At 33.1% G+C, this 72089-nt stretch overlaps 4 protein-coding genes across 4 annotated transcripts in view; 1 reads left to right on the top strand and 3 right to left on the bottom strand.

The window, feature by feature from the left end:
* fnbp4 (formin binding protein 4) overlaps window positions 1-21687 on the bottom strand; it is a 22319-nt gene extending 632 nt beyond the window's left edge. The window contains exons 1-17 of the mRNA XM_073831938.1: window positions 21488-21687; window positions 20863-20937; window positions 18746-18870; window positions 18474-18645; window positions 18219-18363; window positions 10377-10482; window positions 9953-10279; window positions 9411-9612; window positions 9218-9309; window positions 7216-7320; window positions 6949-7082; window positions 5933-6096; window positions 3880-4124; window positions 2573-2708; window positions 2286-2479; window positions 505-662; window positions 1-413 (exon numbers count right to left, since the gene is read on the bottom strand). The exon at window positions 1-413 is cut by the window's left edge and continues 632 nt beyond it. Of these exons, the coding sequence (XP_073688039.1) occupies window positions 320-413; window positions 505-662; window positions 2286-2479; window positions 2573-2708; window positions 3880-4124; window positions 5933-6096; window positions 6949-7082; window positions 7216-7320; window positions 9218-9309; window positions 9411-9612; window positions 9953-10279; window positions 10377-10482; window positions 18219-18363; window positions 18474-18645; window positions 18746-18870; window positions 20863-20937; window positions 21488-21608 (2595 nt within the window). The 5' untranslated portion in view covers window positions 21609-21687 and the 3' untranslated portion in view covers window positions 1-319. The remainder of the gene's footprint in view (window positions 414-504; window positions 663-2285; window positions 2480-2572; window positions 2709-3879; window positions 4125-5932; window positions 6097-6948; window positions 7083-7215; window positions 7321-9217; window positions 9310-9410; window positions 9613-9952; window positions 10280-10376; window positions 10483-18218; window positions 18364-18473; window positions 18646-18745; window positions 18871-20862; window positions 20938-21487) is intronic.
* A 3299-nt stretch (window positions 21688-24986) lies between these two features.
* Window positions 24987-25799, bottom strand: lrrc10 (leucine rich repeat containing 10). The gene has a single exon (XM_073831641.1). It carries the CDS (start codon window positions 25797-25799, stop codon window positions 24987-24989), a length of 813 nt encoding a protein of 270 aa, XP_073687742.1.
* A 7384-nt stretch (window positions 25800-33183) lies between these two features.
* On the top strand, window positions 33184-51594 carry LOC141301556 (CCR4-NOT transcription complex subunit 2-like). Its single transcript, XM_073831753.1, has 15 exons — window positions 33184-33223; window positions 34264-34383; window positions 38380-38452; window positions 38571-38718; window positions 38797-38976; window positions 42434-42510; window positions 42632-42757; window positions 42932-43056; window positions 43238-43358; window positions 46272-46428; window positions 46514-46575; window positions 46668-46717; window positions 46800-46900; window positions 47010-47154; window positions 51391-51594. The coding sequence occupies exons 2-15, from the start codon at window positions 34276-34278 to the stop codon at window positions 51475-51477; spliced, it is 1560 nt and encodes a 519-aa protein (XP_073687854.1). The 5' UTR covers window positions 33184-33223; window positions 34264-34275; the 3' UTR covers window positions 51478-51594.
* A 3337-nt stretch (window positions 51595-54931) lies between these two features.
* The window catches only part of LOC141301819 (WASH complex subunit 4-like), a 19109-nt gene continuing 1951 nt past the window's right edge, over window positions 54932-72089 (bottom strand). The window contains exons 6-28 of the mRNA XM_073832015.1: window positions 70209-70332; window positions 69999-70126; window positions 69745-69905; window positions 69522-69648; window positions 69253-69378; window positions 64312-64419; window positions 64085-64231; window positions 62416-62495; window positions 62211-62316; window positions 61992-62108; window positions 61743-61911; window positions 61384-61538; window positions 61236-61310; window positions 61039-61143; window positions 58771-58905; window positions 58572-58680; window positions 58406-58472; window positions 58090-58176; window positions 56003-56150; window positions 55822-55918; window positions 55537-55733; window positions 55367-55463; window positions 54932-55287 (exon numbers count right to left, since the gene is read on the bottom strand). Of these exons, the coding sequence (XP_073688116.1) occupies window positions 55217-55287; window positions 55367-55463; window positions 55537-55733; window positions 55822-55918; window positions 56003-56150; window positions 58090-58176; window positions 58406-58472; window positions 58572-58680; window positions 58771-58905; window positions 61039-61143; window positions 61236-61310; window positions 61384-61538; window positions 61743-61911; window positions 61992-62108; window positions 62211-62316; window positions 62416-62495; window positions 64085-64231; window positions 64312-64419; window positions 69253-69378; window positions 69522-69648; window positions 69745-69905; window positions 69999-70126; window positions 70209-70332 (2736 nt within the window). The 3' untranslated portion in view covers window positions 54932-55216. The remainder of the gene's footprint in view (window positions 55288-55366; window positions 55464-55536; window positions 55734-55821; window positions 55919-56002; window positions 56151-58089; window positions 58177-58405; window positions 58473-58571; window positions 58681-58770; window positions 58906-61038; window positions 61144-61235; window positions 61311-61383; window positions 61539-61742; window positions 61912-61991; window positions 62109-62210; window positions 62317-62415; window positions 62496-64084; window positions 64232-64311; window positions 64420-69252; window positions 69379-69521; window positions 69649-69744; window positions 69906-69998; window positions 70127-70208; window positions 70333-72089) is intronic.

Below are 72089 nucleotides of genomic sequence, written 5' to 3'. Positions count from 1 at the left end.
GTACATGTTTAACTTTGTTTTAGGTTCACCGCATCTTTAAAATAACTTGCAGACATTAGAGGCTGTTATTTTACAACAACCTATAACAAAAGTATACTTTTAGTCACAAGATGATGCATTTGAATTTAACAGCATGGAGTTGACCTAAAAATAGGCTCCAACAGGCAATGTGTGCTTATATATTTATATATAAAAAAAGAAACATTCGTTCGAAATTGCCCAACCAAGTCCACTGGAGCTTAGCAAGTGAGACGAAACACCGAAATACAGTTCAGTCCACCTTTTCCAGAGGCTCTCTTTAGTGTTTTCAGGACTGATGTTATGAACTCTGCATCATCTTTCTTTTCTTCAACAATCTTTCCCTCCAGTCGTCAGGAAGCACTTCAAAGTTAGCATTCTTTCCAGCCTTCCCTCTGCAAATGGAGACAAAAATGACAAGTATTTAAACAATCTGTATTTATTTCCTCAAATTTCTGCTGACAATCTTGACTTCTTCAAACTTACGTTGCAAACTGCTGCTGTTTCCATTCCTCAATGCGTCTGCTGTTGAGCTGATCTCGATCTTCATCGCTGGAGCTTGACTTCTCCTCTTCATCCAGCTCTTTCTGAATGCTCTGCCACTTCTTCACTAGGGACGGCATCTTCGTCTTGCTCTTCTTTGTCTTTATAAAATAAAATTACAGCATTTAAAATGACTCGCTCAAATTTTCTTTCTACATGATTTCTAATAAATAATTAAAAAAAAAAAAAAAAAGTAAGAATTAAAGAAAGAAAATCCAGCAAAATAAAACCCAAAACAACATTGCGGCGCTATATGAAAACTGTTGTCTATTGACATGCAAAACTTCTTGTCAGCACAGTCTAAAGATGATCAAAATTAATTGAAAAAAAGGTTTTCAATTAATCAAAATGGCATAATTAGTATTGGCATGACCAAAGGAATATTTTGAGACCAGTTTCATTACAAAAGGCTTATGTAATCTAAAGTTATTAGCTTTTTTCGAAATTGTGGTTAATGATGGTTAATGAATGGTTTGTCACTTTTGATCAATAGGTGTCGCTGTTACCAAACTGACGTGGCGTGGTCAGAGAGAGGTGACAATGGCACACACAAAGTTTGGTGTCAATGCGTCAAAGCTTTGCAGAGATGCAGCCTCAGATGCAGTTTGCCATGATTCCAGCAAATTTGTTGATGCGTTAGAACGAAAACAGTTTCACATATCAACACGAAATCCATAACTTTTTGTCGGCATGGTCTTTAGATGATCTGAGTCAAATTTGGTGAAAATTGGACCATCAGTCTAGGAGGAGTTCGAAAAAGTAGGTTTTCAACAAATCAAAATGGCGGACAGAAAGTTCAGCTGAATATGGCAAAATTGGCATCTATATTCTTGGCATGACCCAAAGAATACATTTTCATTACAATAAGCCAATTTCAATGTTATTAACATTTTTGTAAATGTAATTATAACTTTTGGTGTCGAAGGCCCATACATTTTAACGGTTTGTCAATGCATTGATAGAATATAGCATTTTACGACAAAATTCAAAATGGCTGACACACCAAATGGCATGGGAAAATTGGGTATGGTTTGACTCATAAGGCACCCAATCTAACAGTTAAACCAACAGAAGTTATAAGCAAAAATATCCATTTTTTCATATCTCCGACCAATTTGTTCGAGCATTATTCGAGAACAGTTTCACTAATCAACTTGAATTCCGTAACTTTTTGTCAGCATGGTCTAAAGATGATCTAAGCCAATTTTGGTGAAAATCGGATAAACAGTCTAGGACGAGTTTGAAAAAGTAGTTTTGTTTTTTTTAACTACCAAAAATAGCGGGGGAAAAAAAAAACTTACAAATTTTAAATGTTGGTTTCCATTTGACTCTCCATAAGCCAAGAATTTGGAGGGGGAAAAAAATCCTTCTACTCTTCAAAAGTTATTAGCCATAAACGTGAGTGAAACTTTGGACAAGTGGTGGCGCTTTGTGGTGGTGACAGTTTGAGACTCCAAACTTGCTGTGGTTAATGTTGTGACTATCCTCTGTGTGCCAAATTTTGTAATTTTGCCACAATCGGTTCTATGGGATGACACAGACTTCCAGAGCTAAAGAAGAATACGGATACAATAGGTGCTTGGCCCCTTAAAAAAAAAAAAAAAAAAAAAAAAAACCTAACAAAACAAACCAAAAGAACACACACAAAACCAAAAGCAAAAAAACTAAACACAAAAGCAAAACTAACGAAAGTAACAGCAAAACAAACTAACCGAAACACCCACCTTCTCTTTCTTTTGTTTCTTTGTTTTATCTATGAGTGCTTTGCTTATCGGTTCCAGGGCGGTGGGTGGTTGTGGAGCAGGAGGGGGTGGTTGGGGCGGCAGGGCTGGCATTGGTGGGACTATGGTTTCTGTAGGCAGAGGAGGTGCAACTGCAGCTGTCATCCCCCAGTAAGCACTTCCAACTAGAAGCGGGGCTGTAAATGAACGAGAGAAACATGAGGAACGTCTTTCCACAGACAGGATGCTCTTTAAATGTACTGATGTGTGTAAAAGCAGTTTATTCTCACCAGCTGTGGCAATGGGTTGAGTGTAAAGAATGGGGCTGCTGCCAATGGTGACCGTTTTGGGCAGCGGGGCTGAGCTTGGGGCCTTGCGTTTCTGGGCTTTAGCTGCAAGTCCTAAAGATGCCGCTGCCTCAGCCGCCTGAGGAAAAGACATCAAAACATATAGCTTTACTAGGGTGACCATATTCTGAGAATCCAAAAAGAGAACACCCTCCCCATGATGTACCACCCCAACCCCACCCCCACACGCATTAACTACGCATTTGGTCAAAAAAGAGGCTTAAAATGGACTTCATGAAAACTGTTTTGTCTTGTGGCGAAGTCTCCTGATCAATTTTGTCCCAAAGAAACGAGACTGTTTCCGAGAAACAAGAGTGTCAACATGTTTGACTAGCTGGCCTAAAAACTTTAAAGGCATTTTTCTCTTTTTCAGTGTTGGTGTAACGTTAGTTACTGCACTTTGCCTTTGGAGGGCAGCATAGGTGCAGATGGTGCACAATGCTTCCCATTTATCACGACCACGAATGAACATCGGGTATTTTAACTACATTTGTACGTTTCGGCATGTTAGTGACACACAGCTCTTGCTGCGCAGCTCCTTGTTTGTTTTCTTTTGACAACTGGGTATTTCGCGTCATCAGACAGGTACCTCAGAATAATGCCGGTGGGCAGTGGCTGCATTTAAAGTGTTGAATTAATGATGGTCAGTGAAATGAGGTAAAAAACCCGGACATTTTATGATATTTTACAAAATCCCCCCGGACATAATTTTATAGCCAAAAAGGAGGACATGTCCGGGTAAAAGAGGACGTATGGTCACCCTAGCTTTACATTTAAGCAAAATAAGCTAAATAATCTTAAAGTTATAGTTCACCCAAAAATGTAAATTCTCTCATTAATTACTCAGTCATGTCATTCCAAACCTGTAAGACCTTAATTTTTTGGAACACAAATTAAGAAATTTTTGATGAAATGCAAAAGCTTTCTGACCCTGCATAGACAGCAATGCAACTGACATGTGCACTGACACAGAAGAGCAGAAATTGTTGAATAAAGTCATTATTTTTTGTTTTCTTTGAACGCAAAAATTAATCTTTTAGCTTCTTAACTTCTGGGCCTTGAATATGTCAGTTTTGTTGCTGTGTATGCAGGGTCAGAAAGCTCTTGGATTTAATTCAAAATATTTTAATTTGTGTTCTGAAGATAAACAAAGGTTTCACGGGTTTGTACCGATTTGAGAGCGAGTAATGACAGAATTTTCATTTCTGGGTGAACTATCCCTTTAACTCTCAAGACAAATAAAAAGTGACCTTGAACTCTTCTGTTCCAGGAGCCGGTGGCTCTGACTCCTCATCCTCCATCTCCACTTCTTCAATCTCTCCGTCATCTTCAAGGGGTGGTGGAGGGGGTGGAGGAGGAGATTCAGGTGGTGGAGGGGGTGGCGGCGGTTGCTCCGTAGGTGGAGGGGGTGGATCCTCTGGAGGAAGTGGAGGCAATGGGGGCTGAGGAGGCTGGGGAACCAACCAATAAGACTGCACATCTCCTAACGAAGTTCCTGTTGAAAAAATTAAGTGAAATAACATTTCATTACACTTCATGCATGTTTATGTTACATAGCCATAATGGTAAAAACATGTTTTCCCCTTTTTAAAAAAAATTATGAATTGTGAATACATTTTGAACAATCTGGCCAACAATTTTGTGATTATTATTATAGTCACTTTGCCATAAATACATTACCAGTCTAAAGTTTTTGAACAGTAAGATTTTGAATGTTTTTTTAAGTAAGTCTCTTCTGCTCACCAAGTCTGCAATTATTTGATCCAAAGAACAGCAAAAACAGTAAAAATTGAAATATTTTTACTATTTAAAATAACTGTTTTCTATTTAAATATATTTAAAAAGTTTCTGGACAGTAAGAATTTTAATGTTTTTTAAAGAAGTCGTATCTGCTCACCAAGCCTGCATTTATTTTATCCAAAGTACAGCAACCACAGTACAATTGTGAAATATTTAAAAAAAAGTTATATTTAAATATATTTTAAAATGCAATTTATTCCTGTGGTTTCAAAACTGATTTTTAGAATCATTATATGATCCTTCAGAAATCATTCTAATATTCTGATTCGCTGCTCAAAAAACATTTATTATTATTATTATTATTATTGTTGTTGTTGAAAACAGTCGAGTAGATTTTCTTCAGGTTTCTTTGATGAATAAAAGAAAATTCAGAAAAACAGCATTTATCTGAAACAGAAATCTTTTGTAACATCATAAATGTCTATCACCACTTTTGATCAATTTAAAGTGTCTTTGCTAAATAAAAGTCAGGCATGTGATTGGCTAAGGACAAAAAGCAGGAAAATGTACTAAGACAACCCCCCCCTCCCCCCTATTTGTGGCCATCAGATTCAGTGAGCTATATATTTAATATAATAATTAAAATATAATTATTGATTTTTCATTAGACTATTTTTTTGTTGCCCCCTCAGCACTCGGTACCCTACGCACAGTGCGTGATGCGCGTGGTGGGAGCGGCAGCGCTTTATTTTTTTTTTACAGATCTGCATGATTCACATAGGTCACATTCTCAGGTCGAAAAATCCGGAATTACGGATTGATCCGGAAAAATCACATCCCTGAAAAGTGTTTATTTCCACTAATTTCTTGGTATAGTGTATAATGCTACAAAAGATTTAATTTCAGATAAATGATGATCTTTGTATCTTTCTATTCATCAAATAATCCTGGGAAAAACAAAAAAGTATTTAACTTTTAAATATTGATAAAAAAAATTCTTGAACAGCAAATTAGCATATTAGAATGATTTAGATTTAGTTTTGATCACAGGACAAAATAAGACTTTATTATTTTCAAATAGAAAGCAGTTATTTTAAATAGTAAAATTTTACTGCTTGTGCTGTATTTTGGATTAAATGCAGGCTTGGTGAGCAGAAAAGACTTCTTTAAAAAAAAAAAAAAAAAAAAAAAAAAAACCTTACAAATTCTTATGGTTCAAAAACTTTTGACTGGTAGTGTACATTCATTATTAGTCTTACGAGATATGAGCTATTACTAATGTAATATTTCCCCGTTTAAAAAAAAAAAATTGTATTTAAGAAATAGATACTGAAAACTGAGATCTAAGATACTGAAAAAACAGATCATGAGCTGTTTGCTTGTAAATAAACACTGTGCCACGCTTCGCTACATAACAGGAAGCATTTATTTCATCAAAATCTTGCATCCCTAGCCTATCCCTGACATCAAAAACATCATAGAAGAGGTGTATTCAACTCATTGTATGCATAAACTGACATTTTAATTTATATTTTAAAAGATGTCATGACCCACAACCCCTACCTGTTGTAGCACCAGTGGTTTCTGCAGATGGTTGGCTAGTGTCTCCGAGGCCAGAAGCAGGCGGCAGGGGCGGCTTGGCTTCCTCGTTGTTGTCCTCCACGACTGGAAACTCCCACTGGGAAGCGTTGGTCCTCTCGTTCACGTAGAAGTACCGTCTGTGCTCTCTAAAGGTGAAGAAACAAACACACAGAGGAGTCTTAGCAACTGTTCCCTCAACTGATTTCAAGGTCATGAGACCCTTGAAGAGTCAAAGGAAAGTGGGGCTCTAGTTCCCTAATGAGGGAATGTTGAACTGGGCTTCACTGGGAGCCCAGAGGAGAAACCAGATTGAAAGGGGTGCACTGATAAAGAACCCACCTTATTCTCTAAGAAAAAAAAGCATGACAAAAAAAAAAAGAGAAATTTCCAATCCTGAAAAGCTTACAAACATTACAAATCACTTCATCTCAATTGTCATGGCAATACTCACACTGATAGTGAGAAAACCCCTCCGCTAGATGCCTTAAGGCAGGCATCTTCAACAGAGGGTAAAAGACAACATTTTTATTGAACAGTCATCATTAGAGTGCATGGAAAAGAAATCCAGTAAAACAATGAAATAGATTGGTCTGACCTTCAGGCTCCGAGGGCAAGGCATCGTCTTCCTTTATTGATGCTCGTGTGACACGCTGCCTCCACGTGGTCACTCTGTGTCACTCATTTCTCCCATCATTTTGGGGGCAGTCCTGTAAAGTTCAAAGCTCTCGCACGCGCAAGCACCTTCCTAACCCTTTAGACTGACTGGGAGGAGATGGGGCCCAAATCTTTGGTGCTCAGGCTGGCTCTTTAGAGACGCTCCCTTATCACGATTACCTTCTGTCTTTATCCGCGCTCTCAAAACACTCCCCAGTAATACAACCAAGTGCAAATCAGTCGCGCATTTGTCATAGCAGCGGCGCAAGTGTCAATCGTCACATGAGGAAGGGGACTTTAAGGGAGGGGGAGTGATAAGGATGTGAAAGATAAGGAGCGCGTACCTGTCCCAGTGGCAGGACCAGCCTTTGGGAGTGGCGTTAAGTTCGTAATGTTTTATGTGCTCAGCAGCTTCCTGCAGCCTGCGTCGGAGATAGTTTCCGTTCAGTGCACCCTCTCTCCAGTCTGCGATCCGCGTCTGGAGGGAAAAAAAAAAATATGAGCATACAATATTGGTAAGAATTGTACATATTAACCTTGTTATTTGGTTTATTTTTATAGCATGAACCACCACAATTATGCTCCTTATGTCCGTTTTTTATTTTTTTTACCTCCGTTTGCAGCAACAACAGTTGAAAGTTCGAGATGACTTTCTTGTCGATTCCCAAAAACTCCATTTTGCTGGTGAGTGTGTTAGCAAGCTCTCCGATCTGAAACTAAAGAAGGCAAGACCAACACCTTTTAAAGTCTATCACATTTCATATTACCAGTAACTGTAACTTATACAGTTATGGAAAAATTATTTGATCCCCTGCATATTATGCACATTTACCAAATGACAAACAAATGAGGAGTCTATAATTTTAATGGTAAGTTATTTTAAGGCATTTTAATGAGTGAAATAAGTATTTGACCCCTTTGCAAAACATGACTTAATACTTTAGTTTGCACACATCTCAGGAGGGTTTTTGTCCCACTCCGCTTTGCAGATCCTCTCCAAGTCATTAAGGTTTCGAAGCTGACGTTTGGCAACTCAAACCTTCAGCTCCCTCCACCAATCTTCTATGGGATTAAGGTCTGGAGATTGGCTAGGCCACTCCAGGAGCTTAATGTGCTTCTTGAGAAACTCCTTTTTTGCATTGGCTGTGTGTTTTGGGCCATTGTCATGCTGGAATATCCATCCACGACCCATTTTCAATGGTTCTCACCCAAGAATTGACGGTACATGGCCCAGTACATCGTCCCTTTGATGTGGTTAAGTTGTCCTGTCTCCTTATCAGAAAAACACCCCCAAAGGATAATGTTTTCACCTCTATGTTTGATGGTGGGAATGGTGTTCTTGGGCAGCATTCTTCCTCCTCCAAACACAGCGGGTTGAGTTGATGCCAAAGAGCTCGATTTTGGTCTCATCTGACCACATCACTTTTACCCAGTTCTCCTCTGAATCATTCAGATGTTCATTTGCAAACTTCAGACGGGCCTGAACATGTGCTTTCTTGAGCAGAGGGAGCTTGCGGGTGCTGCAGGATTTCACTCCTTCACGGTGTAGTGTTACCAATTGTTTTCTTGGTGACCATGGTCCCAGCTGCCTTGAGATCATTGATAAGATCCTCCCGTGTAGTTCTGGGAGGTTCCGTGTAGATCACTCCACGATGTGAGATCTTGCATGGAGCCCCAGACCGAGGAAGATTAACAGTTATTTTGTGTTTCTTCCATTTGGTCTTGTAGCCCATTCCAGCCTTGTGTAGGTCAACAATCTTGTCCTTGACATCCTTGGACAGCTCTTTGGTCTTGGCCATGGTGGAGAGTTTGGAATCTGATTGATTGATTGCTTCTGTGGACAGGTGGCTTTTATACAGGTAACAAACTGAGATTAGGAGCACTCCCTTTAAGGTGTATAAAAGACACCTGGGAGCCAGAAATTTTGCTGACTGATAGGAGATCAAATACTTATTTCACTCATTAAAATGCAAATAAAATCCAAGAGGTATGCCTACTGTTCTTTAAATGTCACCCTGGACTACAAAACCAGTCATAAGAGTCAATTTTCTGAAATTGAGATTAATACATCACCTGAAAATGTTATATATGGTTCTAAAGCCATTGATATATGGTTTGTTATGATAGGACAATATCTGGTTGTCCTAAAAAACTAAAATTGAGAAAATAGCCTTTAAATTTGTCCAAATGAAGACCCTAGCAATGCATATTACCAATCACAAATTACGTTTTGGTATATTTATGGTAGGAAATTTATAAAATATCTTCATGGAACATCTTTACTTAATGTCCTAATGATTTTGGCATAAAAGAAAAATCAATAATTCTGACCCATACAATGTATTGTTGCTATTGCTACAAATATACCTGTGTGACTTATGACTGATTTTGTGGTCCAGGGTCACAAATGTGACTTTGCCATCACAGAAATAAATTAAACTAAGATACATTAAAATAAAAATGATTCACTAGTTGTAATAATATTTCACAATATTACAGTTTTTACTGTATTTTTGATTAAATAAATATAGCCTTTGTGAGCATGAGATTATTACAAAAGCAGTAAGAGCAGAAATGTGTATTAAATTGTCAATTTTGATTCTACTAAATTACCTTGAGCTCCTCTTCTTCCTTTAGAAGAGCTTTGGATACAGACTTTTCCTTTTCGTCTTCCTCTCCTTGCTTCTCAGCTGTTTTGGAATGTGCTTGAAACACAAGACATTCAGTAAGTCATTCATTCATGACACACAAAACCTAATTTTTTCTCAAACTAATTTCATTTCTATGCACTCCTGCCAATCTTTACCATTGTCTGAGTGCTCTGGAGTGGCCCATCCTGCCTTTTCTGAGCCCCGGCTGCTCGAGTCAGGACTTGGCGCACGGAGGAAAGCAGTCTTCCATTTGTTCTTCTTCAAAAGTAAATTACGAGGCCCATCCTGACTCGTTTCAGAACAGGGGCTCGAACCACCGGCACTGCCGTCACCTTCCTCCAAGGCACGAAGCTCAGCCTGCAGAAGAAAAACACTTTTAATACGACCATTTGACAAAAGAAACCAGTAAATAAAGATAATTTGGTGACAATATCTAATTATTTATGTATGAAATCAGACTAAGATGATGACTGCAAATATTAATATAATATAGACCAGGGGTGCCCAAACTTGACCCTGGAGGGCCGGTGTTCTGCAGAGTTTACCTCCAACCCCAATTAGACACATCTAAACCAGCTAATCAAGCACTTACTAGCCATACTAGAAACTTCCCGGCAGGTGTGTTGAGGCAAGTTGAAGCTAAACTCTGCAGGACATTGGCCCCTGACATAAACTAATAATTTATGAAGCAACTCACTTTTTTCCTCTCTAGTGCTAGTTCTAGTTCCATGGTGTCCTCTTCTGCCTCCTCCTCCCTGTCAGAAGATTCAGCAGAGTGGTTCCTGCTGCGCTGGTTACTCTGGCTGTCCGTTTCTCGAAGAGCCGGTGAGGCCACAGATGGAGTGCATTCGCCTTCTAGCTCCTGGGCCGCTTCTACGGTTTCATCTATGGCCAGCGCCTTCTTTCTCCACTTCTCCTCTGCCTCCTTCACCTCTTCTGGGATAAGAGGAGCAAGGAGAGTAGCTGCCACGCCTCGCCTCTCTTCTTCCTCGCTGGTTAAAGCCACAATACTCTCAATGACTTCCTGTGTGGACAGAGGATGCAGAATTTTATAAATGACCAAAGTTAATTGTTTTTCCATCTCATGCAATTGAGGATGAATTCAAAAAAATAACGCTTGCCTTCTTTTTGGTTTCTCTCTTAGATGCAGGAGCAGGAGCAGCAGCAGCAGACTGCGGTTCAGTATAACCGCTATGATGTGCCACAGCATTGCCGTTTACAGACGAACTGTGGAAAATAATATTTAAGGTAAGACAAATATATAAAATACATGATAAACTATACATTAATATAATATTATAAATGATATCAGAATTTAATACAATTATAAATTAAATCTCTATAAATATAAAAATGATAACTGTTTTAAATTTAAATATTAAGGGACTTCCGGCGGCAAGATGAGGAGGTAGTCGCATTTTGCTTGCGCTCTCACTCGTTGTCATTTTATTTGCATTAATACGTTCAAATATATTTTGGAAAGGGTTTAATTTATTTCTACTGATACCCCGCATATTTGATTAGTCGATCTGTCGAAAAATGACAAGTAAAAACGTGAAAATGTCGACGACAAGACAGACGCGGCTTGACAGTCCCAGCCTAAAGCAAGTTAATATGGAGGCCGCTGCGAACACCACAAGCAAAAGCCACGGCGATCTATCTCTGACACAAGAGGACAATACACTTCTTCAGCTAATTAAAACTGAACTGATATCCTCCCGCGGTCAGATGACAGAAACTATAAAAACAGAGATGGCGAGCTTTCGTTCTGAAATTGGATTGATTGTCGAAACCTTCCGATCTGAAGTAAAAACCAGAATGGACGCGCTACAACTGGAGTTTGCGGGACAACTTCAATCCATTCAGACTAAGCAAACTAATATGTCTGATACTATGGAGAAAATGGAAACATCGCTCAATTCTCACCACGACTCGCTCGAAACAATGGAAACCGCAGTTTCAACTTTAAAGGACCAAATTCAGAAACTGCAAGAGCAACAGCAGGACCTCGAGAATAGGAGTCGTCGCCAAAACCTGCGGATAATTGGCATACCTGAAGACGCGGAGAAAGGCCGGCCTACCGATCTCATGTCTGGTTTCTTTTCAGAGGTGCCAGGTAAAGACTTGCCGGATCTTCAATCAGTGGTGCTGGATCGCGCTCATCGTGCCCTCGCTCCAAAACCTCGCGCTGGCGACAGACCCAGAGCAATGATCGTTCGTCTGCACTACTTCTCTGATAAGGCCAAGATTCTCCAAGCCTCCAGGAAATGCGGTGAGATTACATTCCGCGGCGCACGAGTTCATATTTTTCCTGATATGAGTGCCGAACTGAGCCGCAGAAGAGCCGCCTTTAACTCTGTGAAACTCAAGCTTAAGCAGGCTGGGATCTCTTACGGCGTCCACCACCCGGCAGATCTACGGTAGGGGTGGGCGATATGGTAAAAATATCATATCACGATTTTTTCAAGAAATATCACGATTCACGATTTTATCACGATTCTTTGTCATGTTGGTTTTACTTTTTTACAAGTTGTCTGAGTAGTACAGCCAAATAAATTTTTCTATTTTAAAACCAAAACCTTACAAGGTAACAAAATACAAAATAAAAAGAATGGCAGATATTTAAGCCAAACTGGGCGAAGACAAAAAATCTTTGTCATTATTTTCTTTGTTTTTAAAAAATAAGAACAAAGATATACTATACAAATAAAACAAACAGTGCTTTAATTTTCAGGTACAGTCCATGTATTTATCAGTAGCATTCAAGAAATTTAATTAACAGATATAAAAATAAAACACTATATACATTATATACATAAATTATACATAGAAGCATCATTTAAAGCAACTGTATTGAAGTTCTTCAGTCAAGAGCAGTGAGTGATTTTGTTTTGTTTTGTTTTATTAGTGTATCATCACCCAAAAATGACAATTCTGTCATCATTTACTCACTCTCGCATTTTTTTAAGCATAAAACATGCTGAACATAAAACTTATTTTGAATAATGTGGGTAACCAAACAGTTGCTGGGTCCCCAGTTACTTCCATATATTTTATTTATTTATTTTAAGTCAGTGGGGACCAGCTACTGTTACCCACATTCTTCAAAATATCTTCTTTTGTGTTAAGCACAAGAAAAAAATTAATAGAGATTTAGGACATGTGAGTGACAACATTTTTGGGTGTACTGTCCCTTTAATGACAATCGACAGCATGTTTAGCTCTGTCGCAGAGCTGCACGCATCTATACAGGCGCGCATCCGTTTTTCTCTTAACTGTTTACTTTCACTTTAGACCACCGACTGTGTTTATATGTTAAACGCCAAAGATAGCTCAGTTTAGTAATCAGGTGCTGTTTGACAGGCTTTTAGCGCACGTGCTTCAGGTTTACGCGCTCATGAAGCGCATGCCAGAACAGCGCGCGGACCAAATGGCGTAATTTTACCGGGCAAGACTTTGAAGCACATTCAAATAATGTACTTTTGTGATCGCGAATATGAATAAGTGCAGTGTCCCGTGAGTGAATGTACAGTATATTAAGACGGAGGCACACTGTAGCACGATACTACGATATTTATTCAAAAGCAGATCGTGGAGACATTTTAATCGTCCACGATCAAAAATCGTCATATCGCACACCCCTAATCTACGGTTCACTTTTGAGAACACTAGACTTTCTTTTAAGTCACCATCAGAGGCCGACGCTTACTTTGAGCAACATATCAAACCAAAAATGGATGCACTTGTCTCTGAATAGTTTTCAGGACGATCCTGATATCTTCCCCTCTTTCTGGACTGCAGAGACATTTTTTGGTAAAAAAAAAAAAAAAGTAAAGGTAGGAAGAAAGTGAGGGGGGGAACTAAATGGCTTTATGAAGCTCTCTTTTCAACAAGACAAAAATTGTGTGTTAAAAGGCATTTTAAGCGCACGTTGAGCGTTTGGAAGAAGTCCTATGCGTTTGGGAACGTTGAAGGTTAGTTACATGTGGGACGTTTTTTTGGTTCTCATTTGGGGAGTGGTTTGGTGGGTGGGTAGGGGTCAGGGTGTTCGTTTGACATTCAAATTTGTTCATGTTTATTTGTGCTATTGTGTACAGTTGTTAGAAATATTTCAGAAGGAGGTTGGCATCAGTTTTTCACCCATTAAACAATGCTGTAAGCCTGAGACATAGCGGTTTACGTACAGTGAACTTTGTTAGTTGGAACGTGAAAGGGGTTAACCATATTATTAAACGAAATAAGATCCTTACCCATTTAAAGAGATTGGAAGCAAATATATCATTTCTTCAAGAAACTCACTTAATATCAGCTGATCATCATAAACTACAAAAATCTTGGGTGGGGCAAATGTACCATTCAGAGTTTCAGTCAAGATCCAGGGGAGCTGCAATTCTAATTAGTAAAAACACTCCGTTCTGTGTGAGCAATGTCCAAACTGATAGGGGGGGAAGATTTGTAATAGTAACTGGTTCATTATATAATGTTCCCCTGATATTAGCCAATATCTATGCCCCTAACTGGGATGATGTATCATTCATGAAAAATCTCTTAACCAGTTTTTCCAATTTGACTACTCATAAATTAATCTTAGGAGGAGACTTTAACTGTGTGCTCCACCCCACTCTGGATAGGTCTTCGAAAACACCCTACAATATAACTAAATCCGCCACGTTTATTAATACTTTTTTAGAGACCTATAAATTTTCTGATCCCTGGCACTTCTTATATCCAAACCTTAAGCAGTTCTCCTTTTCCCCAGTGCATTGTTCATATTCAAGAATTGATTTCTTAATAGATGATAAACTGTTAACTTCTGTTACTGACTGTAAATATGAATCTATTGTAATTTCGGATCATAGTCCAGTTGTACTAAAATTAGCTTTTTCCAAATCACCAATTCTGAAGACCTGGCGCTTTAATAATTTTATTCTTTCCGATTCATCTTTTGTAGATTTTATTAATAATAAGATAGATTTTTTCTTATCCATCATTGACACCTCAGACATTAGTAAAGCTATACTCTGGGAGTCTTTAAAAGCCTATATTAGGGGGGAAATAATTTCCTTTGTTTCGTGGGAGAGGAGAAACAGAAATCAGCGACTAAATGATCTTTTGAATCAGATGAAACAATTAGACTTGAAATGTGCAATTAAGCCCTCACCTGACATGTTTAAGGAAAGAACAAAACTACAGACAGAGATTGATTTAATAACATCTGAACAGACAGAAAGGCTTTTGCTTCAATCCCGCGCTAAATTATATGAACATTCGGACAAATCTGGGAAAATTCTCGCTCAACAAATAAGACAACACTCAACTACAAATACTATAACATCTATTCGCAGGGATGATGGCAGAGTCACCAGGGATGAGCTAGAAATCAACTTAGTCTTTGAAAAATTTTACACAGCCCTGTATTCATCTGAAATTGACTATAATCCTTCAGAACTTAATTCTTTTTTTAATTCTAGTCAAATGCCCCAAATCCCATCTAACGATAACGTAGAATTGGAGAAAATTATTGATTTGGAAGAACTTAATGTAGCTCTCTCAAACATGCAAAATTCAAAAGCTCCTGGGCCAGATGGCTTTACAGTAGAATTTTTAAAAATGTTTAAAGGGAAATTAATGCCTCTGCTACTTGCTGTACTTGAGGAATCATTCTCTATAGGCTGCCTTCCACACACATTTTATCAAGCGACAATTTCTGTTTTACCTAAAAAAGGGAAAGACCGTCTGAACTGTGGCTCATTTCGGCCTATATCTTTGCTTAATGTGGACTGTAAAATATTGGCAAAGGTTTTGGCCCGAAGACTGGAGAATGTCCTCCCCACTATCTTAGCCCCAGATCAGACTGGTTTTATTAAAAAACGCTTTTCATTTTTTAATATACGCAGGGTATTTGATATCATTTACTCTCCTGACTCAAACAAACATTTACCAGAAATTGTAATATCTCTAGACGCTGAAAAAGCCTTTGACAGAGTGGAGTGGAGCTATCTTTTCTGCTGTCTAGAGAGATTTGGTATGGGTCCAAATTTTTTGACCTGGGTAAAACTCTTATATGCTTCTCCCTTCTCTTCTGTTATCACAAACAATACTAGTTCACAGTATTTTCCATTGTATAGGGGAACTAGACAGGGTTGCCCTCTGTCCCCCTTATTATTTGCAGTGGCAATTGAACCCCTGGCCATTTTGCTGAGGTCAACCTCAGATATCCAAGGCATATTTAGGGGGGACAGAGAGCACAAACTATCACTCTATGCAGATGACCTGCTTTTATTTATCACAGATCCTTACAATTCTCTCCCTCATGTAATGACTGCACTAGAGCGTTTCAGTCATATTTCTGGTTACAAACTCAACTTCTCTAAGAGTGAATTATTTCCCATAAATCATGCTGCACAAAATACTTCCTTTTCCCCCTACCCATTTGCAGCCCTTGATAAATTTACATATTTAGGCGTGGTGGTCTCAAGAAATATTTCTGAGCTGTTTAAGCTCAACTTTACTCCCCTCTTAGAACAAACTAAGATATCACTTGAAAAATGGTCTAAGCTCCCCAACTCTCTGATTGGCAGGATCAATTTAATTAAAATGATTGTGCTCCCTACATTTTTATATTTATTCCAAACAATACCTATTTATATCAAGAAATCATTTTTTGCTGATTTAAATAAAATATTCTCCTCTTATCTTTGGAATAAAAAGCCTCCCAGAATACGTCTACATTTTTTGCAAAACCCTAAAGAACAAGGTGGGATGGCCCTCCCAAATTTTCAATTTTATTATTGGGCTTGTAATTTAAGAGCTTTGACTTATTGGCAAGGCTCACATTACACAATACATGTACCAGATTGGGTCCAAATGGAATCCTCAGCTCTGCTATTTTCACCCTTACCGATGGGTCTAGACTCCCATACGTTGCACCCAATGGTATGGAACTCCATTCAGATCTGGGCCCAAATTCGCAGGCATTTCGGATGGCAAAGAGGTTCAATTTGTGCTCCAGTTGCCAGAAATCATCGTTTTTCTCAGCCTCTGAATGACCAGACATTCGTGTTATGGCAAGGAAAAGGTATTTTAACATTTAAGGATCTTTTTGCAGATGGTTGCTTCTTGTCTTTTGCCCAATTACAGTCTCAATTTAAAATACCTAAAGCTCACTTTTTCAGATATCTACAGGTGCGGGATTTCATACGCAAGAATATTTCTTCTTTTCCTTTCCTCCCTGAACAAAATCCTATTGATCAACTTTTTCCTGATAACCCAGAACAAAGAGGAACTATCTCTGACTTATATACAAAACTTCTATCTATACCATCCACTTCTGTATCCGCACAAAGAGATTCCTGGCAACTGGACCTTAATATCTGCCTGACAGACGAGGTATGGAATGAGGCTATATATAGAATTCATGGATCTTCTATCTGTGCTAGACACAGCCTTATTCAATTTAAAGTGGTACATAGACTTCATCTTTCTAAGGCCAAGCTGGCAAAGATGTATCCTTCTGTTGACCCCACCTGTACAAGATGTAAGCAATCCCCTGCTACATTAGCCCATATGTTTTGGTTATGTCCTAGTCTATCTGGTTTTTGGTCACATATTTTTCTTTCTTATTCTAGAATATTTTGTAAAGATATTTGTGCAAATCCTTTGACTGCTATCTTTGGTATTGTATATGGAAATAACACTTTGTCAAAAAGTGAACTGGATTGCATCGCCTTTACTTCTCTTTTGGCAAGGCGCTTGATTTTAATTAATTGGAAACAGTCATTTCCCCCTGCTTTTAAACAGTGGGCCAAAGATGTGTTACAATTCCTGAGTTTGGAAAAAATAAGACTTAACTTAAGGGGCTCCAGATCCAAGTTCACTGTCTTATGGCGTCCTTTCATAAATTACCTTCAAAACCAAATATAACTACGAATGGACAAACTGATGTTGATGTTGTCAGGTTTTTCTTGTGATTGACTGATGCTATTTCCTATTTCACCTTTTTATTTTATTATTTATTTTTTTCCTTTGTATAAATGTACACAATGTAAAAGCAGAATGTCTGTATGCATACTGTTGTTAGCTATGCTGATATGTGAATGTATGGTATCATTTCAATATAATTTCAATTTAAAAAAAAAAAAATTTAAATATTAAAATATATTTTATTACATTTATTTTATATTATGAATTTTTATACAATTTGCATAATTTAAATAAATCACAAGATTAATTAATAAAAATACATAAACATTACTAATACACTACCAGTCAAAAGTTTTTGAACAGTAAGGTGTTTAGTGTTTTTTAAATAAGTCTCTTCTGCTCACCAAGCCTGCATTTAGTTTTCTATTTTAATACATTCATTTAAATTTGATCAAAGCTAAATCTTTTAGCATTACTCCAGTCTTCAGTGTCACATGACCCTTTAGAAATCATTGTAATATGCTGATTTGCTGTTCAAGAAACATTATTAATATTTAAAACATTTTTTTCTGGATTTTTTGATGAATAGAAAGATCAGCATTTATTTGAAATAAAAAGCTTTTGTAACATTTGACATTGTTTTCAACATAATAAGAAGAAGAAATGTTTTTGAGCACCAAATCAGAATATTAGAATGATTTCTGAAGGATCATGTGACTGGAATAATGATGCTAAAACTTCAGCTTTGAAATCACAGGAATAAAATGTATTCAAATTGAAAACAGTTATTTCAAGAAGTAAAAATTTCAAAATTGCACAGTTTTTGCTGTACTTTGGATCAGATAATTGCAGGCTTGGAGAGCAGAAGAAACTTTTGACTGGTAGTGTGTGTGTGTGTGTATATATATACACACACACACATATATTAAAATGTACACCATATTACATATTTATCTTATAATATCTTATGTAATACTATAAATAATGACCAATTCCAAATCATTTAATGTAAAATCATTTAAATAATATTTACAACTCACCTGCCCGTGTAATGCAGATTCTGCATCTGGTTTGCCAGGTAATGCGGGAGCTCCCAGGCCACCTCATTGGTCTGAGTATTCCAGTAGTAATAACATCCAGTATTTTCATCCCACACCTCCTGCCAATCACCCATCTCCAACCCAGCTACAACATCCCCAAACACAAGAAAACAAGTATTAACTTCCACATTCTGTCATTTAGTTTAAGATTCATACTACATGTACAAAACAGAACCAGTAGCCTAGAAAACTTACCTCCTGCGAGGGAGTACTGTGTGTTGTATTGAAATTCTTGTGCAGGTCCGTTCTCAGCATGAGTCTGCTGGTCTGTTTTGGGTTCGGGGCGAGGAGGAGTAGGGGCTGGTGCGCTCGGCTCGGTCTCAGATTCAGTTGTCTGGGTTGGTTGAGTGGTAATCGCATCAATTTCCTTTGGGGAAGACACACAATAGCCCATGTCAAAATTACAGACAGATTTTTAGTATAAAAATCGATATGTCTGGTCTTAAATAGCCCAAGATTTCACTTACCGCCATAAAATTGGCAAGTGTGCTGTCAATGTCTGTGGACTGGTTATGCTTTGCGGCAGTCGAGGTGTTTTCGGCTGCATCTTCTTCTTCACTGTCTTCATAGGCTCCAAGCAGAGATAAACCCTCTATAGAGCAAACAAAATGGAAATGTATACAATAGCATATTTAAAAAATATATATAAATGTATTAAAAACATTACACAAATGTCATTCAGTGTAACAAAAGCTTATATACCAAAAAATATTTATAAAAACCAACAGATGTCCTTAAAAGACTATTTAAGGATCACAGTGCAGCCCCCAAAATACTAATTAATACATTTTAAATTATTAACAATTTATCAATGTATATACAGTATATACACACTCGCTTATTTTAAATATTACTCATGTATAGAGGCCATTCTACAGAATTGGTGCAAACTGCTGTCCCACAACCAAAAACACATTTAAAAGCAGTTATTTATCGAAATCTTAGATGTTTACTAAGATCCTTCTATTATCTATTGAAACCCACAATAATATATAAAATATGACTAAGCTTAATATATATAAAATCATCATTTAGTGGGTACTTTTAATTGGGAGGTGGCTGTCTCGAACCCTAACCCATAAATTTAAACTTATGAAAATGATATTGAAATAATTTATACATTTTTTAAAAGTATCTTTTTGATTTTGTTAAAAAGTAAAGTTAAATTTTTTAAATGTTTTCCCCTTTGTAAATCATGAAAATTTATGTAAATAAATGTTTCCCACATTTTCATGTCACTACCGAATGTTTTAGTCCATTGGCTGAGACTGATTTTAACTACAACTCTTACATTTATGATCAGGAAATAAACAGTTTATTTGCAAAAATAGCTGTATTTTTTTAGTTATTTCAACTTCATATAAAAATAACCCAACTGCAGTTTGATTGAGATTAATCAGAATACACAATGAAAAAAAAGTTAAAAACAGTTATCTGCTTTTGCAAATTAATTCTTCAAACATTTGTGTCCCTCTCTCTCATATCTAGAGAGATACGAGTAGATAGGCCTCATCATTCTGAGGTAAATGTGTTCAAAAGTCTGAAAAATTGTGTAACTTTAAGGAATGTCACTACCAAACATCTTTGTCTGCTATTAAGCACACTTTTTTGGAAGTTGTTGCATAACATTTTTTTTTTAATGTGTGTACAACTGTTCAGAACTGCTAGCTAACAATGTACTGATTAGCATCTTTGAGCTAGGTTCAAAAGTATCTAAAATTGTCACTACCGAAACATTTACTGAAGTTTTAGTAGTGACATCCTTGTTTTTTTGAGTGTTATTCGCTAAAACCTGATTCACGACCAAAACATGTCATCACTGTTTCGGTAATGACAAAAGGGAACACATAATCCTTTATTTGGGGGAAATAAACAATATTAGTACAGTTAAGCAAATTTTTTGTGTTATAGTAGTGTTTTAGTATGTGGGTTAAAATTCTGTAATGTGTTCACTAACAAAAGATTACTGGTCACAGAAAATGGGCAGTCACAACCGAAACATGGGATGTTTGGTCAAAAATAAAGTATACTGATTTATCAACCACAAAGATGTTATGATGGTGTTTGGTTCAATGTATATTCAAAGGCAAACTAATGTATCCTTTAGTTTGAAATCAGTATGATCAAATTTTGCCTTTTACAAAGAAAAATTGGATTAAAAATACAACAGATAAATTATGCTTGAAATATTGTTAAACTTGTAATTGTCATTTACTTTTGAACACTTTTTTTCTTTCTCTTTTTTTTTTTTTTTTTTTTTACACACATATACATATATTTATTTATTTTTTTCCCATATGTCAATATAACTACTTATCAAAATATATATTACTGTGTTTCGGTAGTGACCAATTTGGGGAGAGGAAAAATATCCAAAAACTTTCTAAAAAAAAAATAATAATAAATAATATATATATATATATATGAATTAATTTGCACAATTACTAGAAATGCCCATCTTGGATATTATACAATTAGCAGACATACAAAATTTGTTGGAAAAGATATTGACTTTGAACCAATTCTGTAGAAGGGCCCATATATCGTATTTATTATGTAGTGACAACAATCTGGTATAACTTACGTGTGGCCTTCACAGCTGGTGTCTTCATTACTATATTAATTTCTCTCTGACCATCTGTGTTACCTTCAGGTTCGTCTACAAAAGGAAACAGACAGTTTGTAACGTTTTTAAAACATTTATAACAAAGTTATCCTTCTTGTTCCGGTGCGGGTGAATTAGCATGTTTGGCTAACGCTTTGTCTGAAGCCTATGCTGTTAACTCGAAATTGTGACTTATAAATAACTTAAACAACAAAAACCTATTTTTAATATATCAAAATAAATCGTTATGGGTGGTTAATGTCGTTTACATCATAACCAGATTGACAAGCTACATCAACACGCACATTTTTCGCTTAGCCTGTACCGGTGGCTAACGCTAAACTTGACAAACGGCAATTCAAAAGGTATGAACTGAATCACACAGTTCGTATATGTTTATTAAAACAAGTTAGTTTATAAACGAAACAAATTGCATAGTTTTATTACGATTAGCCAAATGTCACAAATGACTAACGTTAGCAAGTTTACTAAATAAAGAGCGCGTGTTTCTTTTAAAATGGTTCGTCTTGTTCCATATTTTGTGTATCTGTACCGACGCGTTTCTGCGTTTTAGGTAATATCTACTGATCTCTTTCTCGCCCACCTTCTGATCCCGATCCGACTCCGTCTTCTCTGGCTGTTCCCGTCGCGCTGCGGTTCGGTCCTGGCGGTGAAAGCTGTAATATGGTTCTCCTGCCGGTGCCTGTGCGAGTTTTCTTCCCCATCGCGGCTGTTAATAATGGAGCTCCGCTCTCAATCACAGCCCTGCTTGTAACTGATCGCTCCTCGCTTTCCAAATGGCTGATTGACTTCTTGTCCTTCAAAATAAAAGTCCTTACGTAAGGTCAACGTACTTTCTCAACGTCATTCTTCAGAACGAAAAAAATATATTTATGTAAATGTTTATACTAAGATTTTCGTTTATATTTTATGTTTGTATAATTACGTTTTTAGAGCAAAATCATGACATAGAATTTTTAATGTTGTGCAGATCTGCTGTATAAAAAAATAGTAATATATAAAAAAGTATATAAATTGTTGTTGTTGTAATACATCAGTGATTTTGTATAAAAGATAATAAAAAGACTACTATATTACTATTGTTTTCTTAATAATAATAACAATAATTCATAAAACGTACTATTATTTTTTAAATAATTATTATCGTTATTATTATTATTATTATTATTATTATTATTATTATATTTCAGTGGTTAAATTTGTTCTTTTATATTTTTAAATATCATTATTTTATACTATTAGTATTATTATTATTATATGATTGATATATTAATATTATACTATTATTATTAATAGTATAATGATAATATTATTATTATAACTTGTCAGTGATCTTAAGTTTAAAAAAAAATATGTTTAGTTTATTTTTTAGTATTTATATTATTAGTGGAATATATTTAAATTATTTTCACATATTACACATTTACTATTTTTTTATCTCGTAATTCTGACTTTTAAAGTCATAATTTCAATTTAGTAAATCATAATTTAGACTTTTTATCTCACAATTATGATTTTTAAAGTCATAATTTAGACTTGGTAAATCATAATTTACATTTTTTAAATCTTGTAATTATGACTTAAGTATGTCATGATTCTGAGTTTTTAAGGCATACATTTTTTTCTGTGGCAGAAATAAGCTTTAATACTTATATATATTTTTCATAGTAATAATAATAATAATTTATGAACTTGTCTTTGATCTTTATTTTTTCCACATTTATTATTAGTATTGTTATTATTATTATTATTATTATTATTATTATTATTATTATTATTATTATTATTATTATTATTATATTTCAGTGGTTTGATTAAGTCTTTTATATTTTTAAATATCATTGTTTTATACTATTTTGATTTTGTTTATAGTTATTATTATTATAACTTGTCAATAATTGTACGTTTTAAATATGTTTTATGTTTAAATTATTATTTGTTTTTAATAATTATATAGTCATTAAAATTTGAGGGATATGTTGAAATTATTTTCATGTATAAAGAGTATATAAATTGTTGTTGTTGTAATACATCAGTGGATTTGTATATAAGATAATAAAAATACTATTATATTACTATTATCTTCTTAATAACAACAATAATTTATTTAAAAAAAATAATTGTTATTATTATTATTATTATTATTATTATATTTCAGTGGTTTTATTTGGTCTTTTATATTTTTAAATATTATTTATACTATTATTATTATTATTATTATTATTATATGATATATTAATATTATACTATTATTATTAATAATATAATGATAATATTATTATTATTATTATAATAACTTGTCAGTGATCTTAAGTTTTAAACATTTTTTATAAGTATTTATATTATTATTATTATTTGTGGAATATATTTAAATTATTTTCACATATTGCACATGTACTTATTTTTTATCTCATAATTATGACTTTTAAAGTCCTAATTTCGATTTAGTAAATCATAATTTACATTTTTTATACTTGTAATTATGACTTAAGTATGTCATAATTTCGACTTTTTAAGGCATGATTTTTTTTTTTCTTATGTGGCGGAAATGGGCTTTCATGCTTATACATCTTTTTCATAATAATAATAATAATAATAAGTTTTAAAACTTGTCTTTGATCTTTATTTTTTCCACATTTATTATTATTATTATTATTATTATTATTATTATTATTATTATTATTATCATATTTCAGTGGTTTGATTTGGTCTTTTATATTTTTAAATATCATTGTTTTATACTATTATTATTTTGTTTATAATAATAATTATTATAACTTGTCAATGAAGTTTTAAAATGTTTTTTGTTTACATTTTTATAATTATTTTGTTATTAAAATTTGTGGGATATGTTGTACATTTACTATTAGTTAATGTTATAAAACTTTTTTATTTTTACACATTTTATTATTATTATTATTATTATATTTGATTTGGTCTTTCATATTTTTTAAATGTAATTGTTTTATACTATTATTATTTTGTTTATAATAATAATAATTATTATTATTATAATTTGTCAGTGATCTTCAGTTTAAAAAATTTTATGTTTAAATTATTATTATTATTATTTAATAATTATAATATTATAGTATTACAGTATAATTTGTGGGATATATTGAAATTATTTTCACGTATGTACATTTTCTTTTATTTAATGTTTTATGCTGCATAATAATAATTAATTAATTAATAATATTATGTGCAGATCAAATATTTGCAACGTTTATACTGTACGTCTAAACTTTTAAGCCTGAAAACACTAACATAGGCCCACATTTGATTTTGGGACTGCAGCACAAACTCTATTTTGTAAATATGCAAGCAAAATGTACATACTTTTAAGCAAAATTTTACTGATAATAATTATTTGTCATCTGTAGTTAACACATCTTGAACCTGTGAATCCAGTGAACAGTGTCTTCATATTACTTCATATTACGAAGCAGGAGCATAGAGTATGATTAAAACCTATTAAGAGTCTTACATCAAAATGGAGACCCAAATCTGTTACAGGAAACCTGCATTATTTATGAACAGGGGCACAATGTTAGAATTTCACCATTTATCACTGACATGACCAACCTCACCGAACAGATTCACTCAACGGACATGAAAAACGGATTGAATTAACAAATCCCTGACTGAGATCTGAAAATACTTTCTTGCCAATACTAAAAATCAATACAATGGTGAACACAAACAACATCACAGAAAGAAAGAAAGAAAGAATGATGTGGCACATTTCATATCAAGAAAATTGGTTCCCTTTAATTATATAAGCATCTGTGTTACAAATAGGCAGACAAAACTGTGTAAATTATTATAAATATTTTAATTCTTAAATACAAATATTTTTATTCTAATATCTAATATATGTTCTAATTGATTATTATGATTAATTAATCGCAATATTTATTTAAAAATAATTTCTATTCTATTTCAAAAATGTACTATAAAATAATATACTATATATGTATTATAAAAAAAATATAAAACATACTACATTTGTATGCAATGACCTCAGTATTTCCTCTGCAGTTTCAAAAACTGGTTGATCTACGGTTCCTGACTGATCTTCTTCACTCGTTCTCTTCCAGTGATCCCTGCACCTTCACACCTGCTTTGGCAACCTGTCCATCACCTTCATCCTCCTCATCATCAGAGTTGTCGGCCCAGCGGCCTACCCGTCTCACGCCCTCGGCCACCGCTGGCGTATTAACGCAAGGATTGTGGTCGTAGATGACAAGCTTCAAACCTCTCAAGTAGGCGAGTGACGGAAACTGGCGAATGCGATTGCGGTCCACATCGATCACCTCCAAGTAATGCATCTTCAGCAGCACGGGAGGGAAATCATTCAGCAAGTTCCCTGCTAGCCAGATGCTGCGAAGCTCCTCCAGTTGCTCGAGCTCGGACGGTAAGCTACGTAGTTGATTGTATCCCAAATGCAGGGTCTTGATGTTGGGAAGCTCACATATTACTCGAGGGAACTTGAAGAAGCAGTTGGTCTCCAGCCACAAGGTTTTAAGCTCGGTGAGTTGCCCCAATTCTCTCGGCAGCCTGTACAGTCGGTTGTTACCAAGGTAGAGGATGTTTAGCTGAACGAGGCTGCAGATGACCAGAGGAAGCTCCTCGAAACAGTTGAAGTCCAAGGCTAGCAGCTGAAGCTTCTGCAGGTTTCGCAGTTCTGGTGGCAGGTTGCTCAGGTGGTTGTCGCTCAGGTAGAGTTTGACCAGTTCATCGAAGGCAGAAGCTCTGATGGGAAGGCGACGTAACTGCCGGCTACTCAGGTCTAGAGTACGATCAAGGGGCATCTCCTTCAAGTCGCCCACTAAGTAACGTTGACATCTCTCGGAGGGCACGAAGGCGACAGCACCTCGCACAACATTTCCCATCTTCTCGGTTCACGTTCATGGTATCTTCAGAAGGAAAATAAGGGTTTACTCTTAAGGTTACAAAAGGAAGTTTTCAAAGCAATTCTATTGCAAAACATTTTTTTGGTTTCCTGAAGAACATTTAATGAACAATTCTTGAAAAAGAAACATTTTTGGTTGCTTGAAGAACATTTAATGAACAGTTCTTGAAAAAGAATCATTTTGGTTTCTTAAAGAACCTTTCAGTTAATAGTTCTTAAAAGAACCTTTTTTTTTTGGTTCCTTGAAGAACCGTTTAGTGAACAGTTCTTGAAAAAGAATCATGTTTGGTTTTTTAAAGAACAATTTAGTGAACAGTTCTTAAAAGAACCATTTTTTGGTTCCCTGAAGAACATTTAATGAACAGTTCTTAAAAAAGAACCATTTTGATTTCTTAAAGAACAATTTAGTGAACAGTTCTTAAAAAACATTTTTTGGTTCCCTGAAGAACATTTAATGAACAGTTCTTGAAAAAGAACATTGTTGGGTTCCTTGAATAAATGTTTAATGAACAGTTCTTGAAAAAAAAACATTTTGGTTTCTTAAAGAACCATTCAGTGAACAGTTCTTGAAAAAGAACCACTTTTTGGTTCCCTGAAGAACATTTAATGAACAGTTCTTAAAAAAGAACCATTTTGATTTCTTAAAGAACAATTCAGTGAACAGTTCTTAAAAAACATTTTTTTGGTTCCCTGAAGAACATTTAATGAACAGTTCTTGAAAAAGAACATTGTTGGGTTCCTTGAATAAATGTTTAATGAACAGTTCTTGAAAAAAAAAAACATTTTGGTTTCTTAAAGAACCATTCAGTGAACAGTTCTTGAAAAAGAACCACTTTTTGGTTCCCTGAAGAACCATTTAGTTAACAGTTCTTGAAAAAGACATTTTTTTGGTTCCCTGAAGAAATGTTTAGTGAACAGTTCTTGAAAAAGAACCATTTTGGTTTCTTAAAAAAAACATTAAGTGAACAGCTCTTAAAAGACCCTTTTTTTTGGTTCCCTGAAAAACCATTTAATGAACAGTTCTTGAAATATAACAATTTTGGTTTCTTACAAAAACGTTCAGTAAACAGTTCTTAAAAAAGAACCATTTTTGGTTCCTTAAAGAAATGTTTAATGAACAGTTATTGAAAAAACACTTTTTGGTTCCCTGAAGAACCGTTTAGTGAACAGTTCTTGAAACAAACCTTTTGTTTTGTTCCCTGAACAACCATTTAAAAAAAACAATTCTCGAAAAATAACCATTTTTGCTTCGTAACAATTCTTAAAATAACTATTTTTGATTCCCTTAAGAACTGTTTAATGAACAGTTTTTGAATCATTTAGGTTTCTTAAAGAACCATTCAGTGAATAGTTCTTAAAATAACCATTTTTTGATTCCCCGAAGAAATGTTTAATGAACAGTTCTTGAAAAAGAACTATTTTTGATACCTTTAAGAACCATTTACTAAACAGTTCTTGAAAAAAAAAAAACATTTTGGTTTCTTAAAGAACCATTCAGTAAACAGTTCTTAAAAAAACTATTTTTGGTTCCATGAAGAACCGTTTAGTGAACAGTTCTTGAAAAACAACCATTTTGAATTCTTAAAGAACCATTCAGTGAACTGTTCTTAAAATAACAATTTTTAGTTCCCTGAAGAACTGTTTAGTGAACAGTTTTTTAAAAATAACCATTTTGGTTTCTTAAAAAAAAATCAGTTCTTAAAAGTACTGTTTAGTAAACAGTTCTTGAAAAATAACAATTTTTGGTTCCCTGAAGAACTGTTTAGTGAACAGTTCTTGAAAAATAACCATTCAGTGAACAGTTCTTAAAATAACTATTTTTGGTTCCATGAAGAACCGTCTTTGAAAAGAACCAAGAACCATTCAGTGAACAGTTACTATCCTTTTTTTTTTTTTTGCTTGAAAAGCATTTTAAATATCTATCAAACCTTTTATGGAATGGAAAGGTTCCATGGATAATGAAGGTTCCTCATGGAACCAATTTATTTTTTAAGAGCGTAACCAAGTCTTATAAATGTCACAGTAAAAAGACAAAATAAAAACCTGAATATTCCTTTTAGCTTACCTGTGTGCAGCAAATGTAGATCTTCATTTACCATCAAGCTTTTCCCCATTCACAGGAATGAGACGATGGACGGCAGTGTGGTGTTTCATGCTCCTGTGTTCCACTGACACCTCTGCCCTGCCAGTCGCAGAGAGCACCAGAGATGACATCCTGCACGCTCCTCCCCATTCCAGCTAAATGATTTCTTCCAGCGCGGGAAGGTGGAGCTGACTGGGAGCTGTGATAAGCCTAAAGTTGTCGTGTGATTAAGGAATTTGAGAGTCATCTGAGACCTTCTATTTCAGCACTTATCTCAGTCAGGACCCTCTACATAACGGAGACCACTTGAGTGCACCACCCCAAAGATAAGACTTGCCCAGTTATGGACAACCAACAGAGGCTGTCGATATCGCATGGCATACCACAGTATTTGGTTTTAGAATGTGTATGAGTAGGGATAGGAAATAAAAAATATGAAATAAAACATTATAACACTGCTGTAAGATTTATGGTTTTTTAAGATGTTTCTTATGCTCATCAAGGCTGTATCTATTTGATCAAAAATGTAAAATATTATTGCAATTTAAAATAAACATTTTCTATTGTAATACTTTTTAAAATATAATTTATTCCTGTAAAGCAATCTTGAATTTTCAGCATCATTACTTTAATCTTCAGTGTCAAATGATTCTTCAGAAATCATTCTAATATGCTGATTTATTATCAAAGTTGGGATGAGTTGTGGTGCTTAATATATTTTTAACCCTCTGGGGTTCTTCGGTCACTTTTGACCGGAATTTTTTAAATAAAAAAATTTTAAAAATCGTAGCTTCATCGGAATGGTATGAAACCTGGTGACTTTTATGGTACTTGGTATATGAACACACAAAAAAATTGGGGACAGGATTGGAAAAGTCTAAGTGGTCGTAAAAAAAATAGTCACACTCGGGGTCTTCGGGTCAAAATGACCGGCCATAGGAAATGAATGGGAAATTGGCAAAAATATGAAAATACAGAGTTTTTTTGTGCATACAATCTACAAATCAGCCACAATCCAGAAAAAAAGCACACAACTGTGAAGGGGTGACTCTCTAAAACATCAAGAGTGCAAAACACTACAATACACTCACACACACACACACACACACACACACACTTATACACACAAAAACACACGCACACACAAATGAATGTGTGTCATTTCAAAAGCTAATTTTGGGAAATGTGTGAAATAGAGGCAATCAATGTAAGAAATAAAGCACACAGCAATGAAAGCATGAGACTGTAAGCCATCAGAGTTCCAAAATAGACACACACACACACACACACACACACACACACACACACACACACACACACACACACACAGGGAAATATGAGATTGGTGAGACTGTAACAGAGGAATGTGAGACTATGAATCAAATAAAAGGGAGACATTGGATCCAAAATCCAAAAGTCACACACCATGTCACACACACACACACACACACACACACACACACACACACACACACACACACACACGGAAAAAAGATTTCAAAACAAGCATCATTTGCTCAAAGTGCTATATGGAGAGACACTCTGTTGTGATTTGTCACAACCTGATCTGTAATCACAATTAGTATGTAAATAATATGTAATTATAGTTAGAATGATATTTAAAACAAACTTTTTTCCCTCTATTTTTTTATTTACTATTTGACAATTGTTATACTTTTCTGTTATTTTAGATTTATGTTCATAATTGCTGTTGCCTTTTGAATAAGAGTTACTGTTCATTGAATATGTAAAAAAAGAATGCACATAAAATGTAAATAGGGTTAGGATGATATTTAAAATATTTTTATTTCTCTATTTTCCATTTAATGTTTGATAATTATACTTTTGCTGTTATTTTGTTGCCCATGCTGTTGCTGTTCATAATTCCTGTGCTAAATAAGAGTTATTGTTTATTGAATTTTACAAAAAATTATTTAAATCAAAATGTTCATTATAAAAAGGTTACAAAATAACAAAAAATGGTATGACTGAAAGAACGGCATTTTTATTCAGTTAGAATTAAAACAATGGGTAACAAAATGCTTTCCATTGTTTCTCTTTCTAATGCAATGTTCTGGTTTGACTGTATTATAAAGTAAAACTGGCACTTCAAATTACCAGTTAAACCAATCAAACAAACAAAAAACTTGGCAAATAATAAAAAAATAGTCTTTGATAATCTAATTTAATATAATAAAATCCACAACCTGAAAAGGCATTGGCAAATATGTGCAAAAACAACTAGAATTCACAAATCCTTCTATAGAGAGCATTACATCCATCTAGTGGTTAAAATAGGATATTGCCTGGTAATTATGCTCACTACGCCACCAGATGGCACAAATCCGACTTCAAAAAATTATTTTCTATAGGCCAGGTATCTACTTTAAACTAAAATACAGCATTAATTAAAAAAGAATAAAAATTATATATATTAAAAAAAATTCTATTATATTCAATGGCAAAAAATAGATCATAATTGTAGCATAAATATTAATTATTATCATAAAATTCTGTCAAAACACGACAGAAAAAAAGAAAAAATATTATTGAACAAAAATACATTTGATTGATTTTACTGAAAAAAAGGAAATAATGATTTCAGGGCTCCGGTCACTTTTGACCGTGAGGGCCCTGAGTGTGACTGGTCGGGGAAGAACCCCAGAGGGTTAATAAATGCTGCTTTTTTTAATAGGTTCACTACTAAAATAAGCCCAAAATTGTTTTATGAGCATTTTACATTTAAGATATGATTTTTCTCCCTATCAAAAATTAATGTTGCTTCTTCATCCAAAAGTAGTAAATCACTTCTATGAGTAAAAGCAACACTGGATGCTACTGCACTCCCAGCCATCCTTCTCATAAATCAAGGCTTAGCTATTTAGTGGTCTATCGAAGGTCTCCAGTGATTTAGACTATGACTGAGAGCCCTCAAGTGCTGTCTGAAAGGCCTGAGTACCACTTCACACTAGAGGAAACAGACAGAAAGCGAAAAATGGGATCAAGTCAGTTAAAGCGATTATGGCTAAATGTGATTTAAAATGTAAACTTTCAATATAAACCTCAGAGGACTATTCAACCACTTCTTTCACTCATATGCAACTATTACAGAAGGTTCAAGTGCTCACTGATCCTCCAGAAGGAAAAACGATGCATTAAGAGCAGGGGGTGTAAACTTTTGAACAGAATGAAGGTGTGTACATTTTTCTTATTTTGCCTAAATATCAGCTCTTTGAAGCTACAAAAGATACTTATATGTATCCCAGAAGACAAAATAAGTTAAATTTACCCTGATATTCAAGGCTCCTTCTGGAGCATCAGTAAGTGTTTGAACCATCTGTAATAGTTGGATATGAGTCCCTCAGTTGTCCTCAGCAATTAAAAGATGGATCTCATTAAATTAAATCATGCAGTCATTGTTGGAAAGGGTTCAAATACACAAAACTGCTGAAAAACCAAAGAATTTGTGGGACCTGAAGGATTTTTCTGACGAACAGCGGGCAGTTTAACTGTTCAGGACACAGGGACTCATGAACAACTATCACTAAACCAAAAAACACAGCTGTGGATCATTCAGGTAACAACACAGTATTAAGAATCAAGCATATGAAAACTTTTGAACAGGGTCATTTTTATAAATTCAACTGCTATTTTCTCGTGTCGACTATGCAAATGTCTTTTATGTGAAATATCTTATTCAGGTTAGTACTTAATTAAAAAAATAACATGCATTTTGTATGATCACTCTTATTTTGCTAAAATAAGTAACGTTTTGCAGATTCTGCAAGGTAATCTCAACTGTCTATATACATAAAAAAATTATGCAGCAATCATTAGACATTTTGTAATTCTTATACTAATATGAGATTTTTCACCTGTGCTTGGCTGCAGATGTGAAATGTATATGTACAATCAATAACTTGATACTCATGAAATAAAGTTTAGATGCTGAGAGGGATTGCGTTTACATCCAAATAATAATTAATCCACACAGAAAGGAACCAAAACTTCAAAATGTAGCTATGAACATCTTAACGTTTTCTGGATTTGGGCAGATTTATGGAATAGAATATATTTGCGATGCTTTTACTCTGTGTTTTTGCAAACAATAGATATAGTTCACTCCAGATTTGTATGCTGTTACATGTAAGCAATCTGTACAAAAGATTCTTAAGTTAAATAGGATTATAATGCATTTTGACCATATTTTCAGCTGCTAAAGAAGATCAGCATGAAATGCTACTAGCATCTATGCTACATAGCAAGCTAGTTGCCTTGGATTCATGAGTAAAATAAGATCTTAGGTTAACATTATTTGAAGGAAAACCTTTAAAAAGGATGCAAGATCACTTTGTCTGGCACTATTTTGTGATAATCACTGGCTAAATATGTTATTGGTTATTTATTCAAGTCGCAGCCGAGTGTGACATGAAACAGGTCTGAGAGACTTATCAGCGAAAGGTTTTACAACTCTTTTACAACTCAATCTTAAAAACCTTTGGTTTCAAAAAGCTAAAATGTGTTTGTAAATAACCAGTCGAACAATACATTGTATTGGTCAAAATGATAGATTTTTCTTTATTGCCAAAAATAATTAGGATATTAAGTAAAGATCATGTTCCATGAAGACATTTAGTAAATTTACTATCGTAAATATATGAAAACTTAATTTTTGATTAGTAATTTGCATTGCTAAAAACTTTATTTGACAACTTTAAAGGCGATTCTCTCAATATTTAGAATTTTTCGCACCCTCAGATTCTAGATTTACTGCCAAATATTGTCCTAACAAGCCATACATCAATAGAAAGCTTATTTGTTCAGCTTAGCTTTCAGATGATGTATAAATCTTAATTTACCTTTATGACTGGTTTTGTGCTCCAGGGTCACAAATTATGAATTTTTAATCAATGCGTTACCTGCATTCGGCTGCAGATGTTAAAATATACATATGAAATATTCAAAAAGATTATAAGATATTCTAAGCAGGGTTTGTTAAATGGCAAATTGCAAAGTATTAGTATAAAATATCATAATTGCAAAATATAAACTAAAATAAAATGAAACTGTGTGCCACTGATGTTCTTGTATAAAAAGAGTGACTACAGTATAACTGTTTAATCCCATTATAACCAATAAAAATCTCACAAGTGTCCTGTAGCGTGTCTAATATCCAGCAGTCTGTGTCCAGCACAATTTTCAGTCTAATATGAAATAAACTGAAGTTCAAGGGGTCAGAGGGTAAAGGCTATTCCCCCAGAATTCTCGCCTGTAGGATACACAGCCATCTTGGATCTGCGAGGAGAGGGTAAATTAATGCGGTTAGTCAATTCCTTTTTCACCAAAAAATACATTGCACACCAGGGTTTGCATCGCATATACAGGGCCAAATGAACATTTGCAGCTTTATGCGCATATCCAAGCAGATATTTAGTAGCTGAATGAATGCAGCGACACGTTTGCACGGCTTTACTGGTTTCTGTTTTTGTTCGAGGCCAGAGTTAGCCGACTAGCGCTGAGCGCTAACAAAAACAGACAGCCGAACCACAGGCCTAAACCATTTAAACAGATAGATACACGTATTATGCATGTCTGGACACCTGTTATACAACTAAAGCATCACGACTAATGCAGTTTGAATAGTTCAAGGTGTTTTGGTTTGCATTCAAATCTTTATTTATACAGAAAATGTGTTATTAGTAGTTAGCAGCTAAACAGCTAACGAGAAAGCTAACTAGCTTATATAAATGAGAACATTTCGCGACATGCCATTATTTATTTGAGTTATTTCGTCCTGTTATTATGTTCGTAATATCTTAACGTATAGGAATCCGTTTTAAAATGACTAATAACGTTGCGGTATATGGAAATGTGAGTATGTTGAAGTACCTGGCTAGTAATTGATGCTTTTCATGGATTTAGCTGGTGAATTAAGCTGTTTTTGTGTGAGTTGTCAGGTGTCAGTTTTCAAAGTGATGTTTATTTGTTTTCCAACCACACGGTAAATATCTGCTTTGTTTTGAATGGATGAATAAATTATTTATTTAACATCGTACCGCCATAGCAGAATTAACGTTACATGTTCCTATAGCAGAATTACATTCAAGTTTCATCTTGCACGTTGCAGTTGTAAGATTAAGTATTAAGTGTAAATTGGCTTGACAAAGTAGCTGGTGTCTTTTTATAATGCACTTCAAATCAACATATAGGCTTGGGTCTTGTTCTGCAGTGGTAATTCATTATTTATTACAAGTTCTCAGTAGTTCTGTATTGAAGAACTAGATGTGTGGAAAGCTAATCTGGTGTGATTTTGGTTCAGGAGTTGAATATCTTGGTTTTAACTGTCGTCTCTTTTCTGTAGGTGACAAACGGAATGTTCAGTTCAAGAAAGAAGTTTGGGGAGGGGGTCGAAAGTGACTACCCTGATGAGAGCATGTACTATGGCCAGCCGTCAATGTTCCCGCATCGATCGGAGAAAGACGTAAGTTCATACTGGTTCGTTCATGATGGTTATGTTTGTTGTTGAATCCTTTTGTTGAGTGGAAAGCAATATGAAATTATTATTGGCTTAAAATGATATATCTCACTTGCGCTGTCAACATCTTCACCGACCTGACCAACAAAAAACATACTGTAAACAGATACACTACCAGTCAAAAGTTTTTGAACAGTAAGATTTGTAATGTTGTTTTTTTTAATGTAAGAAGTCTCTTTTGCTCACCAAGCCTGCATTTATTTGATCCAAAGTACATATTGAAATATTTTTACTCTTTAAATTAACTTTTCTATTTGAATACATACATGAGCAAAGCTAAATTTTCAGCATCATGACTCCAGTCTTTAGTGTCACATAATCCTTCAGAAATCATTCTAACATGCTGATTTGCTGTTTAAGAAACTTTTTTTATTATTATCACCAATATTCAGCAGTTGAGTACTTTTTTTTAGAATTCTTTGATGAATAGATAGATCCAAAGATCAGCTTTTATCTAAAATTAAAATGCTTTCGTAATATATGCGATAGCATTCACAAGTATTTTGGAAATAAATACATTATAGAAATGAATAATATTGTTGAGCAAGGATGCTTTAAGTTGATCAAAAGTGATGATAAAGACCATTATAATGTTACAAAAGATTTCCATTTCAGATAAATGCTGTTCTTCTGAACTTTCTATTCATCGAAATCTGAACAAAGTCTACCTACTTGCTGTTTTCAGCATAATAATAATAACAATAAATGTTCTTTGAGCAGCAAATCTGATTATTAAAATTATTTCTGAAGGGTCATGTGACTGGAGTGATGATGCTAAAAATTCAGCTTTGAAATCACAGGAATAAATTACATTTTTCAAATAGAAAACAGTTATTTAAATAGTAAAAATATTTCAAAATATTACTGCTTTTGCTGTGTTTTGGATCAAATAAATGCAACCTTGATGAGCAGAAGAGACTTCTTTAAAAACATAAAAAAAACTTACTGTTCAAAAACTTTTGAATGGTAGTGTATATATTAAAAATATATATTTTTAAATACATTTTAACACATTTGTCTTGCTGTTATATACTTTATTGATTTAATAATCTAACCCCCGGTTTCATAGACACGGCTTAAACCTAATCCCAGACTAAAATGCATGTCTGGGCTGTTTTAACTAAAAGAAACTTGCACTGACTGATCTTAAAATATGTTAGTTTCATTGTTGCGTATCAAGATGCACTCCAGTAGTGTTTTTATCTAAGGCATGTTTCTAAAAGCTACTTATATGTCCTAATTGAACTATGGCCTATACCTGTCTTAACCTAAGACCTGTCTGGGAAACCGGACCTAAGTGACTCAAGTAATCTATACATTCATAAATATATATGATGCAAAACATTACTGATTGATTGCATTACTGAGACTAATTTTAAAGCATGTTTATGAGTTCAGCACACATATACGCCAACATAGTCGTCATTTTGAAGTTGGGAACATGTCAAAGAATCATGGTGGCAACAAATTATGACATGAATGTTGATGGTACAGATTGGTGCAGATGGCATTTTGTCGACTGAAAACACTACACTTAAACCATTTTATGAGGAAAATTAAACTTCAGGTTGTGATGAACTGCATTTCCTGTCATGCTAAATGGCAGCGTTACACTGATAAAGACGCAGATGAAGCAAATGCACATCTAATGCGTCATTTGTTCTTCATGGTGTTGCATTAGCTCAAAAAAGCATCTTTAGTCAGTAAGTGAAACAGAGAGAGAGAGAAATATACACTACTGTTTAAAATAAATAATTTTCATTCACCAAGAAAATTAAATTGATCCAAACTGTCAGTAAAGAAATGTATAATGTTAAAAACGACAAAAAAATGCTGTTCTTTTAAACTTTCTATTCATGAAATAGTCCTGAAAAAAATCATATCACAGTTTCCACAAAAATATTAAGCAGCACAGTTGTTTTCAAGATTGATGATAAGTTCTTGTGCAGCAAATCGGAAAAATTAGAATGATTTCTGAAAGATCATGTGACACTGAAGACTGGAGTAATGATACTGAAAATTATTTTTTTTAATCTAATAAATGTTTGGTGAGCATAAACAAAAACATGAAAAATTCTAATGTACACTGCCACTCGAAATTTTGGGATCAGTAAGACTTGTAATGTTTTTTTAAAGAAGTCTGTTCTCATCAAGACTGCATTTATTTGATCAAAAATGCAGGAAAAAAACAATAGTACTGCAAAATGTTATTACAAATTATTATAAAATAATGGTTTCTATTTTAATATAAATTTAAAAAAAAGTTTTCCTGTCATGCAAAGCTGAATTTTAGTCAGCCATTACTCCGGTCTTCAGTGTCACATGATCCTTCAGAATTAATTTAAAATGCTGGTTTATTATTAGACTTATCAATGTTGGCAACAGTTGTGCAACCAGAATTTTTTTTTGAACCTGTGATACTTTTTTTCAGGATTCTTTGATGAATAAAAAGTTAAAAAGAACAGCATTTATTCAAAATATAATTCTTTTCTAACAATATAAGTCTTTGCAATCACCTTTTCTTATCAATTTAACACATCATTGCTGAATAAAATTAATAATTTCTTTCAAAAAAAAAGAAAGAACAAAAATTTACTGACCCCAAACTTTTGAACAGTAGTGTATATTCTTTGAAAGTATTTCTATTTTAAGTAAATGCTGTTCTTTTTAACTTTTTATTCATTAAAGAATCCTGAAAAAAGTATTACGGGTTCCACAAAAATATTAAGCAATACAACAGTTTCCAGCACTGATTAGGGTTGTGCCGATAGACGATAGTATCGTGTATCGACGATAGTCAGAGATATCGCCTGTTGCTGATGCCTTTGACGATAGGAAGACGATTATTATCGTTATCCGTCAAAAAGGCACCTAACTTTAGCGATGCAGTGCGTAGAGTCGGTTCTAGGATGCCTCAGAAACTTGCCGCGGTATAAACACAAGCATAGAGTAGATAGTGCCGCAGATGTGTGCAGTGAAAATGGGTAAGACATTTATTCATCATACAGTCTACATAGATTAAGTTTAGACTTAAGTGTAGACAGTCATTAGGATAACAGAGGTAGTAAAATGTGGTTTAGGCTGAAATAAATACGATATATCAGAATCTGTCTGTATATAGTAAACATAAACATTCACCTCAGTAACATCTGTATGCGTTAACTAGAATTACGATGCGATAAAATGGCGCTAAACATACGCACGTGAATTACACGCACATCGCTTCTCCACACTCAATATGAACTGAACTACAACATGAACTGATGACAAAAAACATACAATAAAGCGGTAGCATTATCGCAATATGACGGGTAAAGAAAGATACATTCATTTACATTCACGCACGCACATTTACCGCTCCCTGAAGATAGCAGAGAATGAAACCGAAAGTAAACTTGAACAGAACTACCGTCAGCGCTCTGTACACGCACAACTGTGTCACAAGTCACATGCACTACCCTTACAAAACGAATAAGGAATTTATTACATATTGACACATTTACATATTATTAAGTAAATTAGCACGATAGTATCGTGTATCGGCGATCTCAGAGGCTGACGATAGGACGATATGAGCACTGATAATAAATCAGCGTATTAGAATGATTTCTGAAGGATCATGTGACACTAAATGCTAGAGTAATGATGCTGAAAAATACAGCTTTGAGTGCAGAAATAAATTTGATTTTTAATTTGTATTAATATAGAAAACCGTTATTGTACATCGTAATAATTTCTGTATTTCTGATCAAATAAACACAGCCTTGATGAGCATTAGAAATAGAAACTTATTTAAAATGCATTAAAAATCTTACTGATCCCAATCTTTTGACTGGCAGTGTATATGAAAATATAAAAATGTTTCTAATTTCTCTGTCTAATTTGTTGATACATTATGTTAAAAGCATGCAAGTTCAACTTCTAAATTCTCTTGGTTTTCAGATGCTGCCATCTCCCTCGCCGTCGTCGTCAGGTCAATTGTCACAGCTTGGTGCGAGTTTGTATGGTCCGCAAAGTGAGTACAAGTCCTCAGTTCAGCTTAGAGTACTTAAAAGTCGTTGTGCTGCTAATAAAAACACAATGTACTCTGATTCTGAGCACTGGTTGATCAATGCTTCTGTCTTGTTTCGTAGGTGCACTAGGTTTCTCATTAAGGGGCATGAGCAACAACAACCCTCAACTGAACCGAAGTTTAACACAAGGCACTCAGTTACCGAGCCATAGCACCCCAACGACAGGCGTCCCGACAATGTCCCTCCACACACCACCTTCGCCGAACAGGTACGCCATCTCCTCTGCGTGATTTATGTTGATTGATGATCCGCTGTGCTAAATTTCGGCCTTGTTGATGTTCTGCAGGGGCATCCTGCCTATGAACACCAGGAACTTGATGAGTTCGCAGGTGGGGCAGGGCATGGGCATGAGTGGCAGGACCAACAGCATGGGCAGCTCTGGCCTGGGCAGCCCAAACCGCAGCTCTCCCAGCATTATCTGCATGCCCAAGCAGCAGCCAGCACGCCAGCCATTCACCATCAACAGGTAAGACTGGCCAAATGAGAGAGAAAGAGAGAGTGTAAACACAAATACATAATACATAACAAGGCTGTTATTTTAACATTAGTATGTTTTTTTTTTTAATTAGTTTTTTTTAAATGCTATCACAGAAGTACCGGCGCCAGTAGAGTTGAAATGTTGCTTTTAATGGTTTGGGAATGAAGCTAACTATAAATTGACTTCTGAAGACAGTTTTTGTAGTGTTTAGTAGTTTTGTCTTTGTTTATAGAGTTTTGTTTATGGCACTGCTCAACGTTAAGGATGACGTTTGGGCTAGTAGTTTTTTTTAATTACACAACAAAAATCTAATATCATTACATATAAATATATAGATATCATTTTGTTTGCATTTCTGATTATAAGTTTATACTTTTATATATATATATATATATATATATATATAGTAATTACTGAAAATTGTGTTATTGTAACTATGTAAGAGCCTTAAAAACTGAGAAAAATAAATAAATAAATTTCTGGAAAATAATGGAATATATTACTGATTGGTTTGTATATTCAACTCATTCTTACTGATACAACCAAGACCAATACAAGTAATTTAGCAATTTTTGCAAGTATATGCATTTTGCAAGTATTTGTTATTAAAAAATCAAATGCTTTGTTTACAGTTTGCAAGGCGTAAAAATGAATATGTGATCAAAATACATTTGACACCACCCCCAAACTTTTGAACAGTAGTGTAAGATTTTAAATATTTTTGAAAGAAGTCTCTTTTGCTCACCAAAGCTGCATTTATCTGAATAACTGTTTTTATATTTGAATATATTTATACAGTTATTGTATCTATATACACTAACAGTCAAAAGTTCTTGAAGAGTAAGATTTTTAATGTTTTTTTTAAAGAAGTCTCTTCTGCTCGCCAAGCCTGCATTTTTTTGATCCCAAGTACAGCAAAACAGTAAAACTGAAATATTTTTACAATTTAAAATAACTTTTTTTTTTTTTTAATATATTTTACAATGTAATTTATTCCTGTGATTTCAAAGCTGAATTTTTAGCATCATTACCCCAGTCTTCAGTGTCACATGATTCTTCAGAAATTATTCTAATATTCTGATTTGCTGCTCAAAAACGTTTATTATTACTATGTTGAAAACAGCTGAGTAGAATTTTTTCAGGTTTCTTTGATGAATAGAAAGTTCAGAAGAACAGCATTTGTCTGAAATAAATTATTTTGTAACATAAATGTCTTTATCATCACAGTTTGATCAAAGTATCCCTGCTAAATAAAAGTTTGAATTTCTATAATTTCTTTCCAAAGATATTTTTTTAAATATACTGACTCCAAGCTTTTGACTGGTATAGTGTTTAATGTTACAAAAGCTTTTTATTTCAGATAAATTCTGATCTTTGGATCTTTCTATTCATCAAAGAAGCCTAAAAAAGGTACTCAATTGTTTTAAATATTGATAAAAATAATAATAATAAATGTTTCTTGAACAGCAAATCAGCATATTAGAATGGTTTCTGAAGGATCATGTGACACTGAAGACAGAGTAATGATGCTGAAAATGTAGCTTTAATCAAATAAATAAATTACATTTTAAGATTTTAAAATAAAAAACAATTTTTTTCAAATAGTCAAATTTCAAAATGTTTCAAAGTTTTGCTGTACTTTTGATCAAGTTAATTGCAGGCTTGGTGAGCACTTTTGACTGGTAGTGTACCAGTGAGTTCCAAAGTTTGCATACCTGTAACCTAAGAAGTATTTAAGATATCTCAATTTGATTTTAGATGTTAGTTCTTAATAAACTTTTCTTTTGAAATCTTCATTTTCAAGGCCCTATATCATTCAGTTCCAGAGATCTGGTGATCTCAATGCAGCTCCATATTCACCTGAATCTCAGGTGAAAATGGTTATGGTAAAAGGTGAAAATAAAATGGTAAAAATATAGTTGAAGTCAAAAGTTTACATACACCTTTCAGAATCTGCAAAATGTTAATTATTTTACCAAAATAAGAGGGATCGTACAAAATGCATGTTATTTTTTTATTTAGTGCTGACCTGAATAAGATATTTCACATAAAAGATGTTTACATATTATACACAAAAGAAAATAATAATTAAATGTATAAAAATTACCCTGTTCAAAAGTTTACATACGCTTGATTCTTAATACTGTGTTGTTACTTGAATGATCCACAGCTGTGTTTTTTTGTTTAGTGATAGTTGTTCATGAGTCCCTTGTTTGTCCTGAACAGTTAAACTGCCCGCAGTTCAGGTCCCACAAATTCTTTGTTTTTTTCAGCATTTTTGTGCATTTGAACCCTGCTTAACAATGACTGTATGATTTTGAGATCCATCTTTTCACACTGAGGACAACTGAGGGACTGATGTAACTTATATGCTTGGAAAAACGATGCATTAAGAGACAGGGGAGAAAACTTTTAGGTTTTTTAAATTAAACTTATTTTGTTTTTTTGGGAAACATGTAAGTATCTTCTGTAGCTTCTGAATGGCAGTACTATATTAAAAAAAAAAAGATATTTAGGCAGTATTCACTTCTCGACTCTTAATGCATTGTTATTCCTTCTGGAGCATCAGTGAGCACTTGAACCTTCTGTAATAGTTGCATGTGTGTGAATAGTTGTCCTCAGTGTGAATAGATGGATCTCAAAATCATACAGTCGTTGTAAGGGATTCAAATACACAAAAATGCTGAAAAACCTAAGAATTTGTAAGACCTGAAGGATTTTTCTAAAGAACAGTGGGCATTAATTGTTCAGGGCAAACAAGGGACTAATGAACAACTATCACTAAATATAAAAAAACAGCTGTGGATCATTCAGGTAACAACACAGTATTAAGAACCAAGTGTATGTAAATTTTGAACAAGGTCATTTTTATAAATTCAACTATTTTCTCCTGTGGACTAAATGTGAACACCTTTTAAGTAAAAAATCTTATTCAGGTTAGTAAATTAAAAAAATAACATGCATTTTGTATGATCCCTTTTATTTTGGTAAAACAATTTAACATTTTGCAGATTCTGCAAGGAGTATTTAAACTTCTGACTTCAACAGTACATCAGTGAGATTTAATATTTTGGCATTCATCACTATACACATTTATCTTTTTTCAGAAAACATTGATTAAATCAAAAATTTGAGCCTGGGAAGTTTCTGAAATTTGGTTGCTTTCACACTGAATGACCCTACAGTTTAAAAAGATAAAAGGCTTTTTAAAACATCATTATGGTTGGTATGCACACTGGAAGCTTGTTCGAATCTCCTGTCATCAATACATTTCTCCTCTGTTTATTGCTAAAGTTAAAAATGATGTTAAAAAGTGGCTTCTCACAATCTTAAATACATATCATGTATTTTAATTAACTTTCACCTTAGGCCAAGATAAGGCCAATCAAGACTGATTAAGACTGACCTTAACAAAAGGGTCAAATCCTCATGTGTGTCGTTGTAGTATGTCAGGATTTGGAATGGGCCGGAGCCAGGGGTTTGGCATGAACTCCTTATCCAATAACATCTTCAACGGGACAGGTGAGTGCTGTACGAAGCGTGCTTCGTGATGATATACCACGACAGGAGCTGAGACGCTTAAATTGTGCTCTGGAAAGAGAAATAGCCAATTCTCATGTTGTTCTTTCTGCTGTTGTGACAGACGGGAGTGAAAATGTGACAGGAATAGACCTCTCAGAATTCCCAGCACTTGCAGACAGAAGTCGGAGGGAGGGAAACGGCAACCCAACACCGTTGCATAATCCGCTGGCTGGAAGGGCACCCTATGGTACGAGTTCATTTTACACCGTTGCATTACTGAGCTGAAACCGAAGCCCTCGTAGTCTTTATGACTAAGCACGCTTCTCCTTTAATGGATGATGTGTTGTGAATGCCTGACAAGGTCAGTGGTTTTGTTTTTATTTCCTCACAATAACCTTTGTCAAAATGTATCTCTCCATAGTTGGAATGGTCACAAAGCCATCGAACGAACAGTCGCAGGACTTTTCCATTCACAACGAAGACTTCCCAGCCCTGCCCGGGCCCAACTACAAGGACCCGACGTTGAGCACGGATGAAAGCAAATCAGTCAGTATTGCCTGAATTTGATCTTTCATAAGCATCAGGGAGAGATTGCATTAATAACATGTGATATTGTTTTGCAGGATGGGTAAGGATGCTGGCTATAGAAATTTAAGCGATGCCGTCCAGTGCTGTGACCATTGCTGGAGCTTTTAACTCATTGTTGTGGCCTCTGCTGTCTCCACAGAGCTTGAACTCTTCAGGAAAGGGCAGCTCGAGTGCAGATGGACCCAAGTTTCCCGGCGACAAGACATCATCAGCACAGAATAACAACCAGCAAAAGAAGGGGATCCAGGTGTTGCCTGATGGTGAGGCTGTCTGGGAACATGCAGCACTGTATTTCAAACTGTCCTCAACTCTGAAAACATGACTGCTGAATAAAACAAAACGTGCGGAAATATTTTAATCAAAAATCTATTCCAGAAGATTTCAATGCAACAATCAGGGTTCCCATTTTATAATGATAATAGTTCTAACCCCATGAGAAGTAATCAAAATCATTCACATAATAAAATCATAATTAAAAGAATTATGTTTTTATAATAAGTAAAAAATATTTTTTTAATTTTTAATATAAAATAAATGGTTAATGTTGATAAATGTTGATAATTTATAAAATGAAAAGCAAAGGCAAAAAGTACTAAAAAAAGTACCAAAAATAACTAAATACACACTTTTATTATTTAAAAATAATTATTAGGCAAGTTGATATTCTGGTCATGTTTGTTTTCCAAGCACATTTTACCAATTCTAAACTACATTAATCTTAACTACTATTGATTTTGTATTTAATAATTTAAAAGTGATATAGTTGTCCATGAAGGCTGGAAGTGAAAATTGTCTTATTTCAGGTGTGCATAATTATTAGACATGTTTTCTTTTACAGATAAAATATATTTTCAGACTAAAATAGAATAGAATTTGCAAAGTTAAGGCATGACCATTGGCCAGCGAAATGCTTGTTGGGTCAGCATGGTCAAAAAAAAAAACAGATGGAGAAGAAAAGACGCATGTAATTGCAAAATAAATCAGAATTAAGTTGAAGAATTAAGTGCGAAACCATCAGGAACCATTTAGTTTCCAGCGCCACCATTTTCCAGAACTGCTATCTACCTGGAGTCTCCAGAAGTACAATGTGTCAAGTCCTCAGACAGTTTGTTTTGGTAAAAATCCAAAAAACCCTCACTTAAGAATAACATGCTGTAGTGTTGTGAAATACATTTTATATGCTTTATAGACAGATAAGTTGAGAGGGACTTTTGAGGGACCAGCATCACATCCTCTTTTACCACTGTTTGAAGAATTTATCTTCCAGGATCTGACAGTAAGTTTTGGGAGTTTATTTTTAGTTTCCTATCCTTAAAAAGTCTGTCTTGCAGAGATGGACTAAAAATAAAATCCCAAAACTTACTGTCAGATTCTGCAAGATAAATTCTTCAAACAGTGGTACAAGAGGATGTGATACTGGTCCTTCAAAAGTCACTCTCAACTTATCTGTCTATAAAGCTTATAAAGTCTTAATGTATTTCACAACACTACAGCATGTTATTCTTATTAAGTGAGGGTCACTCTGAGAACCTGACACATTGCACTTCTGGAGACTCCACATAGGTTGGTGGTGCTGGAGACTAAATGGTTCCTGATGGTTTCACACCTAATAATCTTCACCTTATTTAGTAATATTTTTGCAGTTAATGTCTTTTTTTTTTTTTTTTTGACAATGCTGACCCAATGAGCATTTCGCTGTCCAATGGTAATGCCTTAACTTTGCAAATTCTGTTATTGCATTTGTATTGCATTCTTCTCTTTTGCTTGTAATAATTTTTACTTTCAGTCTGAGTTCAATCTCTTTTTTGCCTTTTTCATCTGTAAAAGAAAACATGCCTAATAATTATGCATACCTGAATATAAGAAGTTTTTCACTTCCAGCCTTTGTGGACAATTACACAAAGGCTGGAAGTGATTTAATATTTAGAGGGGTTTTTTTTTTTTTTGTAGTTAAAGTTTTAGGAATTTCGTTGTTTGGTTATGTCATTTTTCAGTTTTTTGTTTTAGATCTAAAAATATAAAAAAAAGAATATGTATGTATGTATGTATGTATGTATGTATGTATGTATGTATGTATATATATATATATATATATATATATATTTTTTTTTTTTATATATATATATATTTTATATATATATAAAATCATTTGTTAACATAAGAGTTTAAAAGATAAAATGAAAAGTAAAAAAAGTTATTTAAAAAATGACTATATAAATTTGAATATATAATAATTTTATTTCAGATGTTAATAAATTTTGAAATGAAATGTAAAGACAAGTATCAAAAAAAATCAACACGCTTTTATTACTTAAAAAAAAAATATATATATATATATATAAGCCTGTAATATAACTATGTGTAGCTATGTTTAGAGTAAAAAATATAATTACAGTAGATTTCTGAATATTTAATCTGACTAGAAACTCTTATTTTTGTTTTATATATAAAATTATACAAATAAAAAAAATCTATATATAAAACAAAAATAACAATGTTTCTAGCCAGATTAAATGTGTATATATACATTTTAATATAAAATAATTTAAATTGAAATGTTTATAAATTTTAAAATGAAGACAAAAGTATTTATTAACAAAATATAACTCAATACACACTTTTGTTATTTAAAAATAATTGTGTGTGTATATAGGCCTATGATATATGATTGTGTAGCTATGTTTGGAGTAATTAAAATGTAATTACACCAGAATTAAAAATATTCCGACTAGAAACAGGGTTTTTTTGTATTATTGGGATATTATATTTTTTATATATATTTTTACTTTTTTTTTTTTTTTAACTATTTTTTGTTTATTTTGTATTCTGGTTAAAGTTTTAGGAATTTTGTTGTTTGTGTTTGTCATTTTTATTAGCTGTCTATATAGCTTTAGTTCATTATTATTTAAATTTTGGCTATCTTACTACATCATGATAAAATGAAACTTGAAAATGAGAAAGGTTGCATTTTATATATATCTTTTTTCCAGTTAGTTTATTTCAAGAAACAATTGTTTTATGCTTTTAGTTAACCTTGACAAGAAATTGCTCTTTGTACCAAAAATGTAAAAGTCTGCATCTGCTGAAAAATGTATGGAAATGGGTCAAAGATGTGGTAACCCTGTCTATTGGACACTTTCAATCAAACTTGACATTTTTCTCATCTTGTATAGGCAAGGTAACAAACATTCCCTCAGGAATGGTGACGGATCAGTTTGGGATGATTGGACTCCTGACATTCATCCGGGCAGCTGAGACGGACCCTGGCATGGTTCACCTGGCTTTAGGAAGCGACCTAACAACGCTAGGACTCAACCTCAACTCTCCGGAGTAAGACGCCTTTTTTGTGCCAAGTATTGATTTTTTTGTTAGCGTTCTCTTTTTGTACACACACTCATTCTATTTTGGTTTGTAGGAATCTGTATCCTAAGTTTGCATCTCCCTGGGCTTCAGCTCCATGTCGACCACAAGACATTGGTAAAAGTTTAATTTTAATTTAATCTGTAGAGATAACCAATTAATTGTGGCTTTTCAGTAATAAATGCATTTGTTTTGGGGATTTTTTTTAGACTTCCATGTTCCCTCAGAGTACTTAACCAACATTCACATAAGGGACAAGGTGAGGTGATGAACACTGCAGTAGAAACGCATTGAAATTGTTATATGTGGATCATGCTAACCTCATAATGTGCTCTATACAGCTGGCTGCAATAAAACTGGGAAGATATGGTGAAGACCTGCTGTTTTACCTCTACTACATGAACGGAGGAGACCTCTTACAACTTCTCGCTGCCGTTGAGCTGTACGTCTTGCTGATTTCGTCATTCTAGGACTCCTTGTCCTGAATTTTGCTGGAAACCAATTTGAGGTAGAAGTCGAGAGGTTAAGTTGAACGTTTTGTTTTATTGTAGTTTCAACCGGGACTGGAGGTACCATAAAGAGGAAAGGGTTTGGATCACAAGAGCACCTGGCATGGAGCCCACGCTAAAGACCAACACCTACGAGAGAGGAACATACTACTTCTTTGATTGTCATAACTGGAGGAAGGTCGCTAAGGTAAAATGAGCACATGAGCGTTTAAACCTAACACCTGGTTTGTTTAAACGAACCAATGCCAGTGGTTGATTTAGAGCAAGATGGTTGATTTAATGCTTAATTAAACTTAATACAATATATTTACATTTATTTATGTAGCAGTTGTTTTTTATCCAAAGCAACTGACAATTGAGGTACAAATGATTCATCATAGTGAGGGAAGTTCTCGTAATACATAGTTTCAGACATTGTTCAGTTTTCGTACAAACTAAAGTGTGTGGAAAAGCTATGTTTTTTTTTATTTTAGGGTGCAGTCAAATGTTGCTAAAAGAGAGCTGTTGCTTAAATTGTCAGGGACTCAATTTTTATAGCAAACAACAAACACAAATCTGTCTCAAAACATTATTAGTAAAATATACGTTTTTGAAAATACTACAATATAGTATTTTATAATAGCATACAGCATAAAAACTGTCTCAAAACTTAGTGAAACATTAATTTTTGAAAATATTAAAATATAGTTTTAGATTTGTTACAGTAATTGTAAACAACGTAAACAAAATTTAAGATTTTACTAATTTTGTCTGTTATTTTCCATCACTATTAAAAAAGTTTTATTTTCAAACAATTATGTTTTACTAATTAAAAGTTCTGAGACAGATTTTGTGTATATTGTTTGCAACTATTCTAAAAAATTAATATTTTTAAAAAAATGTACATTATACTAAATAGGTTTTTAAACAGATTTTGTGTATGTTGTTTGCTATTATTATAAGAAATACATATTTTAATTTTTCCAAAAATGTATGTTTTAATTAAGTGTTGAGACCAATTTTGTGCAAGTAGTTTGCTATCATTTTAAAAAATATTTTAATATTTTCAAAAAAAAAATGTATTTTACCAATTAAGTTTTGAGACAGATTTTGTGTATGTTTGCCATTCTAAAAAAAAAACCTATATTTTAATATTTTTAAAAAATTAGGTTTTGAGACAGATTTTGTATAGGTTGTTTGTTTTTACTGCTATTTAAAAAATACTGTATTTTATATTTTTTTTAAATAATATTTTACTAATTAGGTTTTGAGACAGATTTTGTGCATGTTATTCTTCATCATTATTTAAAAAAAATTATATTATAAAAAAAATATTTTACTAAATTTTGAGACAGATTTTATGTCGTTTGCAATTATTATAAATAAAAAAAATATTATAAAGACAGATTTTGTGTATGTTATTTGCTATTATTATTTAGAAAGTACTTATTTTGGTAACACTTTACAATAAGGTTCATTAGTTAACATTAGTTAACCACATTAGTTAACATGAACTAATAATGAACTGCACTTATACAGCATTTATTAATCTTTGTTAATGTTAATTTCAATATTTACTAATACATTACTAAAATCTTGTTAACATTAGTTAATGCAGCGTGAACTAACATGAACAAACAATGAACAACTGTATTTCCGTTAACTAACGTTAATGAAGATTAGTAAATACAGTAACTAATGTATTGCTCATGGTTAGTTCATGTTAGTTAATACATTAACTAATGTTTAACTAATGAACCTTATTGTAAAGTGTTACCCTTATTTTAATATTTTAAAAGTATATTTTACTAAATAAGTTGAGACAGATTTTGTCTGTTTACAATTATTATTAAAAAAATACTTTATTTTTTTTAAAAATGTATATTTTACTAATTGGATTTTGAAACAGATGTTGTGTATGTTGTTTGCTATTATTATAAAAATATATTTTTTAAAATATTTTCAAAAATTAAGATTTTACTAATTAAGTTTGAGAGTATGTTGTTTGCTATTATAAAAAATACTATAATTTAATATTTTCAAAAAATAAGATTTGACTAATTTTGTGTTGTTTTCCATCATTATTAAAAAAAATGTAATATTTTCAAAAAATTATGTTTTACTAATTAAAGTTTTGAGACCGATTTCGTGTATCTTAAAAATGTACATTTCACCAATTAGGTTTTGAGACAGATTTCTTGTTGTTTTCAGTTATTTAAAAAAATATATATATATATTTTGATATTTTCAAAAATTAATATTGTACTAATTAAGTTGCATACACAAAATCTGTTGTAAAACCTAATTAGTAAAATATATATATTTGAAAATATTAAAATATAGCATTTTTATTAAAAAAAAGATTATACAAAGTTTAAATGTAAAATGTTATAATATTTTTTTAAATATTATTAGTATTTATTATTAGAATTTAGACTTTTTTGGAGATTATCATTAGAATTATGTATTAGGCTTTAGAATGTTATTATACATATGTTGCACATTGTAATGCCTCTGGATGGCTACGTGTATAAAAGTACCCTATTTGTTCTTATCTGAATGCGTTTCCAACAAAAAAAATCTGGTCAAGTGCAATGTGAAAATTGCCTAAAAAATTGCTCAATATTTATTAGAAAATATGTGAAAACCGAAAACGTGCACCTTGAAGAATTTAGTTAACCAATTGACCCTTCGCAAAGACCCCCCTCCGTTTCTGTTTCTACATCTGACAAGCCATAGCGCTCTCACGCCACACATCATGCTCTCATGCAGTGAAAAAAACAAGTAGTCAACATTTGAATTGGATCCAAACCAAAATTGTCCTAAAACCAAAACAATACCCGTTCTTGTCTTAGGACAACTTTAACTTTTTTTGATCCACTTCAAATGTATACTACTATACATCGCGGAGCAAAGAGGAAACGTACAACGTGCTGACAGACAAGACAGAGCAGGTTAATTTTGGTGTGAAACAAAGTGTCAGCTTTCAAATTTAGTCTTTTTTTCAATTCAAATCTCACGTAAACCGATCATCTCTTCTTCTTACTAGTTATAGCACAAAATAAACATGAATGAACATCAAAAGGTACCTTGTTTCAACCGCAGAAAGATGTCAATACTAGGGATGCACCGAAATGAAAATTCTTGGCCGAAACCAAGGCTGAAAACCGAAACACCGAAAGAATTATGCCAATTATTAGTACCATTGCATTTATGGCTATGACTGTGTACTAATCTTACTAACATCAAGGCATTGCAATTGCATAAATTAATATCAGTTTCAAAAAATAAATCAATTATATTAATTTAAACAATTATTATCAAGTATTATATTACTTTAGTAGCATATACATATATTTTACTGCCTTTGTTTAATTGTTTAAATTTTTACAACCCATTATGATGTGGATCCATCAGTCCACATTTACAACTCTGTGTTTCTCTTCCAGCAGGAGGCGCTGTCAGATTGGTAGTACACAAAGCATCACAACAAATGAAATGTGCAGCGCTCATATTTATTCAATGGATAGACTTTTGAAGTTTCATCGCAATTCTTGTCTTTCAGTCCCCACATTTAAGACCACCTGAAATCATAATTAAGACTTTCTTAACCCCTAATAACACTGCAGTCATCAATGAAAATTAAGAGCTTTATTACAAGAACCAACTTTCAAAAACAAACCTTACACATGTTTCTTTTTATTTCTTTCCCACCATGTTCGGGGCACAAGAAAAATATTAGGGGACTAAATTAATAACAGCATATGAAGTGTGATCGTCTCTCATTGTCTTTCACTTTAACATATTGCGCAGTTTTCACGTTGCTTGTGTGATATCCATTGGCTCACCTCCATGGTTTAAAACACAAATATTTATAAACATATATAGAAAAGACATATCTTTAAAATATTGCGATGTAACGCCATTGTTTTTCACTCACTGAAAGCTACATCTGTCTCGATCTCTGCTCTAATTACTGCACGCACGACTGCAGACACACCCCCTCTTGAAATTTCGGCATTACATGTTTTGCAAATCGCTATCCGTGGGTCTTTCTCAGATATACTGAAATACGTCCACGCCGCAGAAGTGTTGCTTCAGACAAGCACGTGCAGGCTGCGGTTTCTGTTTGCGTCAACATACTGTTTCGGCCGAAAACCGAAAATGCACTTTTGGGCCATTTTCGGCCGGAATTTTTCGGTGGCTGAATATTCGGTGCATCCCTAGTCAATACACTATTTTTCAAGTTCATGTCCACCAACGTTAATTGGCTACTCTCCTGTCTGATTGTATGATTGGTCAGATCACCTGTCAATCAAACTCCCTGCAAAGCATCAGTCACGCTTATCCATTGAGGCTGATAATGTAAACATTCAAGTGAAGTATATGTTGTGTGTGTATATATAAGTGAACGTCACCTCTGTGCTTTTCTCTCACCTCTCAGGAGTTTCACCTGGAATACGACAAGCTAGAGGAGCGGCCTCACGTGCCAACCACCTTCAATTACAATCCGGCCCAGCAGGCCTTCTGAAGCTGAGTGCGTCAGCGCCCCTGAGCTCTAAGAGCCATCGGCAACAGACAGCCAGCCGACCTGCCTGACCACAACGAAAAACCTGGTTTTATTCCTCAACTGTCTGGACTAGGACTGCGGGAGGGGGAGGGGGGTGGCAGGGGTCTCCACCTTGAGAACTGGGGGGGGGGGGGGGGGGGGGCCCTGCCTTACAAATTATGTGCTGCCCGAACACAAAACTTCTATATATTTTCATTCTGTTTTTAAATTCCCCTCTTACGTTTTTTTTTGTTTTTGTTTTTTTCTCTCCCTCCATTTCATTTCGAGCAGGGTCAATGTTTTGTTTACTCCTCTGATGGAAAGCCCCTTTTGGTGTTTGCCTGGAGTCTTTGAAGTTGCAGTACAGCACACAAACACATCCATTGGTATTAAAGAGAAATTAAAACGCAGTTCGCGCTTTGTTTTCCGAAGCGCGCTGTGCTAACAAACAGGACAGACACAAAGACAAATCCAATACATGTGAATACACAAGGGCAAAAGAAAATGCAATGTTCATTGTTGCACTATTTAGTAATAAAAGAACACAAAAATTGTTTTCTGCTTTTTTTTTTAAATGTGGGAAATTCGCTTCCGTCGACGTCGTCTTGAACGGACATCAAGGAGGTGCTTTTTTCATTCCGTTTCCCCACGGGTTTTTTTCTTTCTTTTCATTTCCCGTTTGTTTTACTCCATCCACCTTGCGTTTCTCATCCGGTGAGGTGTTTTTCTGCTTAGCGTCAATAAATCCCAATCAGACTGTTTCAGTGACCGTTGTTGGGCACAACCTGTGGACCAGGCGGTTGTGAGCTTACCGAGAAACATTGTTCCAGAATGAATACGAACCCTTTTCAGTCTTTGTTACGATTTTGTAATAAACGTGTACATTTTTTTAATTTTTTGACATCACATGAATAAAGATATGTATGTATGAATGTGTATATATATGATATATATAGATAGATGTATCTATATATATATATACATGGCGTCTATTTTGGAAGAAGTACCTATGCTTGACCTCGTTTTTAGGAGGTGAACAGAAATGGCATTATGTGGTAGAAGCAAAAAAAAAAAACACGCAAAAGACAAAAAAAATTAGTGACAGTATGTTGAGCTGCCAGACGGGGAATCACGTTTGTTACCCTGTGCACTTAAAGACCAATTCAACTAAACGAATAAAGGCGACACGGAAGGCCTGAGCGAGGACATCTGTATTGCGAAACAAAAAAAGAACAAGGGGGTGGAGACATTTCAGCTGCAGCTATTTGAATAGAAGCATTTCGTAGGAAAGGGAAAACCCATAGTACGAAAAACAGACCAATCTTGTATTTTCTGACCACCTTTAAAGCTCCCTTTCTTTGTAATAAAGCAGAACGGCTTTCCTGAACCAGTGTTTGGACTCTGTGTGGGACGGGGGTGTTCGTGTGTGTGCCTGTAATGCATGACTAATCCTAACGCTGTGCATTTTCCAAGACTTTTAATAAAGATGTCATGAGGTTAATGGTTAATACACACAGATTACGTACAAAAGGTCAAAATAGGCAAGACAAATCAGTTGGAATGTCACTGGCGTGAAGAAACTGCGCTTTTCGATCACTATGAATACTGTAAGACAGCAGCAGCTTTAAGGCAAGTGCAACTCTACTTTCTCCATCACAGTGCTCAAGGACGACTGACGCATTTTTACTGTCGATATATTTTAGGCAGCAGAAATACACTAAACAGAACATGTTAGTGTGCTAGGTTTTATATTATACATATTTAACATATCAAAAATTATACATTTTTGGGCAGAAAATTAATAGGGAAGTGAATTAGTACTCTTAACAGAGGAAAAAAATGATTCTAGTTTACATAAATTATAGTTGTCAAATCAATTAATCGTATCCAAAATAAAAGTTTGTTTACATAATGTGTATACACACACACACATGTATATATTTAAGAAATATGCCATTTATATATAATATAAATAGTGCTGTCAAATCAAATAATCAAGATTAATCATCCAAAATAAAAGTTTGTTTACATAATGTGTGGAATTTATATATATATATATATATATATATATATATATATATATATATATAAAAGCATATAAAAATGAATACATATATGTGGATGGGATTAACGGATTTGGCAGCACTAAATAAATATATAGATAGAGGTAAATATTTCTTAAATATATACATTGTGTGTGTGTATATATACGTAGTATACACGCATATTATGTAAACAAACATTTATTTTGGATGCCATTGCAATTAATCGATTTGACACCACTAATAATTCCACTTTAAAACACTTGGGGTGCGCTTAATCGCGATTAATTGATTTATCACCACTAATAAGCCAACTTTAAGAGATCTGGGATTCGATTCATAGCGATTAATCAATTTGACACCACTAATAATTCCACTTTAAAAGATTTGGGGAGGCGATTAATCGCAATAAATCAATTTGACGCCATGGGTAATTCCACTTTAAAAGATTTGGGGATTCGAATAATCACGACTAATCGATTTGACACCACCAATATTAATTGATTTATCACCACTAATGAATCAACTTTAATAGATCTAGGATTCGATTCATAGCGATTAATCAATTTGACACCACTAATAATTCCACTTTAAAAGATTTGGGGAGGCGATTAATCACGTTTAATTGATTTGACACCACTAATAATTCCACTTTAAAAGGAAAGTTTACCCAAAAATGAAAAGTCGACTACTGTACACACACACACACACACACACACACACACACACACATATATATTTAAGAAATATGTGTAATTTATAGTGCTGTCAAATTGATTAATCGCAACCAAAAATCACTTAAAAAGATTTTGGATGAGATTAATCACCATTAGTCGATTTGACACCACTAATAATGGCACTTAAAACGATTTGAGACGTGATTAATTGCAGTTGATAGTTTTGACACCGCCAATAATTCCACTTTAAAAGATTTGGGATTCGGGTAATTGCAGTTAATCGATTTGACACCACTAATAATTCCACTTTAAAAGATTTGGGATGCGATTAATCATGACTAATCGATTTGACACAACTAATAATTCCACTTTAAAAGGAAGGTTCACCCAAAAATGAAAAGTCTGTCATTGTTTACTCACCGTCTTGTCATTCAAAACATGTCCTTCTGAGAAACATGGAAGATAATTTGAAGAATTGATTTTGTCTGTATATTGAAAGTCAATGGGGTTCAAAATAACACTATTGGACCCTATTGACTTTCATTGTATGGACCAAAAAAATAAATAAAAATTCCATTTTTGGGTGAAATAGAATCAGTTCTTTGAATTTTGTTTAAAATCGAATTATCTAAAAAAACTAAATATGTATCCTAAAGGCTGGTTTTATCATATAAAAATATTTGTGGTGTTACGAAAAAAAACAAAACTACAGACACCTTCATCTAACAATCACATTTCTTGAATTTACATGACCGCATAATGCTTGACAAAAGACATCATTGTCGATACATAAAACAATCATGGTCTAAACCGGAAGCATTGGTCCAAATCCACAGTCAGTTCTAGTCGGATGAGTGCAGGTGGCGTACCGCCAAAGTGAGTTTAAGACGCTGTACAGACTCCAACAGAAGTATAGCTGCTGAAGGGTCAATGTTTATAACCTCTTCTGGAGCCAGTCCATGCTGTGCAAGTGATTTATATCATTCAAGCTGCTTTGTGGTTTCACTTGGCACTTGTTTCCCCAGGAGAGCCCTCGATCGCTGAGGAACCTGGACCAGTTTTGGCAACTTCCTCTGAAAAAGATTAAATGAGTGTTTGTGCTGCTTAAAGTCACCGTAGAATGTTCTAGAGATCATGGATCTATCAACCAACCTCTATCCTTTTTCTCCTGGGTCTCCTCGGCTGCCGTCTTATCAGCTCTGAAGAAGATCCGAGCGCTGCTCAGAGAGAAATATAGCAGCTCGAATTCCTACAAATGGAGAGATGTGATTAAACGAAGCCGTTGGCCATCATTGTTGAAGACCATGAAGATGCTCCCATACCTGTAGATAAACATCCAGTCTCTTCTGGGTCAGGTTCATGGTCTGCATGAGCTTCTCGTCTTGGCTGGTGGACTGAACGTTCTGCTCTTTGACCACCGCGTTCATTTCCTTCACATACTTTTCCCTCACAGCCTGGAACCAATGGAGAGAGTCAAACTCCTGATACTGGTCCAGAAGCTTCAAGATGTAGGCGACTCCTGGAAGACACAGACAAGGTTTTTGAATATATCATTCATGGAAGAACGTACTAAAACATTGAAGTTTGTGACTGTATTGAACACGTACCCATGGCAAACCCATCGTCTGTAAACGCAGCTCCCACTTTGTTCTTCTTGTTTAGTTTTTCTTTGCAGCTGATGGAATGTTCCACGAAATTTACCGTCTGCGAGGGAGAAGAAAGATGAATGTTATGTAAGAGATGCTGCAGTTAGTAAGACATTTTCACATTTAAGTTCTGAGGACTCACTAGAGGAGGAACTATCATGTAGAAGTTCCTCAAGTGCATGTTCTTGACACTGCGAAACTCCGGTGCAAAAACCCCCACCAGCATCTTGAAGTACTCAGTTCCTTCAGCAGAGTTACTGGTCAGGTCACTAAGCACACAGTCCAGTTGGCTGAAATAAAATAAAAAAATACTATTTATTTTCTAATAATAACAATTATTATTTATTTTTATCATAATTGTTATTATTATTATCATCATATTTTAGAATAGATAGATTTAATATTTATTTACAATAATATTACAAATTATTGTTATTGGTATTTCTAAACATTATCAGCATCATCAGCAATTTTTGTGTTATTTAATATTTAACATTTACGTATTATTAATATTACCACCACCACCACCACTACTACTACTATTACTATTAATGTTTTATTATTTATTTATTAATAATACCAAATACTAAACCTAATAATAATAATAATAGTAATAATTACTAATTGCTTACTATTATTGTTGGTATGTTGTTGTTGTTGTTATTAATAATAATAATTAGTAATATTTCTATTATTATTAATCATAACATTTTAGTATTATTTAATAACAATAACAAATAATAATTACCAATTGTTTATTGTTATTATTGTTGTGGTTGGGGTGCTGTTTTGTTAATTTGTAGTAATGTCTAAATATTTATTCTTATTGTTGTTTTATTATTGATTTAAATTATTAGTAGTAGTAATAATACAAATTTTATAATTAATTATTTCATACTTACAATAATACAAATTATTATTGTTATTCACATTTAGCATTATTATCATCATCATCATCAACAATTTGTTATTTATTATTTAACATTTAAATTTATTAATATTACTACTACTATTACTATTAGTGTTTTGTTACTTATTTACTTAATAACCATTTATTTATTTATTAACAAATACCAGACCTTATAGTAATAATTACTCATTGTTTATTGTTATTGTTGGCATGTTTTAACAATATAAATTAATAATAATAATAATACTTATTAATAATATAATTGTTATAATTATGTCTAATTATTTATTCTAATTGTTGTTTTGTAATTGATTTAAATTATTATTATATTTTAGAATTAATTGTTTATTACATATTAGTACATTTATTACTTACAATATTATTATTTCCAATAATAATACTAATTATTATTATCATTGGTATTTATCATTAACTAAACTATTTATTATCATAAACTACTTTTTGTTTTATTTATTATTCAACATTTACATATTATTAATATTACTACTACTATTACTATTATTAATATCAATGTTTTATTTTGTAGTTATTTCTAATAATAATACAAATTATTATTATTGGTATTTATAATTTTTATCAGCATCATCAGCGTTTTTTTATTTATTATTTAACATTCACATATTATTAATATTACTACTATAACTATTAATGTATTATTATTTATTTATTTATTTATTTATTTATTATTAATAATAAGTAATAAATACTAAACCTAATAATAAAAATGACTAATTGTTTACTGTTACTGTTGGTATGTTTTAATAATAATAATAATAATAATAAGTATAAAGTTTATAATAATTTATTAATAATAATAATATTAATAATAATAAAAAACAACAACATTTTAGTATTAGTAACAATAACTAGTTACAATAATTACTAATTGTTTTATTCATTCATTACTGCCATTGTTGTGGTGTTACAGTTTAGTGTATTTGCAGTATTAATTATTATTGTTTTATTTATTATTATTATTATTATTATTATTATTATTATGTTGTAGTATTTGCAATATTTATTGATTATTATTATTATTTCATTTATTCACATTATTATTATTATTATTATTATTATTATTTTAGTATTTGCAGTATTTATTATTATTATTATTATTATTATTATTATTATTATTTTAGTATTTGCAGTATTTATTATTATTATTATTATTTTAGTATTTGCAGTATTTATTTATTTATTTATTATTATTATTATTATTATTATTATTATTATTGCTATTATTCATTCCCTGGCTGATTGCAAAGAGGCTGATTGAGTGACATTATGAAGTACAGTACCTAGCGGCTTTCTGTGTCTCTTCAGAAAGGCCTTCCTCTTTCACAAGCTCCTCAAAGTTGACAATGTCCTCTAGATCAGGAACAAACCTGGAACATATTTAAATATAACTACCTTGCTAAATGTCTTGGTGGTTAAGACAACTTCTGTAGGAAGATTTTTTATAATGTCCATCTCATACGTGTCTTATTTAGCTCTGAGTGTTGTGTGAGAAGACTATTATTTACGCTAGATATTATTTATCTAGCATTACTACGATCTCAACGTCACAGTCAAATAATATGTAAATAATATATATATTAGTCAAAGGTGTTTAACCTGATAGCGCTGCTGCAGCAGTGCAGCCCTCCGGAACGAATCATACGCACGTAACCCATCGCATTGCCTGCAAGAAAGAAAAAGAAAGGGAAGAGGGGAAAATAAATGTTAACAGTCATTTACTTAAATGCTTGAAATTATAGACAAGCCTCGAGACAAGCTTTACCGATCTGACTGATGAGCTGTCTGAACTGATCCAGGTAGCTCTGACCGTCTGGAGTAAGACCCAACTTCCTGATGCCACGGTTGAACTTCTCTGCTCGCTCAAAGGGGTACTACATACAGCAGAAACCAACAGAACAACATGTCTTCATAAGATATTATCGCTTCATGAAAGAACAGCATGCAAATGGAGACCAGCGCACCTTTTGGTCTGTCTGATCCTTGGTTTCCCTGAAGAAGCGGATGTCTTTGATGAGTCTGGATTTGATGTGCTCGTCATACATGAACTGACTGAAAATGTAGAACTTCTTGCGGAGGAACTGATACGTGAAGTTCACCTGCAGAGTGATACTTCAGTCCATCAATATGATGAGATATTACTGTATTATGAGATATTAATACAGATGCAGCTAACAGGGAACGCTCTGGTTCATGAACAAACATTCTTCCAGTAACGATAAGAACATTTGTTTTCTAGTCTTTAATAACAGTCTCAAAACATTAAACAAAAACATTATATTGATATTGATGAAATGTTTTTCTAAAAACATTATAGCTGGACATTCTTTTAACTACTCTAATTACAGCTCAGTAAACATTCAAAAGTAACATTCCCATAATGTTTACAAAACTATAAAATGGAATGTTCCCTTTATGTTTTCTCCAAATTTCACATAAACGTTTAGAGAATATTATTATTATTATTAATAATTAATTATTACATATTAACATATTTGATAGTAATTATTACTTATTACCACTACTATTATTATTGTTTTATAATTACTAATTGCTTATTGTTATTATTGATATGTTTTCATTATCATTATTATTATTAATCAGCAATTATGTATTATTACTGTTATTATTGATATGTTTTCATTATCATTATTATTAACATATTTAAAAGTAATTACTAGTTATAAATCACTACACTATTACTACTATTACTTCTACTATTATTATTATTGTTGTTGCGTTGTTGTTGTTGTTATTATTATTATTATTAATTACCAATTATTTATTATTACTATTATTGTTATTATTATTATGTATTAATTACCATGAATGTGTTTGTTTACCATTATTAAAATTAAAACTGAACATTCCCCTTAATGTTTTTGCCAACGTTAATATTTCCTTTTTTTTTTTACATAATGTTTGGAATGTTTGGAAAATATTATTATTATTATTATTATTTGTGTGTTTTAAATATATTTTTAAAAATTATTATTTACACTGTTATTATTGATGTATAATAATCCTTCAATATTTATTATTAATAATAATACCAATAAAAACAAATAGTTTTGTTAATTTAATATTTTTGTCATTGTCTTATTAATAATAATAATCACTAATTATTTATTATCCCTGATGCTGTTGTTATTATTATTATTTTTTTTAAATTATCATTAATATGTTTGTTTACCATTATTAAAATGGAACATTCCCTTAATGTTTTGCCAACGTTGATATTTCCTTTTTTTAACATAAAAATGTTTGGAATGTTTGGAAAATATTATTATTATTATTATTATTATTATTAGTGTGTTTTAAATATCATATTTTTTAAATAATTATTTATAAAGTATTATTTACACTGTTATTATTGATGTATAATACTCCAATATTTATTAATAATAATAATAACAATACCAATAACAAATACTTTATTATTATTGTTGGGTTCATATAATATTGTTGTCATTGTCTTATTAATAATACTAATCACTAATCATTTATTATCCCTGATGTTGTTGTTATTATTATTATTATTTTATTATTATTTTTTAAATTATCATTAATACGTTTGTTTACCATTATTAAAATGGAACATTCCCCTTAATGTTTTTGCCAACATTCATATATGAAATTTATTTTATTATTGTTCATTTTTTTTTACATTTAAAAAACTGGATGTTTTGAATGTTTGGTGTGTTTTTTATCATAATTTTTGTTTGAATAATTATTCAATAATAATAACAATCATTAATATTATTATTATTTACACTAACATTATTTATTTATAATAATCCTTTAACATTTCTTATTAATAATAACAACTTACTTTATTGTTATTGTTGTGTTGAGTATTATTATTATTACTACTGTTACTACAAGTATATTATTATATTTAATATATTACTATAAATATCATTATCATTATGTTTGTTTATCATCATTAAAATGCAATGTTTGGTTAAAATTTTTCTCCAATGTTCATAGAACCAAGAAAAAAAAAGTTTTTAAACATTTAAAAACCAAGTTCGAAGCCCTTTCTCTTCCACCGCTTCCTGTCACTACACTATCCTATCTAAATAAAAAGGCAAAAATGCCAAAAACAAAACAAAACAAAATTTAAGAGATTAAAAGAGAACAATTAAAGGTAACTTAAACTTGGAAATGTTAGCAAAATGTTTTTATTATTGTTAGCTGGGGACCGTCCTGACATGACGGCCTATACATACCGTTGTATTCATAATACCGGTTCCATGAGTGCGAATGGAGTTGGCAATGTGGCGGATGTTAATGGTGTTTAAGTGCTTGTTGTTGCTGGTCCTCTCAATGAAGATCTACACACAACAGAGAAGATGTTTTACACAAACACAAAGTAAAGTACAACATTTGTGAACTAATAATAACAACATCAGAGGTCAAATCTTGCCTGGTTGTTGAGGTTGTAGAGGTAGCGTGAGACGAAGACGTGAATGTTCCTCATGATCTCAAGAACATCAAGGCCCTAGAAGACACCAGGAATCACGTCAGACTGAATGCAGCAGATGTTTTCTGAGATGATTAGGTGAGGTACACACCTGTTCCAGAGTCTGGCTGGGAAGATGCGCCTCAGTCATCACCAAACCATAGCGCTGAGTGGCGAGGTTCCTCATCTCGCTGTACGTGGCCCAGTCATGAAGAGCCACGGTCGTTAAGTTATAAAACGTCTTGTCTAGATAGTGAGTCACATAGGCTGAAAGAAACAGGATTTGATCTTAATATCTTACACATCTTTTAGCAAAAACTGCTTGTTTACGATTAAGTTTTTAATGGAAATGAACCTTGACTAACATTTTAAGTGAACTAGAAAGACAAACAAGTAGGACATGTTCCCTTTAAAGTATTGATTATGTCCTATATAGTATAACTCGTGCATTCAGTCTTTCGTCTGCTCTACCTTTGATGTCGATGAAACGGTTGAAGAAGCGAATGGGCTTGAGAGAGAAAAAGTGAGCCAGATCCTTCATGCCCACTTTGAAGGGGTTTCGGTCGTCCAGTTTGAGGTGTGTGTGCACAGACAAGCGCAGGTCTTTCTCGATCTCCTTACACAGCTTGTCTAGCAAGTGCTAGACAATCAGAAAAAATATTAACATTAACTAAAATGCAAAATTACTGCAAAAAGATAAGCAGCCAGTGCTCTGCTTACCTCATTAAGGATTTCCATGATCTCTGTGTCATAACACGCCAGCAGCTGATCACATGACTCCATGTGTTTGGCGTGCAGCATGGTGGGCACACAGTCTCTGAGTGCACTGAACATGTACTAGAGAAAACATATACATATTTAATTGAGATGTAATCAGTTTTTTTTTTTTTACAAGAAATGTAAGTGAGCATTAAGAAAAGATAGTGTTATGAGTTTTACGTGAATTCTGGCCGCATCCACAGCGTTTTCGTACACGTCGTCCAGGTAGATGGGGAAAACTGTACGATGCCAGTATAGGAAACTGCAGTCGCATTGTACTTTGACTCTGAGGAGAGAGGATATCCCATCATGCACTTACAACACAGCCACAGAATCAAAATCTCCTTTTGCTAATCATAACTAGTTGAACTAATTCAGGACTCACCGCTCTCTTAGTTCACTGATTAAGTCCAGCTTTTTCAGCACAAGCTGTAAAGGAAGGAGCTCCTCGTCCTTGAAGGTTTTCTGTGCAAAACAAAACAACAACAAAAAACAAAAGAGTTAAAAAAATAATAATAATAATGATAAAAAAATCTGTTAAAAGAATAAGACTGTCAACAGAAAAAAAATTATAATTGTGATACATTTCATTGTTTTTGACCAGGCAGAAGGATATATTAATAATATCAGATTTAATAATGTGTTAAAACATTGTTCTAAATTAATATTTTAATGAGATGAATTTGACAGTGCTTAAAACACATTTTGTAACTTTTTTCCCCCAACATTTGTAGTCACTGGTTATACACCAGTAGCAAAAACTTTGTTTATGATTTAGTTTTTAACAACAGCCTTAAAACAAAAAGACAATAAAAAGAACACAACAAAATAGGAAACACAAAAACAATACAACAAAAACAAAATGAAAACAAAAACACAAAAAAGACAATGAAAAAATACAATAAAAACAAAAAACAACAAAACAAACACAACATAGATACAAAAAATACCACAATAAACAAAACAAAAATAAAAAAACAAACACACAACAAATAAACTTATGAAAACAAACAATACAAAGAACAAAACAACAAAATGAAAACAAAAACACAACTAAACCCACACAAAAATAAAAAAGCAAATAAGACAAAAAAACATGAAAAAAACAAACGCAACTAAACACAACAACAAACAAAACAAAAACACCACAATAAACAAAACAAACATAACAAAACACCACAGCAAAACATGAACACAAAATAACAAAACATCAAAAAACAACAACAGAATTAAAATAAATAATAATAAACAACAAATATGAAACAAAAGCACAAAAAACAAAACAACAAACAAAAACACAACAAAACCAACAAACAGAAAACAAAAAAAGAAAACAACAACAAAAGAAAACAGGAAAACAAAAAACAACAACACAACAAAAACACACAAAAAAACATGAAAATAAAAAACAATAAAAACAAAACAACAAATATAAAAAACAACAGTATTAAAACAAAACAACAACAAAATACGGAAAAAAAACTTAAAGACAATACAACAAACAAAAACAAAACAACAAAACCAACAGAAATAAAACAAAACAAAAAACATGAGAACAAAAAAACACAATAAAAAACAGAAACAAAAAAACATGGAAACAAAAACACCACAATAAACAAAACAAAATAACAAAACTGAAACAAAAAACAACAAAACCAACAGAAATAAAAAAGACAACAAAACAGAAACAAAACAAAAACCATGAAAAACAAAAAACACCCCAATAAACAAAAAAACAAAACAAACAAACATACAACAAAACAGAAAGGAAAAAAATAAAATAAAAATAAAAACATAAAAATATGAAAACAAAAAAAACACTACAATACAAACAAAACAACATACAACACAACACAAACAAATAAATAAAAATATATATTTTTATTATTTAAAAAAAAAATCAACATCCTAGGCATTTTGCAAACTAGCTAAATAGATCGGAAACTCAAAGCTTGTTCAATGTGTTGAAGGCTCCTTGACAGCATTTTAATCCTTTAAATACACATGTCATGAAATGGCCATTAATTTGATTTACTCTGTTAATCCATACTCACCATCTGAGTGCCAACACTGAGAGCCAGAGACACGATCAGCCTCCTCTCTTTGGTGCTGGGCCCGTTAAGAGTGTTCTCTGCCAGAACCAGAGCCGACAGCACGTCCAGCCTCTGCTCGCTGTACTTCTTATCAGAGATCACGCGTTTCTGAACGAGGACGACAGTCAGTCATTAGAATATCTGCTGTGGAGTGCTGTGGTGTTTGAGGAACTGTGGTGCATCTGTACCTTAGCAGTGGAGATGGAGGCCAAAGCCTGAGACTGCAGCTGTTGCGTGATGTGAGACACAGAATCTGCTACAACCAGTGAGCGACGGTGGAACGTGTGCTCCACAGCCTGTGCATGAAAAAACCCTGATATAAACACTGCACACTTCACACACTACCTAGTGCAGTACAGTTAGTGTACTAACTAGAGTAGTGGATTTATGGTGGACACTGCCTAGTGAAATAGAAATAGTGCACAAAGCCTTAGTAACTAGTACACACAACCTATCACTGCACACTGGAACTTGTGCTTCCTATCTAGTGTACACTAGGACTAATGTACAGTACCAATACAGTTTGCAAAACATTTATAGTGCACACTACTATTAGTGTCTACATTTTTGTGCACACTACAACCAATATACTATATATACACTAGTAGTGAATACTATTATCAATTTCCAAATTAATGTGCACACTACAACTACTGTACTACATTTGTAGTGCACACTATTATCACTACAACAATGCACAAAATTTGCAGTGCTCACGACTACTTTGTACTTTAATATTACTATTAAAATGATGTACTAAATTTGCAGTGCACATTAATAGTTTTAAAATTATTGTGCACACTACAAATAATGTACTACATTTGTAATGCACACTATTAGTGTTTAAACTGAGCACAAGAAGTAATGCACTAAATATGTAGTGCAGACTACTATTAATGTATAAACTGCACACTAAAAATACCAGATTTATAGTGTACACTACTGTTAATGTGTCTACATTTTTGTGCAGATTAAAACAAACATACTGATATGTAGTGAACGCTACAATACATGTCTAAAACTATGCTAGATTTGTAGTGCACATCATTTTTAGCGTGCAAATCATTATGCACACTACAATTAATGTACTACATTTTTAGTGCACACTATTAGTTTAAATTGTGAGCACAACTAATGCACTAAATTTGTAGACTGCTATTAATGTCTAAATTGTGCATACTACAATATACTAGATATATAGTGTACACTACTATTACTGTCAACATGTTTTGTGTAGTTTAAACCGAACATATATGTAGTAAACACTACTTTTCATGTCTGAAACTATGTACTAGATTTGTAGTACACATCATTATTAGTGTCCAAAAATTGTAGTGAACACTACAAAATAAAGAACTAAATCTGTAGTGCTAACTACAACTAGTGTCTAAACTATTGTCCAAAATACAAAGTACTAGATATATAGTGCACAATATTATCAGTGTTAAATTTTTTGTGCACACTACAAACAATATTCTAGATATTTGTGATCATTTTTTTTTCACATACTACAACCAACATAATAGAAATGTAGTGAATATTATTATTAATGTGTAAAATCATGTACTACATTTACAGTGCACATCATGCATGCATGTAGTGCAGACTACTATTATTGTCTAAACTGTGCATACTACAATTTACTAGATTTAAAGTGTACACTACTACTGTCAACATTTTGTGCAGATTAAACCAAACATACTATATGCAGTAAACACGACTATTCATGTTTTTCATGTCAACATTGTGTACTACTAAATTTGTAATGAACATCATTATTAGCGTCCTAATTATTGTGCACACTACAATTAATATACTAAATGTGTAGTGCACAAATTAGTCTTTTAATTGTGTGCACTAAAAATAAAGAACTAAAACTGTCATGCAAACTACTAAACTACTGTCCACAATACCAAGTACTAGATATATAGTGCACACTATTATTAGTATTAACATTTTGTTCACACTAAAAACAATATACTAGATATATAGTGAACATGTACTAGTAGTGAACAAATTAATGTACACACTACAATAATGTACTAAATTTGTAGTGAACACTAGTGTTGGATTTTGTATTAATACTACAACTAACATACTTTAGCATACAGTAGTGAATACTACCGTTAATGTGTACAAACAATGTACTAGATTTGTAGTGCACACTATATGTTTAAACTGTGAGATTTTTTAGTACAGACTTCTATTAATCTCTAAATTGTGCACACTAAAATATACTAGATTCATAGCACACAATATTTTTTCTTTTCAAGATTTTTGTAAAGAATAAACAAAACTATATGTATTAAACACTCCTATTTATGTTTAAAATTGTGTCTTACTAGATTTGTAGTGCACATCATTGTTAGTGCCCAAATTATTGTGCACACTACAATGTATTAAATTTGTAGTGCACATTAATAGTTTCGAAATAGTGCACACTACAACTAATGTACTACATTTGTAGTGCACACTATTAGCGTTTAAACTGTGAGAACTAGAACTAATGCACTAAATCTGTAGTGCAGACTACTATTGATGTCTAAATTGTGCACACCTAAATAAACAAGATTTATAGTGTACACTACTATTAATGTGTCAACATTTTTGTGCAGAGTAAACCAAACATACTGATAAGTAGTAAACACTACTATTCATGTCTAAAACACTAGATTTGGAGTGCACATCATTATTAGTGTCCAAATTATTGTGCAAACTACAATGAATGTACTAAATTTGTAGTGCACACATTAGTGTTTAAATTGTGAACATTACAAATAAAGAACTAAATCTGTAGTGCAAACTACAACTAGTGTCTAAACAATTGTACACAATACAAACTACTAGATATATAATGCACACTATTAGAAGTGTCAACATTTTTGTGTACACTACAACCAATATACTAGATATGTACTGGACACTACTAAAATTATGTACCAGTAGTGAACACTATTATTTGTGTCCAAATTATATGTACTAACTTATGTACTAAATTTGTAGTGCACACTGCTATTAGTGTTGAATTGCTTTTTTTTGCATTCTACTACAACCAACATACTAGAAATGTAGTGATTACTACTGTTAATGTGTAAAATTATGTATTAAATTTGTAGTGTACATTATTAATAGTTTTAAAATTGTGCACACTACACCTAAACTGTTTAAACTGTGATTTGTAGTGCATACTACAATTAATGTCCAAATTGTGCACACTACACCTAAACTGTTTAAACTGTGATTTGTAGTGCATACTACAATTAATGTCCAAATTGTGCACACTACACCTAAACTGTTTAAACTGTGATTTGTAGTGCAGACTACAATTAATGTCCAAATTGTGCACACTACACCTAAACTGTTTAAACTGTGATTTGTAGTGCATACTACAATTAATGTCCAAATTGTGCACACTACACCTAAACTGTTTAAACTGTGATTTGTAGTGCAGACTACAATTAATGTCCAAATTGTGCACACTACACCTAAACTGTTTAAACTGTGATTTGTAGTGCAGACTACAATTAATGTCCAAATTGTGCACACTACACCTAAACTGTTTAAACTGTGATTTGTAGTGCAGACTACAATTAATGTCCAAATTGTGCACACTACACCTAAACTGTTTAAACTGTGATTTGTAGTGCAGACTACAATTAATGTCCAAATTGTGCACACTACAATATACTAGATTTACAGTGCACACTACTATTAATGTCAACGATTTTTCGCAGATTAAACCAAACATACTGATATGCACTGAATGCTAAAATTCACGTCTTAAACTATGTACTAGATTTGTAGTGCACATCATTATTAGTGTCCAAATTATTGTGCACATTACATTTAATGTACTAAATTTGTAGTTCACACTATTTCGAAATTATTGTGCACTCTTCAACTAATGTACTAGATTTGTAGTGCACACTATTAGCATTTAAACTGAGAACTAGAACTAATGAACTAAATCTGTAGTGCATACTACTATTAATGTCTAATTGTGCACACCATAATATACTAGATTTATAGCACGCACTATTAATGTTTTAATATTTTTTTGTAGTTTAAACCAAACATACTACATGTAGTGAACACTACCTTTCATGTTTAAATTGCGTACTACTAGATTTGTAGTGTACATCATTATTAGTGTCCAAATTATTGTGCACATTACATTGAATGTACTAAATTTGTAGTTCACACTGTTTCAACATTTTTGTGAAATCTACAACTAATGTACTAGATTTGTAGTGCACACTATTAACTTTTAAACAAAGAACTAGAACTAATGAACTACATCTGTAGTGCATACTACTATTAATGTCTAAACTGTGCACACTAAAATATACTAGATTTATAGCACACTACTATTACCCCCGGTTTCATAGACAAGGCTTAAGTCTAGTCCCAGACTAAAATGTAATTCTGGGCTGTTACAACTAAAACAAACTTGCACTGACCCATCTTAAAATATGTCAGTGCCTTTGTTTTGTCTTAAGATGCACACCAGTAATGTTTTTTTTTAAGACATGTTTATAAAAATTACTTGAATGTCCTAATTGAACTACGGCCTAATCCTGGTTTAGTTTAAGCCCTGTCTGTGAAACCAGGCCATGATATTTTGATATTTTTGTGCAGATTATACCAAACATACTATACGTAGTGAACACTACCATTCATGTTTAAAATTGCGTACTACTAGATTTGTAGTGCACATCATTAATAGTGTCTAAATTAGACACTACAACTAATGCATTAAATTTGAAGTGCACACTTCTATTAATGTGACAACATTTTGTGCAGATTAAACAAAACATACTGTTATGTAGTGAATGCTACAATTAAAGTCTAAAACTATGTTTTAGATTTGTAGTGCACATCATTATTAGTGTCTAAATTATTCTGCACAATACAATTAAATGTATTAAATTTGTAACGCACACCACAGTGCACACATTAGTGTTTAAATTGTGAAATCTAGTTCAACTTCCACATAAATAGTTAATATAAACAAAAATACATACATTTTAGGTATTTAATACATATAAAATACACATAAAATATGAAAAAATATGTTTAAATACTGAAGTATTTGCTGTTGAATATATATATACGACTCATCAACTTACTTTTAACAGCTCCACCAATCGGCACAGAGCTTTCACCGAGGTCTTGGTCATGGGCCGCTGCATTGACATGTACATGTTCATAGTGGTCTTGATGATAGTGCTGATGCTGTAAGCGTACAGGATTCCCTACAGAAACACAAACACATCTGATTATTAAACAGTTACTGCACTGGAAAATGTATGTAATTCAATAAATGATGAATTTCCAGCTCTATAAAGAACATTTAAACCTCAAAAACAACAGAAAAGAAGAAAACACCAGTATCTACCTGCACAAAGATATTACACCTGTTGCTCAAATCCTCAGACAGTTTGTCTGGTTTCGGTTCTCTTGATAATATAGACTCCATCTTCATCATCCAGGAGGTGACAAATATGTAGTATGACTGCATGTCCCTGCATAGAAACACATACAGTCAATACATGGAACCCTAAACAGTATATTTATAATGACTATGAACTTGAATCATATCAGAAACATATATGTCTTACTTCATTAGCGTCTGTGCCTTTTGCTGCAGGAATGCATCTCTGCTGCTGCGGATGCTCTGGATGCTCTTCTTGTCCATCAGTTTAGCTGCTGCGGGGACTTTGTTTATCAGAAATGTGTCTGGAAACCAGATTATATTTGCTGCTAATGTCACTGCTGGGACCTGGAGGAGAGAGAATGGAAAGAATGGTTTATTTTAATGACTGAAAGAGAAGATCTATACATCCCATTCATTTTCACTAGTTAGTGTCCTTGCCTTTTTACACACATCCAGCAGGGATTTGTAGATCTTCTTGTCCACAGTCCTGAAGATATGGAAGTGCAGCACAAAGAGGCCACATATGCCTGTATATTTATCCCGCTGATCAATCTCTGACGGCTCTCCTGCAAGACAAATGTATCACAATGGTTGTTAATGTCCCATTTGTGGTATTTAGAATTAATTAGGGTAATTATAAATACAAACCAAGCTTGGATTCAACGTTGGCAAAAATGGTTCTGATATTGTACGCAAACTCCTCCGCAAAGGCACTGTTTTTAGAAACGGATACACCTTCTCCTGGGTCATCAAACCTTTGCTCCACACAAGCCTGCATGGAAACAAAAAAAGTTCAGTCAACAGCCAATAATTTAAACATTTATTTAAACTTTTAACTTACTTTAAATAAATAACTTTTTTAATTTAAATTTAAGCACATTTAACTTTTGTAAAGTGGCATATTTCAGTGACCAATAATTCAGTAAAAAAGAAATTGGTTACATTGCAGATAAAATATATATTATAATGAAATATTATTAACATTTGTAACTATATTAACTTTTTTTAATACACACACACACAATTGATAAATGTCTACATATGATATAATTTGTAAGAGGCTATTCATATATTTTTTATATTTTTAAAAATATTTTTAAATTCAATTACCATGTATACATTGTATACCTACATAAAATGATTATGATTAATATTAATATGATAAATATTATGAAATCTAAACATTTCTTTTTACAATAATGTACACTGAGGAACTGTGCACAATAATATAGTAATCATAACTTTTTATGTATCTTAACAGAAATTGTGTAATATTATACATATAATATTATATATAAAATAGAATATAGAATATTATACAATTACTGTTAATATACATGAAATTAATTATTATTGTTCCTCATACATATCTGTTAATTTTTGTTAATATAAAATTTTTGTTACTATAATTATAATGAATCTTTTTAAATGTTCCCTATCTTCCTACAGCTTCTCAGAGCATAAACAGATTAAAAAATTATAAAACCAAATATATAATATAAAATATACAATTTCTGGTAATATTCATGAAATAAATTATTATTGTTTCTCATAAATATCTGTTATTTCTGTTACTATGTTTAGAGCATAAATATATAAAATCAAATATATAATACATAATATACATTTACACGTACAGTCAAGCCCGAAATTATTCATACCCCTGGCAAATTCTGACTTAAAGTTACTTTTATTCAACCAGCAAGTTGTTTTTTGACCAGAAATGACACAGGCTTCTCCAAAAAGATAATAAGACGATGTACAAGAGGCGTTATTGTGGAAAAAAATATTTCTCAGCTTTTATTTAAATTTGAACAAAAAGTGGCATGTCCAAAATGATTCATACCCTTTGCAAACTGTCACAGTCTATGGGAAAATCCAAAGTTCTATACCATTCCAAATAGTCCAAGCTGTTCTAAAGCATCCTAATTACCCTGATTCATTGGAAACAGCTGTTTCAATCAACTCAACAGGTGAAAAACAGAAGCTCTCTGCTGTTGGTTTGTGGACAGTCATGGCTAAGACAAAGGAGCTCACTGACGACCTGCGGCTGCGCATTGTGGCTGCTCACAAGTCAGGAAAGGGCTATAAGACCATATCTAAATATTTTGAAGTTCCAGTGGCTACAGTGCAAAGTCTTATTAAAAAATACAAGATGTTCCGCACTGTGAAAAATCTCAGAGGATGTGGTCGAAAGCCAAAAGTGACACCTGTGCTGGCCAGGAGGATAGTGAGAGAGGTAAAGAAGAATCCAAGGATCACCACCAAGGCCATCCTGATGAATCTGGGCTCTGCTGGTGGCAACATCTCAAGGCAGACAGTCCAACGGACACTGAACACCGCTGGGTTCCACGGACGCAGACCAAGGAGGACACCACTTCTCCAGATAAGACACACAAAAGCCTGCTTGACCTTTGCAAATGCTCATCTGGACAAAGAAGAAGACTTCTGGTCTTCTGTTTTATGGTCAGATGAAACAAAAATTTAATTGTTTGGCCACAACGATGTAGCCTTCATTTGGCGTAAAAA

This window comes from Garra rufa, chromosome 25, assembly GCF_049309525.1.
Source record: "Garra rufa chromosome 25, GarRuf1.0, whole genome shotgun sequence".
In the NCBI taxonomy this organism is placed as follows: domain Eukaryota; kingdom Metazoa; phylum Chordata; class Actinopteri; order Cypriniformes; family Cyprinidae; genus Garra; species Garra rufa.
This window is presented reverse-complemented; position numbering and strand designations above follow the sequence as displayed.

What these genes read in the sequence shown, in the direction of transcription:
- lrrc10 (XM_073831641.1), bottom strand. Translation starts at nt 25,799, where the DNA reads ATGGGAAATGTTGTGCGAGGTGCTGTCGCCTTCGTGCCCTCCGAGAGA.
- LOC141301556 (XM_073831753.1), top strand. Translation starts at nt 34,276, where the DNA reads ATGTTCAGTTCAAGAAAGAAGTTTGGGGAGGGGGTCGAAAGTGACTAC. An exon ending in GATCCAGGTGTTGCCTGATG is followed by an intron (nt 43,359 to 46,271) that starts GTGAGGCTGTCT and finishes CATCTTGTATAG; the next exon opens with GCAAGGTAACAAACATTCCC. An exon ending in ACATTCACATAAGGGACAAG is followed by an intron (nt 46,718 to 46,799) that starts GTGAGGTGATGA and finishes TGCTCTATACAG; the next exon opens with CTGGCTGCAATAAAACTGGG.